The sequence below is a fragment of the Magnolia sinica genome, chromosome 6 (assembly GCF_029962835.1).
Source record: "Magnolia sinica isolate HGM2019 chromosome 6, MsV1, whole genome shotgun sequence".
NCBI lineage: Eukaryota > Viridiplantae > Streptophyta > Magnoliopsida > Magnoliales > Magnoliaceae > Magnolia > Magnolia sinica.
Genome location: NC_080578.1, coordinates 34,270,573 through 34,342,661, shown reverse-complemented (window position 1 = coordinate 34,342,661; position 72,089 = coordinate 34,270,573). Strand labels below are relative to the sequence as shown.

The window sequence follows — 72,089 nt, the reverse complement described above, 5'->3', positions numbered from 1 at the left end:
GAGTGTAGAGTTTGAATTGCCAAACTCAATTAGGTTCTTGTGTAGGACCTTGGTTCTTATGTATGACCTAAATCTTAAGCTCTTGTGTAGGGCCGAACACCAGACACGGGTGCGTACGTGTTAGTATTCATGAGAGCCTCCGCTAAGAGTAAACGTAGGTTCTTGGATTGGGACTAAAGTTGCTGGTTAATCAACGGAAAACTAAATAAAGTCTCTTTTGGGAGCCTCCTATGAGAGGGTACATCAATAAGTTTTTTGGTAGAACCGAGGTTCGTGGTGAGCCTATGGAAAACCACGTAAAGTCTCTTGAGGGAGCTGATCCTTATGTAGGATTGTAAAGGTTAAATGTCAACTTGATTTGAATCCTCCGATAGTGAAATTTGGTATACTCATGGGTTGAGTGAGTCCACCGAGAGTGGAGTAGGGAAATCGAACCACTATACATGCTTATATTTGAGATTGTATTTGAGCATTTGTTTAATTATGCTTATGTGGTGAATGTTTGATTATATGCATGCATGATTAAATGAATGCTAGGAGTTGATAGTTAGCACATCCTACACACACATGTACACTATCATGTTTATAGACTATTAGCTTAACTGGTATATCATTTGTAGTCTTTGTGATTAAACCCTCTATTAGCTTGGAAGCCTTAGAGTTAATTTCATTACTTAGCTTAATTTGCATATTAACTTAAGTACGCAATTATGGTTTAAAAAGATGAAAATTTTATTGGTCCTAATCACCCCCCTCTAGGACAACATCCATTCCATCGCCCTGCATAGCTTCCACAATACAATCATGGTAATCCCATTACGCCACATGTGAATTTTCATTTCCACTTTCATACGACTATCGAATACTTTACTTTGTTGACCAAGGTTTTGTCTTGGTTTCCCTCTTGGTTGACCTCCTAGATGATTCTTGACTGCTTGGTATTCTTTTGAATTCCTTTCAACTACTCCTTATCTTGTTATCCTGTCAGTTGTGATTCCTAAAAAGTATTCTAAGCATCCTTGAAGATTTTTAGCATGCTATATCTTTCCCTTACTATAACATATATCCTTTCCAATTGGGTTTTCTAAGAACGGTAAAAAATATGATACAACATTGCCCCCCACATTGCTTCACCATTAGTAAAAGGTGAATGTGAGGTTAATTCATTGCTTGACACAATAAATGAAATTGATCGACCATGCAAAAACATCAACTTTAACCATCTTGGTCAAAAATAGCAAATTCCGCCTTCTTTGTCGAATTCGGCATTCTTGGTCAAAAAACGGTAATTCAGCCATCTTAGTCGAATTCAACCATCTTAATCGAGAAACAACAAATTCGGCTGTCTTAATCGAACTCTGCCCTCTTGATTGAGAAACAGAAAAATTGGTCGTGACAATAGAGATTATTGGTCAATCCATTCTGAATACGGCTTATGGTTAACTAAGGTAGTAATACAGTCACGAACTTGGCATGCTATTTCTTGAACTATTTGAATAATTTGGTCACAATTCAAATGGTGTGATTCGGCCATTAGAGGTGGTTAAGGGCCTACCTGGTTTTGTCTTCCATGAAATGGTGGATTCTTAAGGAAGGGCTGCCCCCTCAGGTATATCCTAGTTTCCTTCTTCAGGAACAAATTTCCTGACCTACCTATCTGGTCACCTGAACTCGACGGATGGGAGAGCATTCCATCCATCTTGGATTGGAACAGGAGGTTTGTTTCGCTGTAAGGGAGGTATCGATGGTGGTTGAGCCATGTTACTGACAAAACTTCCTTCAACATTATACCGCATCACCGTAGGTACTCTTTTGGTAATGATGCCCATTAATCGATGTATGACCTCGGTTTGATTAGCCATCCATATGTTAACATTCTCGATTTGAACACGGAATTGCTCGCTTGAGTGGGTACCAACTCTACTTGAGCTCTACTATATTCATGAACATGTTAAATACTCAGTTGCATATCCTGAAGTTTGACTGTTATCTCTTTAAGAGAAACGGTATGAGAGGTCAATGCCCATTCTTGGTTGATAGGACTGAGTATCAGATTAGTATCTAAATTTAATAATTCAGGGGCTGTTTGAACCGACACGTCCTCGATCGGAGGTGGTGCGGCTAGTATTGAGGGTTTAGCCACAACAATTCAATTGCTCATTCTATTCATATTTTTGACGGGTAAGTTTGTAATGTCACACTGGTAAATAAGTTAGAGAAAGAGTCCCACTGGATGTGCCAAGAAATGCTGTTGTTATTTTAATCACTACCAAAAAAAATGAGCAAACGCTATGGACCAATAAGTTATTTGCTACGGATATAAACCGTAGCTATATTACCATGCTTTTACTCCAACTAAAGTCATTACAAATTAACGGTTCGGTAAAGGTTCTATGGGGCCCACCACAATATATGTGTTCTATCTAAGCCGTCCATTTATTTTGACATATCGTTTTAGATCATGAAATAAAAAAATTCAGGTAAATCGAAGGCTCAAGTGAACCACATGGTAGGAAACAATGGAGATTAAATCACATGTGATTCCTATGATGTGGTTCACTTGGAACTTCAATATAACTCATTTCTGATATAATGAAATAACGGTAAGTATTAAAATGTATGGACGGCATGGATAAACCACATACGTCATGGTGGCCCCACGTAGCCCCTACCAGGACCGTCCAATACCCAATTCCCGCCCATAATGGGCGCGCGCTCAAAACAGAGCCGCGCCCAAAAAAAAACTCAAAAAAAAACCTAATCCTCTCTCTCCCTCTCTCCGTTCCCTTATTCCCTCTCTCTCTCACCCGATCTCTGCTCGCTCTCTCTCTCTCTCTCTTCGTCCCAATCTCCTTTCCCTTTCTCTCATTCTCCTTCATCTCTCTCCAATGCATCTCTGACATCTCTTTTATCTCCCTCACATTATCTTTTTGCTCAGACCTCCATTGCAGCAGCCATGAAGCTCCTACCCAAAGCAAACACACACCATTCGAAAGCCCCTTTTCATCTTTTTCAGGCATCTCTTAAAATCAAAGAAATCTGAGGCTCCTCTCCATGGGTTTGATCTCTTCCACTCTCTGTATCTATTTTTCTCTCTTTCGGATTTCATGCATGTTAACTGTTTGATGAAATGGCTCAAGATCCAATCCTGAGCCTGACCTGTAACCCCCAAATGGATAAAAATGCTCGATCTGATTGGTGGAATTTTTGGCATATGGTCAATACATGGCAGCACACCATAGATGAATGTTCTGGATCACATGCATACGTGCCATGTTTGCTGAGATTGAGTGCTTGATAACTAACTTGGATGTCAGCACTGGATGCATTCTCTTTGTTATATATGGTGGGTAGATTTTTTTATTTATTTTGGTTGTATATCACTTCCGGGCGTTCCCTACAACTGATAGAGCATGTTTTATTGACACTGATTTTGTTTTAGGAACTGCATGCTTCATATGTATAATTTTGTTTGTTTACGCTGCAGAAAAGCAATGTTATTGACTTTGGTGTGATTTCAAAATAGACATCTGTAGTTCATGTTCTCTTGATTTTGTTCCTTTTTTTTTTTCTTGGTGCCCGTTCGCTTGGCCTCTGCATCAGCGATGAGGGGGTCACTTGACGCCTTCGATCACTTTGTTTCTTTCTTCTACTTAATGAAACTGTTATCTAAAAAAAAGGATGACCCTGCAGGAAAAAGTGATTGTGCCAGAAATCATACACAGATATATTCAGCTTAAGCTAGACTGTCAAAATCATGGGATCCACTTTAGATGGGTCATGAATAAAGATTATGCAGAGCCAATGTCCTACCTGCTGATCAGTAGACATCCAATGAATGGTTAATTTGAAAAATATTCTTCTCTCCTAACCTGATGAACAACTGTCAATTTAATCAGGGGAGGTAGTTTTGCGCACCATGGTCTAATTGATGAGTAGGTGGCTCACCATGGATCAGACTTGTTGATTCATTTTTTTTTTTTTTTTTTTTTGCTGAGCTTGGTTTCAGGTCAACGCCTGAATGGTTTCTCAGTGAAGGCCTACCTTGTTCGAGACCGATTTCTGTCTTCTCTTTCTAGTTGAATAGACTAGAAGACATGTTTTAATCTGAGAATTAGCTGCTCTAATTTCTCAAGCACTAGCTGTTTCTGTCTTCTCTTTCTAGTTGAATAGACTAGCAGACTGCTGGAAATTACTTCCACAGTCCATTTTCTAGTTGTTTCTAATTTATAGTTGGGTTTGGCTTCCTATTTAGCTCTAGGGTCTTTTATGGTTGGTTTTCAGCTTTTCTGAATTAGATATTTTATATGATTATAGGTCCTGTTGTTGGTGACATGTTCCACTGGCAAGCAACAATTATGGGACCAATAGATAGCCCCTTTGCAAGTGGTGTCTTTTTGGTAACCATTCGCTTCCCACCATCTTTTCTGCTTTTATGTATGTTGTACCTTCATTTACCTCTAATTATTATCTACTAGGGATCCAATATTAGACATATGGGACCAAAAGGCTATGATTATGATGATGGTGACAATGATTGAATTTACATTTGGATTTTCATGTAACTAAGGTTTGCATGATTGCATTCTCTGTCTTTGAAACATGAAAATTGTAAGCCATCAGGGTGGATTGCAAGTTCTCTTGGCCCATTTGGGTGAGGTTCTTCAAAACCTTCAGGGTGGCTTGGGTAATGCAATTAGAAAGATTGATGCATTCTTTGAGGTTAGGCTTGGGTAACTATCCTTTTTCTTTATTCCGATCTATATATTTAATTTGTTCTTTATATTCTTTGAATTTTTAGCTATGGTTCGACCAAGTGTGGTCTAAGGCAACTCTAAGCATTTGAAGGAGTGCAAGCGATCCAAGGTTGGAGTACATATAGTGTCGCTAGGCATGGTATTAACAGATTTGCTTCTAAGGTAACTTTGGTGGCATTTCCAAATGCCCTAATGCCTATAGCTTTCCTTCTGAAAATTAATGTATTTTTGATGAGTTCTACAATCATAATAGTGCAACTGTTTATTTCATTTCTATCAATCTTTAAATTCCCTATTAGATATGGACTATGATTTTCTTGAAGTTAGAGCCATGTCTAGTTGATACTTGCTCAAGTTCTAAATTGAGTCTAAATAACTAGCTATGGACTATGATTTTCTTGAAGTTAAAGCCATTGTTCCACGGCTGATGGCCTCAAGTTTATGAAGGTGCAATCTTCTCTCCTACCCATCAGAAAGAAAGGAAGATGTAGTCTGATTTATCAACTTATGAAGCCATGGATCAACTTTTCAAGTTCTCACTTCTCTTTTATGGTTTCAGCTAACCAATTTCCCTGTTAGCTTTACCCAAATATTATTGGTTAAGATAAGGAGAAGACCCAAATATTACGGGATTTATGCTTTTTAGGAAGGAATGTTGTTTTTATAAATCCTGCTTATGAAATGTTGCTTTTGTTATTTGCTTTTGAAATTTTCTCCACTTGTTTTAGGCTTACCATAATAGCAGGAAAATACCCTGTGCTTGAAGAAATAAGTCTTCTCGTGCTGTGTAGTTGATTGCTGCTTGTTTCAAATATAGGTCCTGTCCATCAGGTGGGCCTTGCAGTGAACGTGTGAATTTAGGTTGGTTGTCATTAGCTGAAGGATAACCGGGTTTCTACCTGCCCATAATCTGTATCTGGTTAGTTAAACCTAATGTGGTTGTCATTAGCTGAAGGATAACTGTGTTACTATCATGGTAGGCTTTTTCTGGTTTGAACTTGCTGGCTATTGTATCTAGTTTTTCATAGATTACATTTAATGGGCTTTCTTGTATGCAGTGGGCGACACTCGCAAACATGCTATCTGGACAGTTGCACCTTTTCTTCTGTATTTTGAATCCATGGATTTTTTTTTTTTTTTTAATATTTATTTATTGTTTGGAATCCAGACTATAGCAATCTGGCTTCTAAATCATATTATTTAACTCATGTTTCTGTTGCATGTATCTGGCCATGAGGTTAGCACCATTAAATTTGTTTGTATTTATCTGGCCATGAGGTTAGCATCATTACTTTTGTTCATTGGGAATGCTTTTGATACATTGTCTTTGTTTTTTTTTTTTTTTTTTCATGAACGACACATTTTATTAAGATGAAAGAGGCACAACCATAACAATGGGAAGACTCTCCCTAACAAGGGAAGGGCACTTAGCATGGCTATTGCCCCAGGAAATAAAATATGCATACCTCCAACCTTTGTTTCATTTTGCAACTGAATTCACTTCACTCTTGCATTGGGATTTAAAGGTCAATTTTCAGTTTATGGGTAGTGATTCATTTTATTTGAGCTCATTGGCTGCAGTATTTACAAGAATTAAACGGCATTCCCACCCTGTGGTTTAATATTCACTATATTTTTATCCTTTAAAAAATTTTCAACACAATATTTTTTTTTTCATTTCAGGTGATCTTGATGAGTGGTATCAGTAGCCATGCTCTGGAGGAGCTGTGTTCTGATAAAAGTTCTGACAGGATACCCCATCTTAATATTATCCCGAGGTTTGCAATTCTCAGGAAAGATTGTTCCTTCATGGCAATTGGAGGCCCGTGGAATGCAGCTCAGGATGGTGGAGATCCCTTGGTTGATGATTCCTCCTTGGTTCAGTCAGCTCTTAGGTGCTTACTGCTAGTATTTTTGTATCTTCTAATCCATCCAAAAAAAAAAAAAAGAACCCATAATAAATTTGTCTTTAGGTTCTTGAATTTCAAAATATACAGATGGTATTTTGTTCACTAAGATCTAGAGTTGATTTCTTTGACAGACATGTGAAAGATTTAACCCAACTTGATCTGCGAGATTCCCAGCACTGGAATCGGTTTCTTGAGGTAGTCTTGGCTCCTTTTGTACTTTACTAGTTCGTGTTTTTGTGCTGCATGTCTATTGTGTGGTTGTGGTTTTTGTTTAATGGAAGTTTCAGATAAAAATTTATGATTAATCATTAGAGGAATGATGATCTAATCTAATGCTAACTTGGTTAGAAGTTAGGGATGAACAGATCATCTCAGGTATTAGTGATTTAGTGTACTTCTTTCTTGAGTTTATTTTGCTGCACTAGCAGCCAATCTAGGTTTTATATGGTTCTGATTGATTGCCATCTCCAGACTCCAGTTCCAACGGTACATTACAAGGTCCACAATGAATTCCCAACACCAATTTTTGTAAATCATAGAAAATAGTTATGGAATCAACAATTATTCACAAATTTCCAGGCAATTAAACCTAATTTCTGCACTAGAATCAAATTTACGGCAATTCAGCCAAAATTTCCAGCAATTTTGTGCAAACTCCAAGCACTAAAACATGATCTTTAGTTATGAGAAACTTTCTCAGCGATAACTGTAATTTCCAGAATCTACAGTAAATTCTAGCATTGAATATCAAAATTACTCTTCTGGTCTCAAAAAGGAAAACGATGTAATTTCTCTCTGATTCTCTAATCGGATGGTAAAAGCCTTTATATAGTAAATTGAACCTTAAATTGCCATTGAATCCTAGCCATTGGCTGTAATACATCTCAGCCCTTATAACAGATGTGAAATGATAGTCTAAGTAAATCTGTCTGCAATCCTATGTGACACAGACCCTTTATTGTTTCAAGCCCCAATTTGTGTGTGATATAATCATGAAGAAGCCTGACCCCAACGGCAGTAGAATGGAACATGTTGTCAATGCACAAGACTGATCTTGAAGACAACAGAATGGAACACGTGCATTATAATCATTCTGATGCATGTGATCCCATCAGAATGACATTGGTTCGCACCACACTCTATTGGAGCATGTTGTCGATGTGGAATGATACTAATTGCTGTTGGTATACTGTCTGCTCACTCCCTTCATCCACCCAAAAGACATTATATGGCTTTAGAATATTTGTACTAGTAGCTACTTCACATTTGTTCCAAAACAAAGTTGTCATGAATTGACAACTTGTGCTATCCATAATATCCATTTCATGTCTCTTCTCACACTATGAATTGGATGTGGAAAGTACTTCCTCCCGACTATTTCTTTTGGGTAAGGTGGATTGACTTCTTTGAATCATGAGTCTCTCTCCTAGCCATATGAGTTGACCTCTTCCACTTCTTTTTTTCACCCTCACCCCCTTATTATTTCTCAATAACATTAATATTCATGTTTGACTTATTTTTATTGCAGCGACACTTTAGTGCTAATGATTAGTTTTGAGGTTTTGACTATTGCTTTTTACAGTGGGCTGATTTTGTTACAAACAAGTAATTTTTAGGTTACTATTTTTTCTTACTCTGTTTTTTAATTTTTTTTTTTTTTTTAATTATTATTTTTACATGTAAATGATTGCAGTAAACTATGAAAGCATATCTCTAATGTGCTTTGTGTGGATGTGTCATAAAGTCAGGCTTCTAAAAGTAGTCATGTTGGGTGTCTTGTATCTGTTTTTGACCTGGTAGACACGTCAGTTTCCAGTTTAGGTAGTTTTTCTTTAAATTAATAAAAGCTTATGTTGTAATATGATTTCATGTATATGGTTGAATTTTTATTTGTGTTAATAAGACAACTAGTTACCTCAACTTGCCTAGGGTCTTGGTTTTGTGTACTGAGGAATTCTTCAAGTGTTTGATTTGTTGGTTTATTTATTTTTTGGCTTTGCTGCATCCAACATTTTTTCTTTTAGCCCTGGTGTGAGAATCTGCGACATCCGAGTTTTGGTTGAGACAAACACTTGCAAAGCATGCTTGGGTTCTGCATTCCCTCTAGTGATACTTCCCATTTTCAGGCAGGAAATGATGAAGATGTAGCTGATCTGCAAGGCAAGCATGACAAGGAGACAACTGATGGCATAAAGAAAATGGAGGAACCCACAGATGAAGTAAAGAGTGAAGATAAAACAGCTGAGACAAATGAGCAATGATCAAGTGGCTGAGTCAGAGAAGTCTGATGCTGCCGCAAAGGAGTCGGTTGTTGATAAAGAACTATTACAGGTGTGTAACTGAACCGCATCTCTGCTTATCTAATCAAACATCAAGCTCAAAAAACATTTCCAGCAATTCTGAGATGGGCTTTTTAAACTTGGAACGGGCATTTAGATTCTTCCACAGGAACTGGGTGGGCTACATCACCTTCGAATGGGTCCTTTTGTCACTTGTAAGTTTATCATAAGCATGTTATATAACCACAGTTGTAATAAGCTCACTGACTTGGCAGGTTGAAGAAGATCTGAGGTTGATTATTCACAACTTGGGGAAGTTCCTCCCCCACAGGGATGTCAAGGTATATTATAGCTGCGGTTTTAGACCTATTGGCTCAGCACTTGACTATGGTCGTGCTATGGATTTAATCTGTAGCCATAAGTCTATGGCTACGGATTAAATCCGTAGCCTTTGCCCATTTTTCTGATAGTAAATCTCAGTCATGCGATTAGTGTGGGTGTGCCATAATTGAATGTGTGACTCAATTCAAATCGAACAACTATGACCCAAGCACTAAGATAGGCAAATACATCAGAAATTGACTGTATATGACCGAGATCGAATAAGATTGGTCACCTATTCAGCCACTTGCATAGCGTTGCTTAAGATTATCAGGTGATTGTCAGAGGGTGGGATTCATTATCTGAAAATGGGTCATACATTTGTCTTCCATATGAAAGGACCTTTTCTTTTCAATACAGATAAAACAAAAGAAATTTTTTACAGTTGGCTGCTGAAAACAATAACAGAACGCCTCTCTGGATGGAGAACTTTACTTGATACTTGAACTGAATTCAACGTATGAGCGTAGACTTGAATTACAACTAAAGTTAATAGCTACTTTGATTATTGCTATGAATTACGCTAAGGAGTATAAATAGCAGATACAAGGTAAAGATTACACTAAGGAAAATAAATGACAGATACTTAAAAGATAGATTCGGTTTGGTTGGTTGGTATGAGACGTCTTCTTCTGCTGAATTCCCTTGCTATTTATAGCCTTAAACTGAACATTTGGATGCTTTTCACAATATAATGGTTGCTATAACCGTTTTAGCACTACATGACCTTTTGGAGACTTCATTTTAAACTTGCTATCTGTCATAGTAACCATTTTAGGCTTCCTCACCAACTGAACCACTCTTGCTTTGTGGATAACGAGCATCGCTCGATAGACACTAGCTGTATACCCGCAAAATCCTTTTTGAGTATCTTTGCAAATCTTGGATACACCATGATGTCCTTTTATGATTGGCTTTCATTGGAACGAATAGAAATATGGTATAATAACACAGTAGTCGAAAAATCTTTTTAGATTCTTCTCTTTTCTAGATCATTGTAGTATTTTTCTTCTTCTTGAGCGTTCCTCTTCTCTTTTACATTTCTTCTTCTTGAATGTTTCTCTTCTCTTGACTAAGCCTTATTTTTTGTCGTTAATCGATCATTGAGCATACATCAGTCGCATCTCTTTTGTCGGTTACTCGTCCGCGCTTTACGCGACCGCTCTCCGCATCTTTCCATTTTGACTGTTAACTAAGCTTTTCAGTCGTATTCCATTTCCTGGCTTCCTTTGGCCTCTTGGTTTGCTTCTAGACACCTCTTAGTCGTTCGGTTTACTTCTAGACACTTATCAGCCACTTTTTCCACTTCCGTAAAACTATCGATCGCTTTACTTTGTCGACCAAGGTTTTGTCTTATTTACCCTTTAAGTTGACCCTTGGGATAACTTTCGGCGGCTTGGTTTGCTTTTAAATTCCTTTCAACTGTTGCATGTTTTATCATCTCATCAGTTATATAATTTTAAAAGCATTCCAAGTATTCTTGAAAATCTTTAACATGTTACATCTTTCTTTTGTTATACACATCCTTTTAAATTGAGTATAAAAAATAAATAAAAAATAGGGTACAATAAAAGGAAATTAAATTAAACGGTTAAGATTCTTGGTTTTGAAGCATCATCAAGCATAATTTATGCTTATTTTATCATCCACTGTAAGAGTGATAGGCATTTACTGTACGGTCCAAAATGAAGAATATTCAACGGTCCAGTTTCAACGAACAAGTGCCCATGAATCATTAGTTTAGGATTATTTAACCAATCCGATTATGGAATAGCAACTTGCTAACAATGGGTTCACAATTTAATCAACTTAATTTGAGTTAATGCTTGCCATGTTTACAATTTCCGGGCGTCTGCTTCTCAAGCGTCATGCCCGCTTGAGAATCATATAACTCCGGTACAAAATGCCAAAAAGCTCATTTCTATTTTGGAAGGGCATTGCCTGTGACCCTGTTGACAGAGATATTCCTGTGCCAGGGGCTTTGTGAGGCTCACAGAGATGCCCGTGACAAAGACACTCCGTCCATCTGTTTTGAAAGACTACGGTAGGTGAAGAACTTAAAAATTAGGCAGATCCAAAACTCAGGTGAGCCACACCAAATGAAACATTGCAAATGGTAACTATTGAAACCTTCCTCGAGCTGACCGTGATGTTTGTATGCCATCTAAACCGTTCATATGGTTATTACTAAGGTAAACGGTAGAACAAATATCATACTGGTACAAAACTTCTGTCATCCGTAGGTGTTCAATCCTCACTGTTTCCAGTGATAGGCACACATGAGTTTTGGATCAGCTAGAGTTTTCGGATTGGATGCTGACAAGGTCAGTAGCCAAATCGCCATGGATCCCACCCGATGCATGTGTTGTATCCGTACCCTCCAACCATTTGTAGAGATCCTTTCATGGCATTAAAAAGAGACTTAGATCTAAATTTCAAGCGGAGGAGTTGCCACTCCCACCGTTGAAACATTTATAGAGCCTACAGTGATGTATTTTTTAGATCCATCCAATTCATAAGTTAACATAGGGATAGACAAAGTTTAAAACAAAAATATCAGCTTCGTCGGAAACTACCTTGGCTCCTGAGAAGTTTTGAACGATGGATGTCATGGTCCCCACTGTTTTCCACGTGGGGTCCACTTGAACTTTAGATCTATCTCATTATCTCTGTGATGCCATAAAACAATCTCTAAAAATGGTGGGGTCCACATATCTTAGTGACGTCACTTCAGTATCCAATCCACACCGCCGTATTTATGTCCTGCCTTAAAAAGATGCCATTGCATTAACTGTGACAGGTTGAGCAGCAAGACTTGCTACTGAAGTTACGTTACTAAATTATGTGGTCCCACTATGATGTATGTTTTGTATTCTGACTGTCCATCTATTTGAAGAGACCATTTTAAGGCAGTTAGAGAATGAGTGAGATCTAAAGCTCAAGTGGAGGGAGTGATGCCCACCATTAAAAACTTCTGTAGGCCAGGGAAGTTTCGAACAAGCTGATATTTGTGTTTTCCCTTCTTTAATGACTGTGTTAACTTATGAACAAATAGGATCTCAAATAAACATCACGATGGACCTTAGGAGGTTTCAACCGTGCAGGTGTGCATCACCCTCTCTGCCGTTTTCTGTGTTGGGGTACACTACAGCTTTGGATCTACCTCATCCTTTGGCTCATGCCCTGAAATGAAATCTCCAAACGGATGGACAGTGCTGATACAACACATGCATCATGGTAGGACCCACTAAACTTGGTGATGTCTCTTTATTAACGAGTCTTGCTACTCAACATGTCAGTAGCTGATTGCCGGTCTTTAAAAACAGAGAGACTGAGTGGATGTGTCACATACATATCTTTGGGTCCCACAAAGCTCCGGCAAAGGAAGTGGATTGGCCGGTGTACCACACCACCAACCAAGATGGTGTGTTGAGGTCACTAAGTTTTATGGGTCCCATTATGAGGTATGTGTGAAATCCAAACCATACATCCATTTGGCGAGCTCTTTGTAAGGCTTGTGCTGAAAAATAAGACAGATCTAGTGATCAAGTGGACCACACTGTAAAAAGAAGTGAGGGATTGAAGATCTACCATTGAAACCCTTTTAGGGTCACGGAAGTTTTGGAACAATATGAATTTTTCCTCTTCATTTAGACCCGTGTGACCTTATGACAAAATTATATGGAAAATAAATATTACTACGGGCCGTATAAATATTTTAATGGTGAGAATTAGATCGGGGCAGAATCCAACCCGATCCGAACCGAACCAAAGGCCTGGATCGGTATGATCACTCTGATCCGATCATAGATCGGATCGTGGTCAATCCGATCCGATCCGATTCGAATGGATCCGATTCGATCCGATTCGATCGGGTACTATATAAGTAATACTTTTTATTTTCATATTTTTACTACCCGCCTTACCTGAACGAACTCCTAATCCCTCCCTTTTCTTTTTTTACTCGAACGACACCGCACCCACCCATCTCTCCTCCTTTCTCTCCCCACCTTCTTTGTCTCCCTCTCTCTCTCGATCTTGATTTAGCTCGATTCGACTCGGTTCAGGTAAAGCTAGCAAGGATTTGGATTGGATCGAGTCAGCCATGCTGGACTCAGTCCTGAATTAAATTGAGTTCGAGTTAGATTTTTGAAAAAATTGGATCGAGTCAAGTTGGATCCAATTCAGTCCAACTTAACTCGATGCTCACCTCTAGTGAGAATCATGGTACCCACTACTATTGTCCCACTACTATTTATAATGTGGTCCACTTAAACTTTGGATATTAATTATTTTTGGTCGTGTTCTAAAATGATCTTGCCAATGCCAAATGGATGAATAGCATCCATATAATAAATATATCATTGTTGGGTCCATTGTAACTTTAATCTCCTTTGAACCATTCATACAACAAGAAGCTCACAAAGCGGATTGGCTGGTGTACCACACCACCGACTTGGTTGGTGTGTACGTGCTGTGCAAAGAGTAGCGTTAACGCTCCTCAAGCTCCAGTACCAACGGTTTAAAAGAGATCAAAGTTACGTGGCCCCACAATGATGTATTCATTATATCCACACCGCTCATTTATTTGGAGACATTATTTCAGAGCATTAGGCCAAAAACGAGTCATATAATATACAATGATCAAGTGGACTACACGACAAATAATAGTGAGACAATGATTCTCACCGTTAAAACATTCATAGGGCCCACCATAATGTTTATTTTCCATCCATTCCATCCATAAGATCACACAGACTTGGATGAAGAAGAAAAACAAATATCATATTGATCCAAAATTTCTATGATCCCCAAAAGGATTTCAATGGTAGACTTTCAATCCCCCATTGCCTTTTGCAGTGTGGTCCACTTGATCTTTGGATCTGTCTTATTTTTAGGCTCAATTCTTACAACGATCTCTCGAAATGGACGAACGGTTTGGATATAATACATACCTCATGGTGGGACCCACAGAACTTGGTGACGTCAACACTCTAGCCAGGTCGGTGGTGTGGTACACCAACCAATCCGCTTCCTATATTCGCACCACACGTATCCACAGCAGCCAGGTTGGTGGTGTATCGTACACCAGCTAATCCGCTTCCCGGCTAAGGAATATCTCTGCGCCCGGCGTCACAGGCAATCCGCTTCCTTTTATTATCGCTTTTTCGGGGAGTTATTTGATACTCCGACTGTGTATGTGAGTTGAAACACAGGCGCTTAGAAATTGCATATGTGACAAACATTAACTCAATTTAAACCGTCTGAATTGTGGATACAACTTCTCGAAGTCATATACCTAAAATTTTGATTTGGTTATACAATCCTAACATCCGATTTAGGGACACTTCTTTGATTGAAGAGAACCATTAGATATTTCTCATTTTCAACCACCCGTAAATGTCCACCAATCCAATACTCATATAATCAAAACATCTTAATTTTACCTTCATGATATGTCTAAGCGTGGAACTATATTCTGAACAGTTTAATTTTAATTATTTACATGCCACGTATGAAAAAATTCTGAGTGACCTCTAAGAGCCTGCGTATCATCATCAAACTCTGCCAGAGTACCAAAGCTTCGGTTTTATTTCACGTGTGATTTGTGGAAGGAATATGCTTTCAAATGCGAATAAGATGCATGGTATGGCAAATGTACCATTTCCAGCTTGGGAGATGGTACGGTACATCGGGAAGAACGGAAACAAGGTAGATTCATCTTGATACTTTTATACGTAGTAGGGTTATGTGTCAATCAAGACTGTCCATCTAGTGGGGCATACTATGGATGGTAGTTGGTTCTGGACATATGTAGAAGGGATGATCCTATCCATCTGAAAAGTAGCCTTCAAATCGACGGTGCTCAAGAAAGACAGTAAGGTTAACATGAAACGATGGGAAGTGAAGAAAACTGATGGCTGCGATCATTTCCCAAGTGTGGTTTCTAACATATAGGCCATCAGTAATAAGACCCACCAGATGGACAGTCCAGATTGTGGGATCACCCTTCCACTTGTACTGGATACAGATGGCTATGCCGACACTCCCATTCTTCCGGCTATACACCGCATCATCTCCCTTCGCAGCTTTCATGTTCCGAACGACGACAGACTCTATCCAGAGTTAGAGCCGACAATGGGCCGGGCCTGTGTTTGGCTTCGGCCCATATTTTGAACTGTTCGGGTCGGCCCTATCCAAAATTTTGATTTTGTCAGAACCTAACCATTGACAGCCTTAACCCAGAACTTGTAAATTGGGGCCCACGAAAAATTTCATTAGGGATTATCCTAACCATCGAATGGCTGTCCATTAAATGAATGATCAAATGGAAAGTGGTCAGCCCTAAATTCAACGGCCAAAATACAATGACTATAGATAGACTGGTTTTAATGTGATTGTGGGGCAATGCGCTATGTTCCTTGACTGGGCCCACATTGTGGACAATCTAGAACCGCACACATGCATTCCAGATGTGGCATGGATTCAAAGCTGTTAGGCATGCATATTCCACTTGTATTGTCCATGCAAGTCTGTCGGCTGAACGCACCAATCTCAACCTGAGGCCTACCTTTTTCTGGGCCTAAAACCAAAATCCAGGCCTGGGTCCAGACTGCAGGCTTATAAGGTGATGTTAAGGCCCATTTGTCGCAACCATAAACAGTGTAGATTCGGGCTCGAGGTGGGCCCAACAGACCTTTTGAATGTGGACCGGACCAGCCGGATTACCTATAAAGCCCAAACATCCAGCCCACGCTTGACTCACCGCATAAAAACTAAAATCAAGCTAGCCCAATTCAAGATGTGCTGGCCCATATGGATGATTTGTCACAGTTCTATAAATCATGTCAAACGCTTTCTAAACAAGAAAGATCAAAGAAACCGTTATAAGTTAGGAGAAAGGGAAACTACATTTTTGCACCATTTCACCTTAAAAAGTGTAAATGTGGATTTGCCACGATTATACTTGTGCGCCAATCTAGATCATCCAATCATGCGTGGATAAGGCATGTGTCTACACCTGTTTTTGGCACACTAATGTGGGAATGAGATACCGCCACGTGTTGGCACTATGCGCTAAATGATAGGTGAAATTTTACTCGTGCCCTCCATTATTTACACTGGATCTGTTGTGCCCAGATCAAATGATCCAGAAAACGCCACATGGCAGCCATTCCATATGTGGTGTAGATGAGGAGGAGTTAGAAAGATGCACTTGGGAGGGAGCAGTAAATGCTAAAGTTATATCAAAAGTGTTGCTTACGTATGTCAAAGCCAAGTGATTTGAGGATTACAACAATTTTCCAATGTGTGAGTCCAGATACGTGAAGACTTTAGTCGATACGTATAATATATATCTCTTGTAAACGTAGCCGTACACAATATGACATGCTGGTGTAGAACAATTAAGGAGATTTCTACCGTCGATCGTCCAAATCCTTCACGATGCTAAAGACTACGTAAGGCTACCACCTCCCAAAAGCCTATACAAATAACACTATACGAATAGCTCATGAACTCATGCCATTACAAATAAGCTTAGCTTTATCTATCCATCCACCATGGATATTTATCTTTATCTTTTTTACTATATTGTAGTTTAGCACACCCCATCGCTGCTCATAACATGGGACCCCTTAGTTTTAATTCTTAGTTTATACTGAAATTGCATGTATTGTCTACTATCCCAATATGTGTGGAAGCTTGACGGAGCTTAGAATTACGGCTAAGTCTTGAGAGCATAGAATATGATCACTTTAAAAATCTTTGTCTAATTATCTAATTTACCAATCAAAACTAATAAGGCAAATTGATACTAAAGATTTCAAGCCAAAGTTGGTCTAATCACATAGACTACAAATAATGTAAAACTTAAGTAACTAGTTTATAAAAAATAGTGAACTTGTGTGTGCTTACAGATTAAGTGTCTAGTATACAATCCAATTTAAACATTCATATGATTTAACTAATTAAACACATAAGCATGAATAGAATTATGCTAAAATGATAATCACAAACACAAATTTATTTAGTAGTTCGGTTTCCTTGCTCCACTCCTAGCAGACGCACTCTCCTTGGGTGTATCGGTATACACTATCTTATGAGTTTTCAATAGGTTCACCCCATAATCTTTACATTCCTACAAAAGGACCTAACGCACATACACTCCCGTGTCAGAGGAATACGTTTACACTCATGTCAATAGCTCCCACAAGAGACTGAAATTACACGTGGTGAGCCTACGAGCTATACGCGAAAGCTTGACGGAGCTACAAAATGAAGGCTATGTTATAGAGGGGGGTGATTATGATAAAATAAAATTTTAGCCAATTAAAACAAAATTGATTAACTTAAACTAATATCAAAATTAAACTGAGTAAGGCAATATAACACTAAGGCTTCCAAGCGAATAGTGGGTCCTATTGCATAGATTACAAAGGATGTGGTAAATTAGCAACTACTCTATAAACATGATAGTGTACATGTGTGTGTGGGATGTGCTACCTATCAACTAATAGCATTCATCGAATCATGCATACATATTGTTATAGGAAATGTAGTCGGACCACTATCAGCTCGGCCTGACGATATTACCATTGGTGGAAGTAAAGTACAACTGATATCCCACCTTATAAGAATAGTTCCGAACAATACCGAGCTTCTGCTCGATAGTAGTCTGCTGAAGTACGAGAGATCCCTTAGTCTAGGAGCTGCTTGGACGAGCAGTCTGGATAGCATTCTCCGCAGGCTCAACCAACTGACGAGGCTCGGCGCAAAGCTCGGTACAGACAAGCCCAACTCGAAGACATCTTAGACAAGATAACGGTTAGCTCGATTCGAACAATCCTCGGTTGGACTCAGCTATGCTCGGATGGTCCTCAGCCGATTATGAAGGCTAAATCAGCTCCAATAACACATGATGGGAGTAATATTCGATACACGATCTTAGTATAACCGCCAGCATCACTAGTCACGCACGTCCCGCCTAATGGCTGAGATTATGCTTATAATGACGGACCACGAGTCTTATAAACATTATAAATGAGGAGCCCACTCATAAGGACAGACTGGTACGTAAAATCTCTCACCCAAAACCCCTCTACACTACTAGACCCAGATTCCTAGCCTGACTTTAGCATCGGAGGGTCCCTTGATCTAACCAAGGTCTCTATTGCCTTTCTCCCATTGTGCAATTGCTCGGAAGGTCGACAGCTCAATGAGGGTGGACCGGATTTTTGTATCAACACATATAAATTAACATTCATCACATAAGCAAACTAAAATAAGCGCTCAGAGATAACCCCAAACACAAGCATGCATAGTGGTTCGGTTTTCCTACACTCTAGGCAGACGCACTCAACCCATGAGTGTACCAGATTTCACTATCGGACTTAAATTAAGTTTACCTCTAATCTTTATAATCTTACACAAGAACTGGCTCCCTTGGAGACTTGCATGGTTTTCTATGGCTTGCTACGAACTTTTTTCCTACACAATAACCTACCAAGCATAACTCCCGCCGGAGGCTCTTGCAAGAGACTTTGATTTATACAAGAACCAATGTTCTACATAAGAACTTAGTCTAGTTTGATAATCAAATTCTTATACTCAATCATACACAAGGAATGAATGTACATGTACTTACTCAATGATGCTTACTTATCGAATTGAGCCCCTTTGACGCGACGTCTTGGGTTGCTTGATCGATTCTCTCTTATGCTTCAATCAACTCCATTTTGCTTCCCCGATCATGGTGTCAATGTTTTACTAATGCTTCAGCTCTAAGATCAAACACTTTATATTTAGTGTTCCTTTGAGATAACTAATATGATAGGAGATTAGGTGTATCTTCCATAATTAATGTAAGGTTGTAATCCTAAAAGATTCACCTACATAAGTGTTCTAGAGAGTTTAAACAAAGATTTGACTATGTGTTCAAGTCTAATCTTTAGAATAAAGTGGAGATCAAGTTCATCTTCAACATTAAGGATGGATTTCAAGTGATGAATCACATGAAAGACAACTTAGATTTCATGGACTCAGAGGCTTAGGATGATGGATATGATCAAGGAATCAACCAGGCTTCCATTGCACCAAAACTCATTCAAATGCCCAAGAATTGAATGTCCTATATATAAAGTTTGAGGTCTAACAGTAAAAAAAAGGGGGGGGGGGGGGGGGGGGGGGCAGAAAATGGCTTTGTCAATGGCAACAAGTGTGCCTTCGATGATATTGAACAAATTGAGTTTCCAGGTGAAATGTTATTGGACAATTTACACACAACTATCCGATGCCATCGAGTAGTCTTCGATGACATTGAGGGGATCTTTTGATGGGTCTTCAATGTCATCGGGGAACTCAAATAAAAAAATCACTTATCTGCTGGAGAGATTGAAGTTACTTACTCAATTTCTTCGAGTGGTCTTCGATGCCATCGATGACCCCTCAATGAGATCGAACACCACTCGAAAGTCCGTTGTTTTAGGCATATGATTTCACAACAACTTTGCACCTCTTATAACCTTACTTATTATGTTCTAATTAAGCTCATAATGTTAAGGGATGATCAACACTGTTTACCTATAAGGTTAATGATCATTTAGATGTTTAAATGGTTGTTTTGGGTCAATGGTTAGGGTCACCAATGCACCTCATTTACATATTTTTTATTCGTTTTGCTCCCACCGGAGGCTCACACGAAGACTAACATGTACATGATTATCTTTGATGATTGTGGTCCTAATTCAAGGCCCTACGTACACTCCCACTGAAGGCTCTCCAAGGAGAATAACACATACACACCCATATTTGGTGAATTCGGCCATACACGAGAGCCTAAGTCCTACACAAGAACCTATTCGAGTTTAGGTCACAAACTCTACACTCGATCATACACAAGGAAAGAGTGTGTGGACTTTAAAAAATGACAATCTTACTTGTCGGATTGAGCCCCATTAATGCTCCGTCTTAAGATGCTTCTTTAATGCTTTTTCGTGCTTGAATCTACTTCTCAATTGCTCGCATGTTTGTTGACGCCAATGGTTCAATTGCACGAACAAACACCTTGCATATGATGCCCTGATGAGGTAATCAAGGTGGTGGGATGATGGTGGAATCTTTACAACTAAATAGATAATTTTTTTCAAGATGGATTCAAATAGACGGGTGTTCTACAGAATTTAGACAAGGATTTGACTATACGTTCATGTATAATCTTTAGAACAAGGGAGAGATTAAGTTCATCTTCATAATCGAGGTTATAATCCTTATTAAAGTATTAAAGCGCAAAAAGAAGACTTGAATATATTTATTTTAGAGACTTAGGATGATGGATATGAGTGGAGAATCACCGAGGCTTTTATTGCATAAAAAACCCATTGAAATGCCCAATATCTTAATGCCCTGTATATAGATTTCAGTTTGCAATGACTATAATACATGCAGAAAACGACATCCTCAATCAATTGGACTTTATTGATTTAGGCTGAAAAATTCGCTGGATAATTTTGGCCATATTTAATCGATCGAGCTTTGCATGGAAGGTTGCTATTTTGGACAGTTTGGTTTACAACAGCCTTGCAACTCTTTTAGTTTATCTTATCATGTTACAATTTGACTCTTAAGGCTATAGAATGATCAATCAAATGTTTACCTATTAAGGTTAGAATCATTTAAAGGCTATGTTCTTTTGGATCTAATGTTAAGGTTACCAAAGCACCTCAATTTACCTATCTTCACTTTCTTGATGTTCCAAGTCTTCATGTGTCCTCGGTCTTCAGCTTTCAAGGGCTCAATCGACTCACTAATATATGGACTTACATGATTGACAAATAGGTGTACAAATCACGTCATTCATCTGGATCGCAAGGAAGATTGCTCAGTTTCGAACAAAAGGCTACGTGGCTTTCCTGTTACATGTCAAGTGATTTCGTCAGTCATCTTATCATGAAGTTTGGTCCACACTAGAAGACGAATGGGTAGTTGATTCATGATCGTCTCACCACGTGCTTGGTTGCTAGCAAGACCACGAACAAGCTGTCAACTCACCGCTCATCTCGCAACGGAACTTGTTTCTGACCGAGCAATGAACAGATTATCAAAGATCTCGCCGGAGGATTACACAAGTACTTACCCATGTACTCACCCGTGTTGGTGGCTCCCAAAAAAGACTTTAGTTGATTTTCTATCAGCTAACCAACAACCACTAATAGTCCTAATTGAAGACCCTGTGTACACTCCTGCTGGAGGCTATCTATAGAGACTAACATGTACAAATCCATGTTTGGTGAATTCAGTCATACACAAGAACCTAAGTCCTATACAAGAACCTATCGAGTTTAGGTCACAAACTCTTACACTCAATCTTACACAAGGAAGGAATGTATGTGAACTCTTACAAACGACAACTTACTTGTCGAATTGAGCTCATTTGTAGCGCCTTGTTTGAAATGCTTCTTTAATTTTCTCTCGTGTATGAATCAACTTCTCAATTATTTTCTTGATCATTGATGCTTAAGCTTCAAGCTTCTACAAACGTTCTCCTCACATGTGATATGCCAATAAGGTGATCAAGGCAAGGGAAGTGGTAGAATCTTCTACAACTAATGTATAGTTGATTTCTTAGTGGATTCACCTAGATGGGTATCTTAAATGATTTAGACAAGAATATACCAATATTTTAGTATCTAATCTCTAGAGAATAGTGGAGATCAAGAGAAACTTCATAATGGATGTTGGAATCCTTATTAAAGTGGTAATCTCAAGGAAGATGACTTGAATCTCATAAGATTAGAGCACTAACATGATGGATATGAGTGTGGAATTACCTAAGCTTTAAATGTACCAAAAATCCATCTAAATGCCTAAGAACCGAATACTCATTTTATAGAGTTCGTATTGCAACCGCTATAAAATGGTTAGTTAATGACTTTGTTGATAGAATCGATGAGATTGAAAGGTCATTCAATAGGATCGAATTGTCTACCGATCCATCGAGAAAATTCAAGAATTTTGTATATGGTTGTTGGACTGTTTCTTTGATCACATCGAGCTAGTTCTTGATGCCATCAAGACTCATCTACATACTGTCCATAATATCGATGACTACTTGAAAGCTGCTATTTTGAGCTATTTATTTTACATCAGCTTAATACCTCTTTTATCCCAACTTATTATATTTCAATATAACTCCTAAGATTATGTGATGATCAATCAATGTTTACCTATAAAGGTTATGATCATCTAAAGGCTAAGATTGTTTTAGGTATAAGGTTAGGGTCACAAAGGCACCTCATTTACCTGTTTTTTACTCCTTGATGCTCCATGTCTCTTTATGTCTTCGTTTTTCAACTTCCAAGAGCTTAACTGACTACATAACATATGAACTCATGTGATCCACAAAATAGGTGCACAAATAAGTGCACTAACAGCTAGATTACCATCTGAAAAAACGTAACATTAAATTTTCAGCTTCCCATAAATCACGTTTTCTGATATAACAAATCCTCCAAAGAGACAATTGTAAAGCATATTTCACATGATGTTAGAGTAGAACCTACTGATAATAGTACTGTTCTAAAACTAAAACTAAATAAAGTATAAAAGAAAAAGAAAAAAAGAGAGAGAGAGAAAATGGATTTTGGGGAATGTGCATAATGGAAAAGGAATAGGTTTGAACTATGGCTTTGGGGTCTGAAATGAAATGAAATAGATAAAAAGATTAAAGAAGAGAGAAATCTCAGGTAAGGATTTTGGCTTAGAAGGTTGAGAAGGAAGGGAAAAGACAGAGCTTCTTTGCTTTAAAGAGTGAAGGTCAGGGATAGAAGGCTCTACCTCTGGCCCTTCCTCCCTTTCTGCCTCTCTTTATTTCTCTGTCTTAAACTTCCTTTGAGTCTAATCCCACCCTTCTTTCTTCTTCTTTTTTTCCTTCCACTTTTTTCTGAGCGTGGAGCCTCCTTAAATAAGCTTTTATAGATGGACACACAAGAGCATTTTGGTAAGTTCAATTTTGTCGAGCCACTATTTGAAAGTCGTTGATTTAACATAAAGTAAGGCTCATAGAAATCGAAGTACAATTGAAGGGTGGTGAGGCTGTGATTAGTCCAATGCAACAAAACTCACAACTAGCCACAGGATAGCTTGTTTTGATCAAACCCGGCCACAAGGTGGCTGTTCTTGATAAATGGCCCTTTTTTGAGCTGGTTCCTGTTCACAACCCGACTTGTCCTGTCAGTTCTTTATTGAGCATGTTTTCAACCATGTATGTGTTCTGATCAGGGGTTAAATGAAGTCAATAGCCAAACTTAGGGTGTGTTTGTTAGCAATGAAAATTTTCACTTAATACGGAATCTGTAAAGCCATTGATGTTTAGCGGTGTTTGTTAACGCCGAATGAGGAAAGCGCACCATTATTTTTTATCGAAATTTTTCAGTGAAGGAGGTATAACTTAATGGTGAATACAAAAAGTGCTCTGCAAATATATTTTTAAAATCCAATATTACCCCATGCGAATAAAGATTTTCTTATCTATCATAATAAACAACCCAACTTTTAACATGTGACCCTTTTTTTGGGCCCAGATTGATTTATGTGTTACATCCACACCGTCCATCAACTTTTTTATATCATTTTAAAGCATTATCCAAAAAAATATGCACATCCAAAGTTCATGTTGACCACACCATAAAAAGTAGTGGGAATGGAACGACTACAATTAAAACCTTCCTAAGGTCCACTGTAAGATTATTTGCCATCTAACCTCTTTATGAGGTCACACAGACCTGGATGAAAAGAAAACACAAAAATCAGCTTGATTAGAGCTTTCTGTGGCCCTAAGAAGTTTTCAACGGTAGGCACCTAATTCCCACTGTTTCCTATAATGTTGCCTACATGAGCCTTAGATCTGCATAGCTTTTGCTATTATTCTCTAAAATGATATGAAAAAATGGATGGATGGTGTGGGTAAAACATATACATCACGATACACCCCACAAAGCCCTAGACAGGACTGTCTGTCTTTAGCTAGATCCCGATGGGGGTAGTACTGAATCCCCGCTTAGATTTACTGGGGAAGCGGATTGTGTGGTGTGCCATAAGCCAACTTCTATTTTGTGTTGACGTCACCAAGTTTTGTGGGGCCCATTATGACATATGTATTATATTTATATCGTTCATCTATTTGGCGAGATTAACATAGAGCATGAGCCTAAAAATGATTCATATTAAAAGCTCAAGTAGACCATGCCACAAAAAGCAGTGGGGAAAATGATTCCCACAGTTGAAACATTCATAGGGTCCACCATGATGTATATTTTTCATCCAAACTATTCATAAGGTCATACGGACCTGGATGAAAGGAAAAACCAAATATCATATTGTAACGCCTTGGATTTTTGCCAGCTGGGAATTGGATGTCCTTGGGCAGTACATTTGATTTATCGACTTGAGTGCATGTCTGTGTATGTATTTGCATATGTTTGGGTCCAAAAGGATTGACCTTGGATCCACAAAAATCACCTGACTGAGTGAAATTCGAGAATTTTAAAGAATATGGATAATAAGGTGTTACACCGAGCAAACTAGGGCAACTGGGGCAGCATTGCTCATTTGCACTAAGAAACATCGAGCAACCGAGCAAATTTGGACAACAGGGTTCGGTTGACTCGGTGCAACCGAGTAACTCTGTTCGGCAACATTCTGCACATTCAGATTTTGACAATTTCAGTGCACTGACTTTAAAAATTCATATTTATTTTTCTACAAGTCCAATTGAAGTGATTCAAAAGACTCAAAATGTAATAAATTTTGGTAAAAACAAAGTAGACTTGATGATGAACTAGTAGAAAAATAATAAAAATAATCTAATAATTAAAAGTACCAAAATTATTATATGAAATAAACCTATTAAAACTGAAAATTTTTACAACTACACGTTACCGATGAATCGCGTATATCTTTTTCATCTTAGAGTTTTTGTATTCAATGTCTTCTTAGGAATTGCTTTTAATCATACTAGGAATCATCCTATTTAATTAAATTAATACTTTCTATTTTTTAGCATATTTTACTACTTCAGATAGTTTCGAGTATAATTGAATTATTGTCTTTGATTAGGTTGATTATAGCCGAGTTACCATTTCAACTAATTGTGAGTAGGCCATACTATGAATTTAGCTAATCCAAACCCCAATCATTGTGCATGAGAAATCTCGCTGGCCACTTTATCTTGAAAATGCCCAGATTCACTGGATTAGATATATATCACATGTTGGTAGCCCGTTAAACTCGAAACTATAGAATAATGACCGTCTTACTGGGCTTAATGTCCATCTTGGATGTCGAACCGAAGTAGTGTCTAGAATTACTCAACTTGGACCGAAGGCTAGGTGCATCGTGCATGGGATGTGCAAATGCCCTAGGTAGAACTTGAAATTTAAGTGAATTAGGCTATCTGCTCTTTTGCAAAGTTGCGACTTTTCAACCGTTAGGCTTCAACGAAACTCGATGTGTGAGTTAAGGATATTTCCCCACACATATCCGTATATCCGCGGCCTCGATCAATCATCGATAACCGTCCATCGCAAGTGGGGTCCCTACGGTTAATCAGAGCATCCGATTGTTGTCCGGTTGTGATGAAACGTATATCCCATAGTGGGGAACCTGCCTCATAGTATAGATAAGCCAGTGGGCCCTTGGAAGGCCCTATAAGTCGAAAACAACATCCCCTAGGGCAAGTTTATTGGTGAAAGGGTCACCTAGGCTACTTGTGCACATCTGGCACTATAAATAGCCCCCCATTTTCACTCTCTCACTCCCATAAGAATTTTGAGTTGTAAGAAAGGGAGAGAGAGAAGAGGAGAGAAGGGAGAAGGTGTGAGAGAGGGATTGGTTTGGAGGAGCCTCCCCATCGCCACTAGGCGGTGACATTACCACACCACGTTACATTACTGGAATCTCACCGGTAACGATTTGAGGTAAATAGTAAACCCTTTCATGAAGATTTTCCTTTGAGAATCGAATGCATGGGGCCTTACAATCCGTCCGTCTAGGGATAGGACGTCGGTGAGCCATTAGGATTGGAAACCCTCTTTCATATCAATCATTTCTCGAAAATCTTAATACTATGGCTTAATCATGCTAGGACTTAGGGTCTCGAAAATGGATTAGGAGAGACTACTGCTACTGTGAGAGCTGTATTTGGGAATGACCCCGTGTATGCCGTAATATGCCAATCTCAGGCCCCGACTCATCAAATCGAGTTGTGATTTGCTCGAACTAAGCTAGGTAAAACCCTTAACCTTTTGTTAAAACCTAATTATATTAAAATTCACATCACTAATGATGAAATTATCGATGAATTAGGGTTTGGAGCATTTTCTCCAAATTCCCAACACTAAGGCCGCATTCGAGTAAAGGATATTGACTCTAAGGTGAAGATCTACCCCCAAGTTTCTACTTGGCATTTTAGTATATTAAAATTCACATCACTAATGATGAAATTATCGATGAATTAGGTTTTGGAGCATTTTCTTCAAATTTTCGATACTAGGGCCGCATTCGAGTAAAGGATATTGAAAAGGCCAAGCTATATGTCCTAGAGGGGGGGTGAATAGGACAATGCCAAATAAAAACTTATAACAGCGGAATAATAAAGAAAATGATAGCCAAATTAAATAACAATGCAGGAAAGTAAAACAACCTCAAAATTCAGATCTTGAGAGGTTGATACAAACGTTATTCTAAGGACAACCTTACACCAAAAACAGAGTTTATGGTAGGACAACCTTATTTCTAGAAAGGTCTTTGTATCAAGTCTCAAATCGAAGAGGAATACAAAAATAAATATAAACTGAATTGAAATAACTTGTAATTAAAGATGTATTGTTCTAGGGACAGCCATACACCATAAAAATGGCAGGGCAACCTTGCTGGAACAACTTTCAAATGAAATTGAAAATCAAGCTTATAAAGGAATAGCAGAAAGTAAATTCTAAGCTATTACAACATTCTCACAAAGCTTGAAATAATTACAACATTCACCACCATACATACATCCCACAAAAAGAATAAAAAATTAGAAGAATAAAACAATCAACCACAACTCAAGGGATTATAGTGGTTCGCCTGTGTGTTCACCAACTGTTATACAACAGCCACACAAAAAGCTACTCCACTCCTAATATCCTCACACAGGGGATATTAGCGTTCACTAAAAATAGGTTTTCCCAGGTTCACCCAAAACCCTTACAATTGTGTCTTTGTATGTGGGCTTACACAATTAAAAAAACCCCACTTCTGAGTTTTCCTGGCTTTCCTCAGATAACCAAAATAACAAGATTTTTCTAGCAAATCTTGAAAGAAACCAAAATAATAGAAAGGAATTTACAATATGTAAAATACCTGAAAATCTCCTTCGTTGTAGCAGCCCGGTAGAACTAAATCAAAGTAGATGATTGAATGTCCAAGTTCAATGTCCAGTACTCGATTACAATGGTTCTAGTTCTAACAGATTTTAAATTAAACCAAACAGGGCTTGCCTTAATTGATTTTGATTCCAAAGAAAGGGAATAACAATTCCTCTTTTCAAATCAGATTGGAATAGCAGAAACAAAATCAATTAAAATAAAGCTAAGGAAAGAAGATATTAAATAAGCACACTTAGTTTAGATGGAGCACAAAATTATCTCTCAGAAGTTTGACGAAGATTGGCTTGAATACTATAATTAAATCGATAATTTCTTCTGAGATTCGTGCTCTATTTATAGGTGAGAAGATCAGGTCTTCGACTGGTCTAGAGTGCTCTACGACTAGTCGAAACAGTAACAGATATTTGAAAAATCCGGCGGGATATGCTCTGACCGTTCTACGACTGGTCGTAGCCCTCCTACGACTGGTCGTAGGTCCTGCAAAAGTTCGCTGGACTTCGAGTCGTAGATTGTACGACTGGTCGAAGATCAGTCGACACTGTTCCTACGACTGGTCGAACAGATTCCTGGACTAGTCGAAGGCTAACAGATTTTATCTGGAATTTGTAACAAACTTACGACTGGTCGAGGATTTTCTTAGACTGGTCGAAGCATGTCTAGGACTAGTCGAAGCAGACCTAAGACTGGTCGAAGAACAGACCAATCACATGTAAAATAACATTCGACTTATGTATCCGTAATGACCTACTTCTAAGGTCATCCTATGGTCAAACAAACCTCAATCATGAAGTATGAACATTGAAGCATTAGGAACAAGTGACCTTGAAGTATCAATCTTGAAGTCTTGATTTCAGCTTGAGTCTTGCCTTGTACTTTCTTTTCGGCTTGAGTCTTGTTTTGTGAGCAGTTCTTGCATTCAAGAGTCTTGTCTTGTGATCAGTTCTTTCATTCAAGATCTTGAGTCTTGTACTTGAGAGCTTTGCTTGTTGTGAGCTTAGCTTGTTCATGAAGTCATGAATGTTGATCCTTGAGAGAGCTTCACTTAAGCAGGTTATATATAACATAACAGAGATTTTGTCACCACAAATTTGACAACTTATAGGGATATAAACTATAGCACTTACAATCTCCCCCTTTGTCAAATTAGTGATAAAACACATAACCAAACAAAAGTAAATCAACTGGTTAATACATGCAAATCAATATTCAACATTTAACATTCAACCAGTTTCAACATTCAACCAGCTCAGCTTCATTCAACAAGATCAACATTTAACATTCAACCAGTTTCAACATTCAACAAGATCAAACATATACTCCCCCTACCTCCCCCTGGGTAACATAACCACTGCTATTCCCCTCACACAATCACATTAAGAACAAACCATTCTCTCCCTTTTTGTCACAATATGACAAAGGAGAACTAAATAAAGGAAGTCATGAGAGGAAACATGAGGAAGTAAGAGAGTATAGCAAAAGAAATATTCAGAGCTACATAGAGATACTCAAGATAGCATCACATATATCCAGCATTACATCAAAAACAAATATTCAGCATAATACATAAATAGAATCCAACTCATACCCAAGCAAACAAGTGCTAAGTAATAAAGTTATTACAGACCAAAAAAAAATCTCATAAAAACTAGTCAGAACTAGAACTTGATGAAGGAGCAGGAATAGAAGGATCAAGTTGGTGCATGCCTTTGTTCAAGCGCCTAAGATATTTGCGCATGTACTTGAATTGCAAATCATAAGCAACAGACATGTTTTCCAACTTAACATTAATATTCTCAACTCTACCTTCTAATGCACTCAGACGTGCATCAACATCAGATGGTACAAAATCTGGATCATTAGCTGAGTCAGAATCCAGTTCCTCAAAAATGTCATCCATATTAATATCAACACCTGCTTCTTCAGGACCACCACCAACACCACCACCTTGTTCAGGAAGCAAATCCAACTTCATCTTATTAATATTTGTATTGTTGAAGATCAGATGATGGATTGGTGCTTCATCAACAGGCATATCGACTAACATATGAGTAACTAATACAGTCATAAAGTATGCAAATGGAATGTCACTATGACCAGGATGGAGGCGAAACTGAAAAATGAAATGACAGATTAAGGAAGGCAAACAAATCTGAGTACCATTTGAGATAGCATGGATAACACGAACCATAAATGAAGTCAGGATGGATTTATTACCCGATCGAGGATACAAATTAGACACAAAGATTCTGTGAAGAATTCTGTATTTGGGTAACAAATACCTTGCGGGGAGCGCATTCCCTTTTTGAGTCCATTGAACATCCATATTACACAAGTCTTTAGTTAGCATACGTTTTTCAGCCATTGAGGGTTTATCAGTTAAATTATGAATTGGAATACCCTCATCATTCACAGGAATTTCCATAAGGGCTGAAATTAAATGACGATCAATGTCAAATGGCCCTTCTCTAGTAGAAATTTGAAAAGTTAAATTATCCTGTGAAAATGCACTAATACATGAAAACATGGATTGGGCAATGGACCGGTATGCAGGCCCACCCCAATGCAATAAGTTAGTCCAACCTACAGCTTCAAGCATAGGAAGGATGTCAAATGGAGCAATGTGATTGACATCAACAGGATGTTCAACGATAACCTTACGAGATCTAATGTCCCTAACAAATGTTGGATCATTATTGGGAACAAGAAGATGACGTTTAGAGATAGGGGTTGATCTGGAGGAAGAAGAAGGACCACGTGAAGTAGTTTTCCTTCCTCTAGAAGCCATTTGCAACAAGGAATTAAAGGAATAAAGAAGTTGCAAAGGATTGAGAAGAGGGTTTGCTCAAAACAGATTTTTCACAACCCAAACCCCAAATCTCAATGATTTTCAAGATAGAAAGCTTCAAGAGAGAAAATGAAGCAATCTTGACACAAATATGCAAGAAAAACGGATTTGGAACACTAACCTTGAAGTACTTGAAGGATGGGTTTGACGAGTCGAAGTTCGGCTCCAAGGAGAAGAAAGAAGAAATGAGGAAGAAAGAGAAAAATCCCCAATTTGAAGTGAAACCCGTGCTCCACGACTGGTCGTGAGTATCTACGACCGGTCGTGTATACTCACGACTGGTCGTACAAAACCCAAAAAAATCAATTTACTTGCAATTTAAACAAAAAATTGGAATACAATCTAGCAAATATATACAATATTATACAAGAAGGAATAAATTATCAATTTAAAATGCACATGCCAAGATCAAATTTCATCTTTTTGAACCTGCTTTTATCAAGAGGTTTTGTGAAAATATCAGCACGTTGATCTTCAGTAGGAATATATTCTAGAGATATAACTTTTTCTTCTACTAATTCCCTTATATAATGAAATCTAATGTCAATGTGCTTAGTACGAGAATGCTGAATAGGATTTTTTGAAATATTTATCGCACTGGAATTATCACAGTGTAATAACATAGAATCTTGTTTAATTCCATAATCACTTAGCATTCGTTGCATCCAAACAAGCTGTGTACATGCATTACCAGCTGCTATATACTCAGCTTCAGCTGTTGAAAGTGATATAGAATTTTGTTTTTTATTAAACCAGGAAACTAGACAATTTCCAATGAAAAAACAACCACCACTGGTTGATTTTCTATCATCTAGATTGCCAGCCCAGTCAGCATCCGAGTACCCAGCTAATTGGACATTGGTTTCATGAGGATACCAGAGACCAAGATTTACAGTACTTGCGACATATCTAATAATTCGCTTGACAGCAATCAAGTGAGATTCTTTTGGATTAGATTGATATCTTGCGCAAATACCAACACTTAGAGAAATATCAGGTCTACTAGCAGTTAAATATAACAAACTACCAATCATACTCCGATAAAGTTTTGAGTCAACATTTTTACCATTAGAGTCTTTTGATAGTTTCAGGGTAGTACTCATAGGAGTATCAAAATTTTTGCCATTTTCAAATCCAAATCTCTTGATTAGGTTCAAGGCATACTTAGATTGAGAAATGAATATTCCTTCAGGTTGTTGCTTTACTTGCAATCCAAGGAAATAAGTCAATTCCCCAACCATGCTCATTTTAAACTGTGATTTCATCAAATCTGCAAACTCAGTAGTCAAGTCAGTACAAGTTGATCCATAAATGATATCATCAACATAAATCTGCACCATTAAGATATGATCATTATGTTTCTTAACAAATAGAGTTTTATCAACAGATCCCATTTGAAAATTATGAGTTAAAAGAAATTTCGTTAGTTTCTCATACCATGCCCTAGGTGCTTGTTTTAATCCATAAAGTGCCTTTTTAAGTCGATATACATGATTAGCATTTTTGGGATCTTCAAATCCCATTGGTTGTTCAACATAGACTTTTTCATGTAAATCGCCATTTAGAAAAGCACTTTTCACATCCATCTGATAGATCTTTATCTTTCTAAAACATGCAATGGATATAAATAGTCTGATAGATTCAAGACGTGCTACTGGTGCAAAGGTTTCATCGAAATCAATTCCTTCAATTTGAGTATAACCTTGTACCACTAGTCTAGCCTTGTTTCTAATTATATTTCCACATTCGTCAGACTTATTTTTGAATATCCATTTTGTTCCAATGATGTGTTTATCTTTAGGTCTTGGTACGAGATACCAAACATCATTTCTTATGAATTGGTTGAGTTCATCTTGCATCGCAACAATCCAGTTTTCATCAGCCAGAGCTTCTTTTACGTTAGATGGTTCAATTTGGGATGTAAAACATACATAATTACATATATCCTCAAGTTGTCTACGGGTGCGAACACCGGTGAGAGGGTTTCTAAGAATTTGTGTTGTTGGATGATCTTTAACAGTCCTTAACTTAGAATCAGTCTGATTCGATGAAGTATCGGGTTTATCAATGATTAGTACTTCATCATTATCTGAATTAGAGATTGGTGTGTTTAAGTGATCATCAATGACAACATTAATGGATTCTTGAATCACACCAGGCCTTTTGTTCAGAACTCTATAAGCTCGACTGTTTAAAGAATATCCTAGAAAAATACCTTCATCACTCTTCGTATCGAACTTTCTCAAATTTTCACGATCACGTAAAATATAGCACTTGCTGCCAAAAACTCGAAAGTATTTAACAGTAGGCTTTTTATTAAACCACAATTTGTAAGCCGTTTTATTATTATCTTTGCTAGTGTATACTCGGTTAATAATATAGCAAGCTGTGTTAACTGCTTCAGCCCAAAGATTTTTAGAGAGCTTCATGCTATTCAACATAACATTAGCCATTTCTTGAAGCACCCTATTCTTCCTTTCTACAATTCCATTTTGTTGTGGAGTTTTGGGAGCAGAGAATTCATGTAATATTCCTTGGTCGGTACAGAACTTCTCAAAATTTCTATTCTCAAATTCAGATCCATGATCACTACGAATTTTACTGATTTGAGAGGATTTTTCAGTTTGAATCCTTTTGAGAACTTTTCTTACTTCTTCAAGGGTTTCAGATTTATCCCTTAAGAAGACTACCCAAGTGAATCTGGTAAAGTCATCAACTATTACCAAGATATACTTTTTACCACCACGACTTTCCGTTCTGGTAGGTCCTATCAGGTCCATGTGGAGAAGTTCGAGTGGTCTTGATGTGGTATTTGAATTCACCTTTTTGTGTGAGTTCTTTATTTGTTTGCCTATCTGGCACTCACCACATATTCTATCTAATTTCTGAAGTTTGGGTAAACCTCTTACAAGTTCTCGTTTGCTCAATCGATATAAATTTCGATAATGTACATGTCCAAGACGTTTGTGCCATAAGTCGGTCTCGTCTGTATGGACCATGTAACATGTTTGATTAGATGAGCTGGATTCACTAATAATATAGCAATTTTCAGACGTTCTACGTCCAGTTAATATTACAGAACCCTTATTGTTTAGTATTTCACAGCTTTGATTAGAAAACCGAACATTGTGGTTATTATCATATATTTGTGATATACTAAGCAAGTTGTGCTTTAAGCCTTCAACGTATAAAACATTTTTAAACACCGGAAGATTAAAAAGTTGAACCGTACCTTGGCCTATAATCTTGCAGTTGCTACCATCACCAAATGTGACTGAACCATCAGTCATATCTTTCAGATCGGTGAATAAGGCTTTGTCACCTGTCATATGCCTGGAGCATCCACTGTCTAGGTACCACTTTGAATGACTTGTTGCTTTGAAAGCAGTGTGAGCAACCAAGCAGGTGACTTTAGGAACTCATTTCATAACTGTTTTGGGTTTAGGAACATAGTTGGTCTTCTTTTATGTATATTTGTAGGAATGACCTATAGAGTTAGATTTTAATAGCTACTTGAGTAAATCAACTATCTTTTCAGCTAGTGGATTTCGTTTCTGATTAAAGTTGACATGGCTGTTTCTAGGTTTTTGAAAAGTTTTTGAAATTCTAGAAAAATCTTGATAAGTACTTTTCCCTTTTGAGTTTGAGGACTCTCCTTTAACAAACATAGGAGGAGTATACTTTTGTTTAGGAGATAAATTTTTATCATAGCCCAACCCGGATCGATCGCCACATTTTCTTGATCCGGATAACAGTTTTTCTAACTTTGGATCACCTTGGGCATATTTCCATGTGTCCTTTAAACTCAGAAGAGAGGATACTTCAGTTTTAAGTTTCTCAATTTCAGATTTTAAATCAACAATTAGAGAGTTTTTGAATTCCAAATCGCATTTTGATTTTTCAAAACAATCTGAAATTTGTGATTTTTCTAAGACAAGTGATTCAAAACAATTTTTGAGTTTAGAAAACTTTTCTTTTTGAAGTTTAAGTTTGACAGCAATTTTACAACTTTCCTTATATAGGGCATTGTAAGCATCTTGAAGATCATCTTCATTTTCACATTCACTATTCAGATTTTCTTCACTTGTAGAGTCATTATCTGAAAATGTGAATTTGGCTAGAGTCATAAGAGCTTTAACCTCATTACCCGACTCAATTTCAGAATCTTCTGATTCAGAAGAACCTTCAGAATCAGATGATTCATCTCATGTAGCCAACATACCCTTCTTCTTGGGTTTGTCCCTTTTAGGACATCTATTTGCTAAGTGCCCATATTCTAGACAGTTGTAACATTGACTATCTTTCAAAGATTTTCGAGATTTGGGTCTAAACTTCTTTTTGTCATTTGATTTTTGAAAATCAACCCTTTTCTTGCTTTTGAAAATCTTATAAAATTTTTTAGCCAAAAGAGCCATATCATCTTCTGAATCAGAATTTTCTTCTGAATTACATTTAGAAGATTTTAGTGCGATAGATTTACCTTTAAGAGCTTTAAAGTTTAACTCGTAGGTTTGTAGTGAACCAACTAGTTCTTCTACCCTCATATTGTCCGTATCACGAAGTTCCTGGATTGCGGTTACTTTAGAATTGAACCGTTCAGGAAGTGAGCGTAATATTTTTGCACATACTTTACTTTCTGGGATTTTATCGCCAAGACCCCACATTGAGTTTACAATGTCATTCAATCTAGTGTAAAAGTCCATAAACATTTCATTTTCCTCCATATGAATTTCTTCAAATCTGGTTGTGAGGAGTTAGACTTTAGATTTTTTGACAATTGTAGTACCCTCCTGTGTCATTTCTAATGTATCCCAAGCTTGCTTTGCAGTATCACAGGAAATGATTCTTTTGAACTCATCTGGTGATAGTGCGCAAGTAATTGCATTTAGTGCTTTAGCATTTGCACTACTCTCACTTTTCTGAAGGGTGGTCCATTGGTAATATGGTGTGGTTTTCATAGACTTTGAACCATCAACCCCAGTAACTTCCATGATAGGAGGATTCCATTCAGTCACTGTGGCTTGCCACACATTTTCATCCATTGATTTGAGGAAGATCCTCATTCTGGCTTTCCAATAAGCATAGTTGGAGCCATCAAAGGGTGGAGGCCTAGTGACTGAAAGGCTATCAAAATTTGACATCTTAAATAGCTTAAATCGTTAGCTCAGGAATTAAATCCAAAAAAAAAAACGAGCTATTAGGCTTTGATACCACTTGAAAAGGCCAAGCTATATGTCCTAAAGGGGGGGTGAATAGGACAATGCCAAATAAAAACTTATAACAGCGGAATAATAAAGAAAATGATAGCCAAATTAAATAACAATGCAGGAAAGTAAAACAACCTCAAAATTCAGATCTTGAGAGGTTGATACAAACGTTATTCTAAGGACAACCTTATACCAAAAACAGAATTTATGGTAGGACAACCTTATTTCTAGAAAGGTCTGTATCAAGTCTCAAATCGAAGAGGAATACAAATATAAATATAAACTGAATTGAAATAACTTGTAATTAAAGATGTATTGTTCTAGGGACAGCCATACACCATAAAAATGGCAGGGCAACCTTGCTGGAACAACTTTCAAATGAAATTAAAAATCAAGCTTATAAAGGAATAGCAGAAAGTAAATTCTAAGCTATTACAACATTCTCACAAAGCTTGAAATAATTACAACATTCACCACCATACATACATCCCACAAAAAGAATAAAAAATTAGAAGAATAAAACAATCAACCACAACTCAAGGGATTATAGTGGTTCGCCTGTGTGTTCACCAACTGTTATACAACAGCCACACAAAAAGCTACTCCACTCCTAATATCCTCACACAGGGGATATTAGCGTTCACTAAAAATAGGTTTTCCCAGGTTCACTCAAAACCCTTACAATTGTGTCTTTGTATGTGGGCTTACACAATTAAAAAAACCCCACTTCTGAGTTTTCCTGGCTTTCCTCAGATAACCAAAATAACAAGATTTTTCTGGCAAATCTTGAAAGAAACCAAAATAATAGAAAGGAATTTACAATATGTAAAATACCTGAAAATCTCCTTCGTTGTAGCAGCCCGGTAGAACCAAATCAAAGTAGATGATTGAATGTCCAAGTTCAATGTCCAGTACTCGATTACAATGGTTCTAGTTCTAACAGATTTTAAATTAAACCAAACAGGGCTTGCCTTAATTGATTTTGATTCCAAAGAAAGGGAATAACAATTCCTCTTTTCAAATCAGATTGGAATAGCAGAAACAAAATCAATTAAAATAAAGCTAAGGAAAGAAGATATTAAATAAGCACACTTAGCTTAGATGGAGCACAGAATTATCTCTCAGAAGTTCGACGAAGATTGGCTTGAATACTATAATTAAATAGATAATTTCTTCTGAGATTCGTGCTCTATTTATAGGTGAGAAGATCAGGTCTTTGACTGGTCTAGAGTGCTCTACGACTAGTCGAAGCAGTAACAGATATTTGAAAAATCCGGCGGGATATGCTCTGACCGTTCTACGACTGGTCGTAGCCCTCCTACGACTGGTCGTAGGTTTCCTTCGACTGGTCGTAGGTCCTGCAAAAGTTCGCTGGACTTCGAGTCGTAGATTGTACGACTGGTCGAAGATCAGTCGACACTGTTCCTACGACTGGTCGAACAGATTCCTGGACTAGTCGAAGGCTAACAGATTTTATCTGGAATTTGTAACAAACTTACGACTGGTCGAGGATTTTCTTAGACTGGTCGAAGCAAGTCTAGGACTAGTCGAAGCAGACCTAAGACTGGTCGAAGAACAGACCAATCACATGTAAAATAACATTCGACTTATGTATCCGTAATGACCTACTTCTAAGGTCATCCTATGGTCAAACAAACCTCAATCATGAAGTATGGACATTGAAGCATTAGGAACAAGTGACCTTGAAGTATCAATCTTGAAGTCTTGATTTCAGCTTGAGTCTTGCCTTGTACTTTCTTTTCGGCTTGAGTCTTGTTTTGTGAGCAGTTCTTGCATTCAAGAGTCTTGTCTTGTGATCAGTTCTTTCATTCAAGATCTTGAGTCTTGTACTTGAGAGCTTTGCTTGTTGTGAGCTTAGCTTGTTCATGAAGTCATGAATGTTGATCCTTGAGAGAGCTTCACTTAAGCAGGTTATATATAACATAACAGAGATTTTGTCACCACAAATTTGACAACTTACAGGGATATAAACTATAGCACTTACAGATACTTACTCTAAGGTGAAGATTTACCCCCAAGTTTCTACTTGGCATTTTAGAATAATTAAATACATTTATTTGTTGTTTGACTAATAACATGCTTAATGAAATATTTCAATGACATGAAACTCTTAATATTATAAAATTTCCGGATGTTGAATTCTTAGAAATACTGTGATGATTGAATTATGTTGTTGCAGTGGATCTAGTTTCGTAAATTATCTAAATATACGGATAGCCCACTTTAGAGAGGCTATCCTAGGCTTATACGGCTGACCGGAGTTGAATACAAACGATTGATAGTAGTTGGAGCTACGCGGGATGCTTTGCACCCAATGTCAGTTGCTTGGGGTCTTTCGCAGTCGATCGCATCAATCTAATGCAAGCTCAATCATTCTTGTGTATGGTGATTGCATAACATTTAATAGAATCTAAGATACCACCGTTACCATTAATTTAATCTACTCATAATTATTAGTGCGTTATGATCCCTAGAGACTCGTGAGCCGATAATGGTGATATGTTCGAGCTGTCGGCCTATGCTGGGGTGACGAGCTTCCCTATAGTGACCATTGAGCACTGATAGAGGTAATAGAGTGTTGTTCGAACGGCCCTCGTCAAATTACTCGGTCGATGGTTCCATGCCAGAGTACCATTCGAACGACCAGGTGTGAGCTGAATTGGGTGAGGAGCCCTTTCCTTTGTATTGATTTAGTATTGAGTGACAAGTCTGCACCTCTGAATTGCTGGTTTATACTCGGTATTGGGTGATGACCTGTACCTTGTTGATGTCATAATTTGGATCAAGGGACACTGGTGAGGAGCTGCCACATGCCGCAATGAGCTATGTGATTCAGATAATGACTCGTGATATAATGGTGGTATCCTAACTTTGTCAACCTGCTGTATGAATTGGGACTAATAATCATTTGGCTAATCATGCATATCATAGGATATGTTGCGATTTGGTGTTGGAGTCACTTGTGATGGAGTGTTGACATTTGAGAAATAGGCATGAAAGTCGCTTGTGAGGGAGTGCTAGATTGTGAGGAGCATGCCATCATTTCATCATCACATTAATATACTTACTAAATAGACTAGGAAACTGTTTATTTATTATGCTATCATTACTTATGATTTGTTGTGTTGGTAATATGTGTAACTTATTTAGTAATTGTGTGTTAATGATAACATGATTGAGTGTATAATATTTATTAATATGTATTTGTTGTGAACCTACTAATCATTAAAATGTCCCAAGTAACAATCTTGGAGATATTTCTTCACTATGTTGGCGTTTGACACCTCTTATTTGACATATGCAAATAACTCAGGAATATGACTAGTCGGTGGTGCGCTTGGGGTGCCCAATAGATCTCTAGCTTCTTCCCTATTGGTAGTTGTTCTTCTGTCCCTTTGTAATTATTATGATTTGTATAATTCTTATATGGGTGGTCACCACTTTTGTAACTGTAATTTCTAGGTGTTAATCCTATATTATTGGATCTTTCTATCTCTACCTCGCTTTAGTTCTACTAAATTAAAATGCGTTACTCTGATTATTTATGTGTAAAATAAATATGAATTTGAATCAGAACACATGTGAATTTTATTAAGTTAACACCCGGAAACTTGGGATCATAGTATATGTACTCGGGTGCCGATTTTTGGAGTGTTACACAGATGGGTCCAAAACTTCTGTGACCCTCAAGAAGGTTTCAATGGTATATGTTCAATCCCCACTACTTTCTGAAGTGTGGTCTACTTGAGCTTTGGATCTATCTCATTTTTGGGCTTAGGCCTTAAAACGTTCTCACCAAATGGACGGACAGTTTGGATATAACATATACATCATGGTGGGGCCCACCAAACTTGTTGACGTCAACATACAACAGATGTCACCTAATTGGCTCCCCATGCAGATTGCCTACTAACGCTGTAGTAGGGAGCATGCTATTGGACAGGGCCCCACCATGATGTATGTGTTTTATCCACGCTGTCCTTCTATTTTTCCAAATCATTTTATGGCATGAGCCCAAAATTGAGACATCCAAATCTAAAGTGGACCACACCACAAGAAAACAATGGTGATTGAACACCCATCATTAAAAGCTTCTAGGACTCACTGTAATGTTTATTTACCATCCAATGTGTTCTTTAGGTCACATATACCTGGATGAAGGGAAAACACAAATATCAACTTCTTCCAAAACTTTTGAGGTAGCTAAGAAGCTTTTAATGGTGGGCGTTCAATCACCTCTCCACATGAATTTTGGACCTTCCCATTTTTGGGATCATTCCCTAAAATGATATGGAAAAATGGATGGACGATGTGGATATAAAACATATACATTATGATGTGGGCCACACAACACCATCCAATAGCTAGGGGCTAATAACATTATCAGTATACAATCTGGATCCACTCATGTGAGTGGGACTCCTGGCTGTGGAGCCCACTCTGATGTCTGCGACTATATTCATGTTGTCCATCAGTATCGAAAGCTCATTCTTAGGCACGATCCAAAAAATGAAGTAGATCCAAATCTTAGATGGACCATAGTACACGAAACAATGGTAAATAACAATTAATTTTTTTTTTGTGTGCCACAAAAGCTTTGGATTAATGGTAGGGATTCAATCATGACTTTTCCGGTGGAGACAAGTGCAAATGTGTCAAATTAACATATTTCAAGCACTTTAGTTAACAAACAGGTTATTCTAGACTCAATACTTAATTTTCTGACTTCAGACTCAACTTTAGATTTAACAAACAGGCCCTTAGCCATTCGAACAAACATGGATGTCTGCAGTGGCTAAAGACAACCTCAGGCATGGCTCATTACTTTTGAAGGTACAATATGCTTGAGCCCATGTGTCCATAAACTATTCTATCATCTAGAGAACCATAACATGTCTATAAGAAAATTGCTGACAAATTAGTGGTTTTAAGGTGCAGTCATTCAGATTAATAGTCAGGTACGATTTAGAGCGAGGACTTGACCATGATAGGTCGGATATTCTTAAGAATATGTGTGAATGTAATGGGCCATTGACATGACCATTTGATGCGTTTGGATTGCCACAATCTTTGATAATGAGCATGTAAACATTTTTTCCTTTCTGGATCTACAGTGCTTGTAGGGCTGTCAATGGGCCAGGCCTAAGGTTGTTCCTAGCCCAGATTTTGAACTCTTTTGGACCGAGCTGTCAGGCTGCCTATTCAAAATTCTGATTTTGGGAGGCCCAAGCCCAGCCCATTGAAACCCCTACATGCTTGTAGAATGTGGCTCTTAGGCCAAAAATGGCTAGAGAAACTTATGACCTGCTTTCTTACGAGGCAACACCACTCCTTTCAATATATAATTCCAGCATTATTTTCAACAAGTCAATTCCAATCAACTCCTCCCACCTTGGACCAAATTCAATTCTAATACAATCCATACACACTCCCCCAGTAATAAGAGCTAGTCTCAATTTAAAGAACATACTCTCCCTAAGTTTTGTAGGGCCCACCATGATGGATGTGTTATATTCACTCCATCCATTTGGCAAATCCAAAGCTTAAAAGGACCACACCACAAGAAACACTGGGATCAAATGTCCACCGTTAAAAACTTCTTTAAAGCCACAAAAGTTATGGATCATCCTAACATTTGTGTTTCCCTTTATTTAGATTGAAAACACCTTATGAAGAGGCCTGATGGCATATAAACATCACAATGGACTTAGGAAGGTTTTTAAGATTGGATGTCTACATCTCCATTATTTCTTGCACTTGATGTATTGCCTCACTGGAAGACTCTCTAGAGTTTCAACATGAGGTCACAGGTCTGAGCATCCCTTGTATTGTGAGTGGACGAGAGTGTGTGGGGTGGGTGTGCGTGTGTGAGGGTATAAGTGAGTGTGCAGGGGAGCGGTGAGTGTGTGTCAAAAAATCTCCATTATTTCTTATGGTGGGAATTGATGGAGCTTTATATCTGTCATGTTTGGGCTTATGCCCGTAAGGGCTTGTTTGGAACATGGAACAGGTGGGATTTAGTAGTGTGGAATTGCATTTGGTTTATACAAATTCCATATGGCATTTGAAAAAGATAGGAAGTATTAGATTAATTCAGGTATTACATCATCTCGTTCTGGCAAGAGACCTAGCAGGATTTCTAATATATTATGAAATCGACTTTATATGTAAGCCTTACATTAATGCATGTGTTTTATCCACATGTGCCCTTTACATATGACAATCCAATTGCATATACATACAAGTGACTGCTATCAATTATGAAACTTGGTCTCTGGATCTTAAATCTATTGTCCACCAGGCAAGGCTTCACTAAATAAAGTGTTTTTTTTTTTTTTAAAGAAAGAATTTGATTCCTAATATGAGATTGACAACCAAAATACCATGATATTTCCAACAAGTAATCATTGTGCAATATCCATGTTAATTCCACCTAATGTAATTTAATACTATTTCCCTGTAACTTTGCGTATGAAAAATCGGAAAAGGAACTACTTTTTCTTCCAATTAATCATGTACTGCCTTTTCTTTTTTTTTTTCTTTTCTTTTCTTTTCTTTTCATGAAATCCGATTTCCTAGTGCAAGTGGTATACAATTTTCGTTGGGTGTCTCTACACAATGTTTTAAGCTTTAACTTGTATGAGGGGAGCCATGGCTTAGTGATCCACACCATTGAAACAATGGCCCTCAATTTCGATGGATCATGCACCAAAAATTTGCTAGGCTGTACTCTACAATAGATGTGTGGACATGAAATATTGCTGAATTTTCTTTTCTTTTTTGAACTGTCCATTTGCTAGCTGGCCACTCCAGTGTGTGACTCACCTACTTGATCAGTGAACCATGGCCCCACCTTTAAAAACTGAGCCAAAGGTAATGTGCCACCCAGCATAATAATGTTTGGGTTATTTGGGTGCTTGTCAATGCAACATCTCTATGCCCCCCCCCCCCCCTTTTTCCTCTATCTCCCATACTATTACGTATGTATTCCAATTAGTGCAAAAGCTGAGCCAAAACATAATGATCACCTGACATAAAGATAAAGTTGGATATACTTTTAGATGTATTATCAAAATTAATTGACAATCAATGGTCCTCTTATACCCTATTTCTAGCCACCGAGAGAAAAATATCAGGAGAATGACATGTGTCATTGTATAAAGGATATGAAACGGATAAAAAAGATTTTTAAAGATTTGGAATACTTTTTGCGAGATTATATGTGGTATAAGGATGGTCAACAGAATGTTATGGTTGATGTACAAGGAGTGCACTCAAGTTATTTAGGGCATGTTTGGTCGGGCGGATTGAACAGGATTAAGAAGGATGGGATCTATTTTAAGGTAATGATGGTTATGTTAGTGGGTTGGTTTAAGATCCACGGTATTGCTGTATCCCGGGACAAAATGGTAGGGTCTATTTGGGATGTTTGGCATATCCCGGGATCACGTAAATGTGTCCCATTTGGCCGGGCATGGGATGGCATGAAATTTGATGGGCGCAAACAACATGCCCATTTGGGCAGGTTGGGTCTACGTGGGGCGGGATTGATTGTGTTTCAACATATGGGCGCAAACATACTGCCCGTCCGAGCAGGGCTCTGTGGGGCCCACAGTGATGTATCTTATCCACGCCGTTCATCGCTGTACTCAAATCATGTAAATATATTATCCAAAAAATGAAGCAGGTCCATAGCTCCAGTGGACCACACCAAAGGAAGCTGTGGTGATAATGACACCATCGTTGAAACCTTTCCAAGGGCCACCGTTATTTTGTTTGTTACCATCCAACTTGTTAAGAAGGTCATGTAGATACAGTTAAAGTAAAAAACACAAATATCAGAAAGTGATCAGAAACTTCTCTAGCTCTAAGGAAGTTTTCAATGGTGGACGTTTATTATCACTACAGTGGGGGCCACTTAAGGCTTGTACTTGACTCATTATGAGGATAATACCTTGAAATTATTTGAGAGAAATGGTTAACGGCGTGGATAAAACACCTACACGGTGGGCCCCACAGAGTCCTACTCAGACGGATTACTGTCTGAGCTGGGGTAGGACGCAATCTGTGTCCGTTTAAAACGGGTCTGCAATGATCCCACAATCTGTAACAGTGTTATCCAAGCCGTCCAATATCACTAATGCAAGGAGGACTTGACATCTTACATGATAAAGAATGTGGTCCACATATCCAGTGGACCAAACCATTCTCATTTTGGGGCATTATAATCATATGCACGTGCAGCAGGTAGTTCAAAGAACAGCGCAAAATGTGAAGATCGCCAAATCTGGACCGTCCAATGTAACTGCCTAGGTCGTTTATGAAAAGTTGGGCAAATAATAGGTGTTGTCCAAATATCCAGTGGCCCACACCAAATGATTAGGCCCCCAATAAAAAAAACTCTCACGTGTATCAGGTCCACATATCCAGTGGACCACACCAAATGACAGTGGTGTGAGACAAAATTATCGACAAGGTGAAGCAGTCGATAATATAAATGATTTCCATGGCCCATTTAGCCGATATAACCCAAGTTAAGCACCATACAATGACAGAAATAAATATGTAATATTTTTTTAGTTACAGAACCAGTAATATCTAGAATTTAAAAATAATAAATAAGGCAAAGAAAAGAACCATCATGACAACTAGAAGTGCACAGAATCTCTCTCCAATTGATGGGGTAGGATCATCAGTCGATGTGGCCCTGAAAACCATGGCCCGGGTCGTTTGGGTTGTCTGTTGGATAGACGAAGTCGAAGAATGGTGGATGCTAACCTCATCTGAATATGTGATAACATAAACTGCAGGAGATTCTGTGCGAGGTATCGACTATGCATTAGGCTTACTGAAGTGATCGTCCCAACATGCAATAGCTTCCTTCCAGTTCTTGAAGGTTCGGTGTTTCCCTCCGCTATATCCCTCGACTTTCAATATAACATCATCCCATGTCAGATATATACCTGGCTGACAGCCCACCAAGACAACATAGTACTTTTCCTTTGCCATCAACATTAACATGTCCATTATTGGCATGAGATTCGTGTATTGGAATAGGATCACGCTTAAAAAACATGCATTATTATCCAACCAAGAAAAAAAAAACAAAGAAAAGTACTAAATTAAAAAAAGTCGTAAGTACGTACCCTTTCTTTAAACGTAGTGTGTGGTCCTATCTATCTTAATGTTCATAAATCAAGCATGTGATTACATATATTAAAGATGTTATATAGCAAAAAATAGTCATCACCACATCATTCACAATGGTATACACTATATACCACATATATCAATAAAAAAAAATCATCATCATGTCTAAAAGAGTTATTACATGCCTAGAAAGAAACAAATCAACAGAACTAGGGACCAGACCCTGTCAGACGGACCCAACACTTGAATCACCAAAGTTATCACGGAGTGTTTTCTTCAACCACTCGATGCAGCGCTCAGGTCGAAGACTGATAAAGAACGATGCCAGCTTCTCGTCCCTACTCAGGAGTTGACCAACTTCGATAAACTCTGATTTGGTCAACCCTTGCACCTCTTCCAGAATATCAATTATTTTTCTTGTGCGATTCACTTCTTTGCTGAGGCCAAAATCACGCATGGCCTCTGCAACGGTCTTAAGAGAGGTGCCGAGTACATCACAGGGACGAGGAGAGCACATACATTTCTTTAATGTGATCCCACCTCGGCTACCATCGGAATTGGAAGTGCGAGTAGGAGTGCCACGGGAGACGCGATTTTCCATCAAAGGAGTGTTCGATGAAAATGGAATGGTCCCTATGGAGTCTGTTATGTGATCCTTTAAGAGGTCAATGGTATCGTCAAAATCATCTTCGAGGTCTCTCCATACCCTATTGAGATCTCGTTGAATCCGAGATGATGATGCAGCCATACTCCTACTTCTTTGCACATAACTTCTTATAGCCTGGTCAGATCCGACAATAATTGTAAGGTCATCCATTCTATCGATACGTTTCTAACGGAGTCTTTTAGCACGCGGGTGAGACTGCAGCCATAGAAGACAATTGTAAGTTAACAAATAGTAGATATTTATTTAAGTGTTATTAAGCTATGAATAATGGGTGGTATTTTTCATTAAACTCTACTTTTGGAAATCTTACACTAAGGTATTCCTCCCAGACTTCATCAGGAGCTGTAACCACTATCCGCTCATTGTCCCATCCAAACTCATTGACCGCCAGCATGTCCTTCACAACATTATATTCTCTCTTGTAATACATCAGCCAGTTCTGCACGTTCTGCCAGTTGACGACTAAGTCTGTATGCTTCGTCACTTATTTAGCAGCTGTTTGGTAGGCCTCCCACTTGATACCATTATCAACTTTACGTCCCAGTGCAACCTGTTCGAGCAAGGTGTCGAATAGAATTTGATCCATAGCTCTACTTTATTTGATTTTTGGGGCTCGGGGCAGATGCTCGGTAAGGGATTTCACCATCTTCTCGTGTGGAGAACATCAAGTGGGCACCGCTGGTGTTTTAACCGATGATTGCGTTGGTGTCGATGTATTATTGGACCAAAAGTCTGCCATTCCACCTATGAATGCAACACATGTCAAGTATAGTTGATGTTTTGTAAATGTCAAGTGATTTTGTCAGAATTTACATGACGAAAGCAGGAATATTCATAAATTCACAACTCAATACTTATTGGGAATTAACCCTGACATTGTTGAGAGAACATAATTTCATTGTCAGGTACTTAATATTACGAGAAACTAAATATTATCAACTTCGTAAGGAAAATTGCATGAAATTAAAAATAAAAATTTGACTATCTACTCCTACTATTCTGATGTGCATCTGCCCACATTCGGGTTGCAATATCATCGGGCACTCGAATCTACGTATTCTTCTCTCGCTGAGTAACTCGTAGCAACCATTGCCTCTCGTTATTTGTCGATATCTCATGCGGTGTTTGGTTATTCTCTCCATCAACAAAAGATATACCAGCATCTTCTCGATCCTGATGAGACTTATGTCCGGTTCGAATGAAATTATGTAACACAAAGCAGGTTATTACAATTTTAACTTATGTGTGGAATTTATATTGCATGGTGCTTTTTAAAATGGGAAATATGTCTTTCATAACACCAAAATAATGCTCGATTACATTGCGCAATTATGCATATCGATAATTAAACAGCTCCTTCATATTAACAGGCGTTGTCCCAGTTTGATACTCCTGTAAGTGATATCGAACGATCCGGTATGGAGCTATAAAACCGGGTGAATGAGCGTATCTAGCTTCAACAACATAATATTTTCTTACACATTTGAATGAATGTTCTATTAAGTGGACAATAGAAGATTTCATAAGTATGAATTAGATGACCAATTTTTAAATAGATAACTAGTGCCATATGAGACAAGTAAGGGATCATCTAATTGGGTCAATGCGTTGTGTAGTACCCTCGCATTCGAAGAAAAACCCTCCCAACCGGCCAATACATATATAAAATTCATATCAAATGAACATGCCACCGGTATGTTTTGAGACATGACCTCTTTCCGATTGCGGAAGCTCGCATGGTTGACTGCTTGTATATGAGCAAGAATGTGTGTACTATTAATTGTACCGATGCAATCCTAAATGTATTTAATTAAATTTTGTTCAGGCAAAATGTGTGAATGAATGGAAGTGAAAAATAATATATATAACTCCGTCGTCAATGGAAATAATACCTAAAAATAAGCAGCCTAATTAAATTTGTTTGGATCTCAGAGAGCGTTTCTGGTCTGGCCTGTTTAATAAACTCGGGGTACATTAATACAAATGCATCTAGTACACGGTGAAAGTGACGACTCACAGTTTCACCCGATCGAATGAATCTGTGACCTATTATCTGATTTCGAACATCGTGCCCCAGCGTGTGTAGGAATATAACTAGTTGTTCTTCAAGACTCACACTATGAGTATCACGTAGTTGTGTCTTCTCGCGTAGCTTGGTACATAGTTCAAAGAATATCTCTCGATTCATCATGAGTTGCATGACACAATCCCTGTCACTAGCCCGAATGGTAGAGTTGATGAACCTCGTTTGCTCATCATCCTCATGACGAACCGGTTGTTTAAACATGTATACGCGACAGTATTCCCCAACAGCTGCTACACAAGATGTCATCGCTTGAACAATAATAGACTTCTCTATCTCTTCCTCCTCTTCATTTTCCATCGCCAAGTGATAACTTACACTTGTAGGTACGAATGTCTTTTAAATATATATCCTAAATTACTGGTTTACACTATAATAATATTCTAAGACGTCCAAGATATACATATATTGGGAAGGTTCTGCTATTTACACTATATCAATATATCTTAAATCTATATTACGAACATAAATTCATACCGTACATGTGTGGGCTAGATTTACTGAAAATCCAAGACATCCACCACATTATGAGACTGAAAGAAACTGAAACTGAAAATAAACATAGATCCAAACAGAACATCATTTAAGACCAAATTTACCAGATTATCCAAGACGTCCATAACATTATCTGACTGAATCTAATAATGAAGCTGAACATATATTGAAACCGTACATGTATTCAATCTGCATGCTACATCAGAGTTTATTATTATTATTATTTTCACATAAATTGAAAATGAACATAAATTTAAACAGAACATCATTTAAGTCTAGATTTATAGAAAATCCAAGACCTCCATCACATTCTAAGACGAAATCTAAAACTTATTCGGTATGTACAGATTAAATGCATGCACAGAATTGAAATATGTCAGAAAGTAAAACTGAATCTGAAAATGTATTCAAAATGTATGCAATAGCCGATTTTGAAAGAAAGTAAAACTAAAAATAAACATAGATCTAAACATAACATAGATTCATACCATTTTCAAAATGCATGCTACATCCGAATCTGAAAGAAACTGAAAATTAACATACATCTATTCAGTTTCCATCTTTCGGCAAGTTTACTGATATTCTAAGTCGCCCATCACATTCTGAGACTAAAACTAAATCTGAAACTGAACATTCAAACCGTACATGTATTCAAAATGCATGCACAAAAATAAATATGTTAGAAAGTGAAACTGAATCAGAACATATAAAATTAGAGATCATAGATTCATTAGCTTAATGGAAAATCCAACAGTTTCCATCACATTATCTGTCCCTACTCAACTAACACAGAACCTATATGAAACTGTACATGTATCTAGAATGCATGCTCCATCAAAATCTGTCAGAAAGTGAATCTAAATCTGAAGATACATCATTAGAGAACATAGATTCACCAGATTAAAGGAAAATCCCACAGTTTCCATCTCATTGTTTGTCCCTACTCAACTGATACTTATACTACATTCAAACTGTACACGTATTTAAAATGCAGATTCCATCAAAATCTGTTAGCAAGTGAAACTGAATGCAGAACATACGTCATTAGATAACACAGATTCACCAATTTAAAGTTGTATCCAAGTCTTGCATCACATTGTTTTTGAAAAATAAACTGTAACTGACCCTGGATTCAAGCTGTACATGTATTTAAGATGCATGAGCCATGCATCCATTTTTTTAATTACTGGAACTGAATATGAACATAAATCAAAAGAGCTAGGCATAGGTTCACCAAATTTACTGAAAATCTAAGCCTTCTAATGACATTGTTTTTGGAAATCCAACAGAAACTGAACTTTTCTTTAAAATGTACATTCATTCTTATTGAACATGCTACTTCTCAAACTTTTGGTTGGGAACCTCAGGTTGGGTCCTCTTGAGGTCGGGTAGGGCTCATGTTGACCCTCAACCAGACCCATCAACTTGATCCCAACCTGGCTGAGTTGCACCCCTAGATTCACTTGCATGGAGAAATGCATCAGAACAAGCATACGTGGATGCCCAAGAATATAGAACAAACATACAAAAGCTATAGAACAATAGCCATGAAACAGGGAGAATAATTTTGACAGTAAACCAAGGAAAATATATTTGCTAGGAGTAACAAACAGCAAATACAATTTCTAATCTATAGGAAGAAGAAGTTACCTATAAACTAGTATGCAAATAAGCCAAACAGCATGTTGCAAAGACCCAGATTTTTACTGAACATGCTAGCCCTCAGATTTTGTCTGAATTTGAAACTGAATCCAAATGAAACTGAACCCAGATTCAAGCTGTAATTGTATCCGTAAGGAAAATACATGCTCAATCAATTTTTATCTGAAAATGAATCTGAAACTGAACATATACAACTCAAACCAAACATATAATCTTTTGATTGAGAATGCATGTTTCATCTCATTGGTTCTGAATATATATTCAAACTCGCCTATCCAATATTATTTGAAAATGCCTATTTTAGGAATCTATTTCTAAAACAGACACTGAAATTTAAACACCCCAGTTTTAGAAAATGAAAGTTTATGGGTCACAACATTATTTTCTTAACTTACATAAGGAAATCTGAAAGTAACCTCATTATATTCAGTTGAATATGAAACTATAGTTGTAATACCAACCATTTTATAAGACACCTCTAGAAACAAATCAACAGGGATTTGATAAAATCAATCAATGTCTTACATTCAACTACAGAAGATGGTGGAATGGCAGTACCTGCTCCACAAAATAAGATCACACTACAACTTTAAGGTCCATATTCAAATAGCTTTGCCATGCAAATCACAAAGATAGTAAGTTACTGTCGTTACAACAACTCCTCACAATCTGATGGGCCACATAGAAGATTATTATCCTGGAATCTTGATCACCTACAACCTGTGGCTATTTGGGCATGAAGAGGAAATCCCGAATCCATGGCAGCCAACCCTGAGATAATGATCTTAGAGGGTCTGTTTCACCGTTGAAAACAAGGGTAGATGATCAGGCTAAAAAATCTCTATTTGCCCCTCTCAGAAAACAGAAAACACCCAGAGTTTTTGAAAAAATGATCATAAACACATGTTCATCATGGTATTTCATGCCTAGACGTGAGGAAGAAGACCTACCTCAACGCAAAAAATCCGTTAGCTCGTGATGGCAACACCCCTTCATCCAATTAGCTCCGCGACCAACATGCAGCCCTAAATAATATCCGATTTCGCGCCAAAGAAATCAAGCCCCGCCATCTCTCCCCCCAACGTGACACCATCCATCCCATCCCGCAATCCGTACAATGGACTGCGGAGGGCAGAGGGATGGGCTCAATGAGGGATCGGAGAGAGGGCGACGAATCCAAGGAGGGATTTCGGAATCCCTCCGCATCTCATCTGAAACCATCACTCGACACAAGATAGCTCTTATCCATCGCCGCCCAAACAGGCAAGTAATGAGGATAAGAGGGGTTTTACAATCATATCCCTCCCAATCCCTCCTAATGCCGCGGGCCAAACATGCCCATAAGAATATGAATGGCAACATAACCAAAATAAAACTTGGACCGATGAGAAGCGTTTGGAAGAGAAAAATTTACAAAGGAGAAACGTAACAAGAAAATGATCTAGAGAGAGACTTTTCGACTACTGTGATTGTTGCAATAATGAAAGAAGTATATGAATGAATAAGCTATAATAGAACTTTATAAATAGTAGAGGAATGTGATGGAGAAAAGATACCTACACAATAATCTAATCCAATAAAACAAACAAACTTATTTATCGATATTTTATCTTAGCTTATCCTATGATTGACGATAATTCTTAGCTATAATTCTCAATTGTAATCAAAGTCTACCCTCATATATGGATTTGTTTCTCTATCTAATATCAAAAGATGCATTCTTGCAGTCACTATCAGTGATTGATTGTGAGTTTTCCCTTTTATTTGATTTGTACCGGTATTCTAAAAGTTCTTTCTTGTGTAAGGCACAAAGTAACTCATCTTCGAAGGAAGAACCCCTCTCTCTGATTATCGCCCGATCATTATAAACTTCTGCAAGTGGCTAAGTAAGTGACCGACCTTCTCGTATATATGTTCATATTGAGGTATCTGCTTATTTTGGAGTTTAGGGTCAGAGTTGCTCGATTTGGATCGAGCCGCTAAATCGATTATAGCACACCCACATAATTAAAAACAAACTGCGCATTCAATAGGTTTGATGTAATGGTGTAGCCCACTCAGTGAGTAGATTGGACCAAAATTTTATTTTAGGTGACAATCATAGATATTCCATACCCATGGCATTATGGCAAGAAAGAAAAGGTTGTATCATAAAAGGCTTGACCAAGCCAAACATGGGCCTAGCACGATAGGCCCAAGCCCAATATAAAACTGGTTGGGCTGGGTCCAGCCCATCAAAAAATTGATAAAATCCCTATTCCTACTTGAAATTTATAATATTTATAATCTATATGATCAAGTAGGCCACACATGCATAAATTCTAGAAGAATGAAATCCACGGTCTACATTCAAGATGAATAGGATATAACATAGGTACATATAAAGTCAGGTTGGACTGGCCCCTGATGACTTTAGCCCAAGCCCAATCTAAAAATTGATCAGGCCATGCACGCAAGGCTTAAGCTCAGACGAAGGTGTAGTGGAGTCTGCTACCTGGCCCATTGCCCTAACTTAAGATACAACCATTCAATTGAATTTTTCTCTCCCTCTTTTTTTTTAATACACAGAGTTAGGAAGGCATGCTTCATATGTCACACCTCATACATGGCTATTAGGCAACCATATGCAGGATTCAAACCATTCGTGTAACATGTGGGCCCATTTTTCTAAATGTATATTTCTTCGTGCTTGTGTGGCCCACTTGATCAATGAACAAATTAAGAACAATTATATTGGAATTGGATTTGATCAATTTGTCCAGTCCGTTATCAGGTTACTGGGCTGACATGACCAGTTTTTTCTGGGCTCACATTGGGCTACGGCCCATCCAGGCTTAGGCTTATACGTTCTCCAATCGGCCCATGCTCGGGACTTGGCCCTAATATCCCAGACCAGGCCCATTTCCACCGCTGCTTACGAATAGGTCTTTAACCATGGGCGGGGCTTCGGCTAAACTAGTGTCATTCAGAGGCTGGCCCTTCTGCGAGCTTGAGAATAGTCCTAGTCAGCTCAGGTCTGGGTCAGGCCTGTATCAAATCTAGGTTTGGGCTTGGCATGTGCGATAATGGGTGGCCCACACCATTATGATCCCAGATTACAGTGGACTATGGTGGATTCCATTTAGTGAAGAGGGTTTTTGCTAACTCAGGTCCGAGGCCGCACCATTTCATGGCTCCATATATAGTCTTCAACCAAAGACGCGCCGCCGAAGAAAATTCAGGAACGGACTCATTCAGCAGACTGTAGAGGCCCACGAGGCCGACCCATGAATCATTTCCTTGTTGCTGAAAATCAGTCCATACATGGGCCTGTGTCTATTAAAACGCCCACTTATAGGTTTTGGCATAAAAGAAGAGGCCAGTCCAAGCCACTCGAATTTATACCTAGGGACCGATCCAGTGCCTCTGGATGCATAGGAAGTACCGTATCTCCATGTAATTACTGTCCACGTGTTATACGTGGACTAGATCAAGACCGTCATTTGTTGGGTCAAATAGTGAATGGTCCCTGAATCCAAACCTTTAATTCTGGTATGGAATAAGAGTCAGCAATTGCTAACCTTCATCATAAAAGGTGTGCCAATCAACTCGGCTGTGTTCTCACTCAACTCAGGACCGGATGAGTCAGATCGAGTCACCGAGTCTTGAATCATTGATGGCCCGTTGTGTTGAACTTGAAAGGGTCCTTGAACCCACCCTCCATTAAAGATTCAATACCTGGGGCCCACTGATCACCACCTTAAATTCCCTGTCAGTCAAAGTAAGGCAGCTGAATGTTCTCCAGATCACGTAACAAAGTAGTCATGGAAGGTACTTTCAATATCGTAACTCATTAGTTTAGTTTATCTCTTTTAAACTTTTAAGCACTGTGACCAACTCTCATCCGACGCACGCCGTTCATTGCCTAATACCCAACATTTGGAGGGTATCCAGTGAATCCAGACCATTCATCAAGTCGGTTCTATCCATAAAAAGCTCTAGATGGAAAACCACAAGAAAAAGACAACGATCGTTACCCTTTGAATGTCGACAACCACCGTACTTTTGTATTTACCGTCGATTTTGAACTCAGTTGGTTGCTTGGAAAGTTAGTTGATTCGCATTTAATTTTAACCATAATTCATCAAGGACAGGAACAATGATATGGACGGTATGGATCCATAACTCCACGAGTCATGTACGAATTAATGCGTGATGGTATGAGAAATGCTCCAGGGCTCTCAGAGCACTATATGTTATAGTGCTCCTATTTGCATTAGTTCAGTTTTCAGTCAAATCAATTGATCTGAACTGTCCATTAAGTCCATAATACATTTTTAAGGCTACCATCCAAAGATTTACTAATCAAAAGATCAAATCCGTCCTTGGGTTGGTCTTATTTTCTATGGCCATTCTATTTCTATGCCATGAATGGGATGTCTACGTTTGCCTAAAAAAGTGATTCTTTGGAATCATAAGCAATCCATGATTGCATGGTTTCCCATGCAATGCTTAGGCCTTCTGTGTAAAATACCCAGGCGATTTAACTCTTCAGGGGCCCACAACATAGCAATTAAACTGGCGGTTTTCTCGCCGTTCATTTGATTCGCTGATGCCCACTGAGGTATGAGATGTCCTGAAATTATGCCAGAAAATCTGAACACTGCATCACACCTGATTGAAAGCTTAGATTTCAAGCGTGAACTGAGTGGTGGGATAATCTGTTCGGTGTGATTTTCAACCGTACACCAGAATGGACATGACCCACTAGATGGACAGCCTGGATCCGTAGACCAACTTGCCAGAGGTCAGGTTAGGACCGTTAGGTAGTAGGTTGGAGACAATGGGTCCACGGCAGTGTTTTTAGATGTCCTACAAAGGGTCGCGGATTGCGTCCTACCCTCATCCGTCTCTAGCCCCGAACGGGCAGTTCTGTGGGCGGGCCCACCGTGATGTATCTGTACATCCAAGCTGTCCATCCCTTTTCTAAGGTCATTTTAAGGAATGACTAAAAGAAATAAAGCATATCCAAGGCTCAAATGTACCACACCATATATGACTCTTGCATTTAATGCCACCAAGCTTATTATTTGGTGTGGTCCATCTGAGGGTTGTATCTCTATAAAATTTGTGATTTTGCTTAAAATGATCTTAGAAAAGGTTTGGACGGCTTGGATATACGGATACTTAAATGTGGGCCCGCCCACAGAACTGCCCGTCCGGGGCTAGAAACGGGCGGGGATAGGATGCAATCCGCGTCCCAAAGAGGATTCGGATTCGGTAGTGACCCGTACACAACCGAGGTTATTACTGGTCGGTTCTGTGGGGCCCAAAATGATGTATATGTTTTATACATGCGGTCCATACATTTTTCCAGCTCATTTTAGGGCATTAACCAAAAAATAATATAGATCCAAATCTCAAATTTACCACCCTACAGGAAACAGTGGTCATCAAACTTCCACCATTAAAAACTAATTGGGGGCCACAAAAGTTTTGGGTCACGATGATATTTGTTTTCTTCCATTGATCCAGGTCCGTGTGACCTTATCAACAGGATGGATGGCAAATAAACGTTACAGTGGGGCCTAGGAAGTTTTTAATGTTAGGCATTCAATCACCACAATTTCCTGTGGTGTGGCCCACCTGTGATTTGAATTTATCTTCATTTTTTGGATTAATAACCTAAAATGATCTTTAAAAACAGATGGAAGGCATGGATGAAACACATACATCACTGTGGGGCCTACAGCACCGACCAGTCCTGAGACCTTGGCCCTGGAGGGGTTACTAAAGAATCTGAGTCCAGTATGGATTTGTTTCTCTACCAAACGATGCATGTGGGGCCCACTTCCATATTCTGTATGATGTCCTCCAACCATGATAAACAAGCTAACTTTCAGGTGCGAAGTAGACGTGCATCTATTTTATAGCGTTAGGTGGTTTTATGAATTAATTTTTGTAGTTATCTTGATATTTTATGTACGGGTTTGTTATAATACATACCACGTGTAGCCATAAAAATCGGCAACGCTATAGCCATTGGATCTGGATCCTATTCAGTGATCCAACCGTTGATCTATCTCACGAAGGTGGCTGCCTCAAAATCATTGCCATTGGAAAATCTTAAGACTTCCAAATTAATGGTCCACAACAAAAACTGTTAAATAATCAAAGTGCTAAAACGTATTCCAGAGTGAGACTTCTATTGTTGAGTTTGCACCATTGACTGTGAGGCCCATCTTTTAAACGGTTTGGATCAATGAACGTGACTTCCCAACTTATCCGAAACCCACATGCGTGTACGAGCTACTTCATGTACGGGCGAGCAAATGTTCCATGATATCCAATCTGTCCATCATGTGGGTCCCACCAAATAGATTTGGTGATCCAGAAATCAGCTGCTCAGCTTTTCAGTTGAACCATAATGTTAGAAATTGGCAAGTGGCTTAGAAAACTTGCCTAATTCTATTTTCATCCGTCTGTCTTTTTTTTTTTAATAAATTGTGGGTAACTTGTGGAGATGAAAGGCCTGATTGTTGTTCCAGAGCATTAAAACAATGGGATGCACTTGTTCAATGGTCCTGATGGGTAGATGAAATGGTCTCTGCATGCGTGTGGGCTTAGCTCCTAATTGAAAATTAGTTCTAATGAGAATTTTGACAAGTACAATGTGGATTTGTTGGGTGGATCTTGTATGTATACAGTTGGACGAAAGGCAAAACGAATCTCCACCGTAGAAGAATATGTGGAGGAATTTCAAATCTCACATGTGTGTATGAAAAAGGTGCCACCATATCATTTGATTGGCCGGCTTATGTAGTGGGAGCGTGGACCCACATATTAGAGTTGGTCAGCCTGTCTTGCCTCCCAATCAAAGCGGTTGTAGCCACCATTTTGACGTCTGTGCATAGGCTCGGTCGTTAGTCTGAACTCAATAGTAAATGGAAATTTAATGAATCTCTTTCTTTCCACGGACGGTTTTAATTGACAAAGATCGGTTGTAGGCCATGCTTGACAATCGGGTAGGTCAGAATAGAAATAATTCAAATATATAGATCTCAAAATTCAATTTTGGCTTGTGTAATGAAGGAATGACCAAGGGGGCCCTTGTGTATCGTCCCAGGATTCAACCATATACATTTCTTTTTTTACTTGATTGATTTTCATTAAAATGTTGAAAGGCTAATGGTTAATGGTGAAAGGTATTTCTCATTATTGTGGATATAATTATAAATTAACTTTTTTAAAAGAAATTAATTTACTAATTTAAAACATAATGATGACCATTAATTTCTATAACTATATTTTGTAATCCAAATTGCCTAAGAAACTATGTGTTATGTCACGCCCTAGACTCAACAACTGGAATCACAAAGAACCTGATGGTCGGTTCTGACCACAACAGCCTCCGTAGCACCTCATTCTCAACTTCTGAGATAAGTTCCGATCCTAGGATCCTACAAGGAGGTTTTCCATAGCAATATAATCATTCCAATTTGAGCATACCCAAGATTTACAGCAAGTACATCTGAGAATAACAAAGGGCACGCATCACAAAGTTTACTAAGAATTTGAACTTCTACAAGTTTACATCAGGTTCAAAAGGTCATACATAAGGAAATAGGAAAAGAGAGAGAAGTCAGCAACACTGGAGTCTTCAAGCTCAACTCTACTCCGCGCTCTGCTGCTACAACGCTTGCCTAGAGTCTCCCCCACGCATCAATTGTGTATAAGCTTATAGAAGCTTAGATGGTGGTGTAAGTGTGTGACAATGGTGCACAGAAGAATAGTAAGAGGTACAAGGAGAGAAACATGCTTAATGAGAATATCACTAGCCTTACCAAGGCTTATCATGAATACCATACAATGAGTACTGGGCGCCATACCAAGGCAATGCATGAAGGGACTTATACAGCTAAATGCGAATACGATGCAAAGTAATGCCAGTGCTCATATCCAATCCACATATCAAATACATTTCCAGTCATAAGGAAATCACCGGGGTCCATTACGCTGCTAAATGACTACCGCTCTACAGACCCACATAGTCAAACGAGCATAAGAGACCTCACTACCTGCCTGTAGACAACTAATCACCAGCAAGGCCTGACGGTAGTAGACCCATTTCACGAGCTGGTCAGATTCAGCCTAATAATCCCCTCCCTCACAGGCGGATAAGGCCACATCCTTATCCAACCGACGACACGACAGTGGGAGTCGTGGCCTACAGGTTTAAGGCCCTCGTGCGCTCATGTTTCCACCCGGTCACGGCGTTGGAGTTCATCCTTGGTACCATGGCAGTTTTAGAAATTTCACTCATGGGCATCTTATGCACCCGGTATGCTTAAACATTATTTCCAGTGTCCACACGTCCAGCCATCCATGAATATCCCTGTGGAGGCAAGGCCTTGATGAAGCGAGGAAAAATGTCAATCATACTAGGCAATGTCAGATGCATGAATCACACAAACAGCCATGCATCATACCTAAACATCCAACGTACTTAAGAGGGGAAAACTCCATCCCTCACAATATCCTGCCTAATGGCATAACTATGACCAATCACATCTCAGCCAAGCATGCATATGATGCATATGAGAGTGGGTCATGAAGATGAACAAGAAATACCAATGTGATGAAGATGTTCACCCCTCCTAACCAGTAGGGTTTAGGTACTTAGACCGTTTCCCAAAAGGAATGCAACCTCAAGTGGGAGCCCAATAGCCTGGGGTAGCCCACAAGACTAGATAAATAATGGCATGGGCCTAAATAATAAGAATGAGCCTAGTAATGGTCTATGGTGGACCTTTAACCACCCATAGAAGCAAGAATAGGCCAAACAAGGGCCTCGAGGGGCATATCAAGGTGGGCATTTAACCACCATTGTCCCTTGAATGCAGTCTAATAATAATTTGTCAAGGATCAAGGCTCATGACCCGAGCATCACCATAAGAAAGAGATGGGCAGCTATATACATATAGATACATTACATGTTGGACCTCGATATGGTGGCCCAAGGCTACACAAAATTCATAGGTCCAATAGGGGCAATATATAGCCAAATCCACATGCAATAATATGGGTCCATAAGGAAGGTTAGGGCCCAAACATAGGGGCCACTAAGTCCATACATTGTGGTGGGCATAGTGGGCATCCCATTACTCCAACACATGGGTGAGAATTGTATTCAAGATAAGCAAGTTGGGCCTTACAACCTAGTCCAAGAATTTAGTTATTTTGGTGGGCAACCAGGATCCCAACCATTCATACATTCTAGCCCACTAGCCCAACAGAATACCATGGAGAATACAGCCCAAGAATCCACTGGGCCTATCTAAAGGGTTCCAGCCCATTTGGGCTTACAAGGAGTCCAAAATCTGGTTACATATAAGTACCCATATAGCCCAACCAAGGTGGGCCTCAATGATGCATTAATTAAACCCAAAATTAAGGGTGTAAAGGCATGAATTATGCCTATAAAATCCTCACAATATGGTGGGATATACAACACATCTAGGTGGCCCACAAGGTAGGCTGGACGGCTAGCCAAGGCTAGACACCCCAGCCTGGGTGTCCCTGCCTGATGGGCCACTCCAGGACGCACCACTAGTAGTACAGGGGTTCGATGGCTCTAAAATTTTACTGGGTGATACTTCCATAGGTGGGTCACACCTCCACAAAATTTCATGATTTTTGGATATTCCTAAGTATTTTAATTTATTTACGGTATACAGTTTACCCAAAAATTCTGATCATCCTAGGCGTCCCAACGTGGTGGGCTGGTCCGACCCTTTCCACGGTGTGCACAGAGGTTCATTGGCCCCAAAAATTTGTATGTGAGTCCCACCATAGGTAACCCACCTCTCTGTAAATTTTTATAATTTTTAGACACCTAAAAATATTTTAATAAATTTTGGAATTTCAACCTGTCCAAGGTGGAATGTTGCTAGAAATATAGTTGTCCACTGTCCTGAATTTGGGTCATCTAAATGGGTGGGTTATGGGACTCTAAAATTCCTGAATTTGGGTCCAAGGTCTCTCATCAAGCTTACAACAAGGTGGGACTTAGAAATATAGCCCACCTTCTGAAAAAATATTTTTAAAATTTATTTTTATGGAACTATGCTACTGGACTGCACAACAGAAATTTCTGGCAGCCCAATATGTTGGCCCACCCTTTTGGATGCCCAAATGGGGTCAATTGGCCCTAAAATTTTACAGGTAGGTCCTAGCATGGGTGGGACACCTCTCTGCAAAATTGTATAATTTTTGAGCTAGTATAGGTATTTTATTTAATTCATACAAATTATGGTCAGCAATGAATATCCAGAAAATCTGCTGGTGCAGAAAATATTGCTGTCCCATGTTTGGCACCATATAGGGTGGGCCTATACTTGCCCAAATTACTAGAAAATTGGTGGTCTTGATGGTCCCACATATGGATAGTAAGTGGGGTCCACTGGAGTGGTCCACTTACTCCCAAATCAAGATGGAAAAATGAGTATTTCTAACATGCAATGTTGCTAGACTGTCCAGAAATTTCTGGACAGTCCGCCTACTTTGGCCCATCCCATAGACCTCAAACATGGGAGAAATGATATGGGTCCCAATCCACATCAAAGTGGGGTCCACACTCTAGAAAACTCCTAAAGAAATTTGGGAGAAAAAAACATACAAATAGTCCGAAATAATTACTCCAAATCATACTATAGATGGGCCTGAAATCTGGAGAGCAACATATGCTGTCCATATTTCGGTCCATAGAAGTTATCCAAAGAGTTTTGTACCCTAATCCATCAAGTGTGGTCCATCTAAATGGGTCATCAAGATTTCAGATCCATCAGCATATCAAAAACTCCAAGAAAATCCATGTTTGGAGACCACCCAATCCACGTATGTCATGGTGGGCCTGGACGTCCAGCAAGGTGGGCCTGGATGTCCCATTTTCTAATGGAACTGAGATGTTGCAGACCACATCAATGGGCCACAATTTTCCAGCAACAAAATAAAGGGAAAGAAAGAAATATCATGGCCATGGTGGAAGGTTCCGACACTATAAACCTTTCACTTTCAATCCACACCATCCACTATATTGGTGGCTTACATGCATGCCATTTACAATTAAAAAGAGGTGCTGAGGTAAACTTTGATATAGTGTAAAGCCAAAATTATGAGGGTAGTAATTTTGGGAGTGGAGTAGGTGTGTGTTAAATATAGAACCATTATAACTCCTTGTGCATTTGTGGTGATTGATTTATTTCATTTTCTACCTTTTACTATTTTGAAAGATTGATTTCAAAGACATCGTGAGATAAGCTTGTCCTGCCTAAAATAACAGGTGAAGGTTGTTCTACGAATTAATTAGAATCAAGGTTTCAATACATCATGCAATTGAGAATATTATTTCCAAAAGTTTTTATTAGGAATTGGCATTGTCCTATTCACCCCCACCCCCACCCCTCCCCCCCTTCGAGGACATCTGTAGCTCATCTTTTAGCATGTCCCAACATATCATATACCACTTCATGCATTTTAACTGCTTTTACTTCTACTTATCTATTTTACTCATATGCCCAAGTCATTTGATTCCGCAAAGCAAGTGTCACGCCCTAAACTCAGAAATCGGGCTCATAAAATTCTCGATCGTGGAATCTGACGCCAATAACTTCCATAGTACCCCATTCTCAGCTCCTGGCACCCATATACCAGGTTCCGATCCTGAGGTCATACAAGGAGGATTTTTAATATAAATTTATTTCATAACAAGCATAACCACAAGCATAACCCACGAATAATAACCAGAACACCATCACAAAATCCACTATGATAAAAAACTTAAGTACAAAGTGAAAAAGGAATACAATGATAATAACAAAAACTCCAGAAGTTTTGCAACATGCTCCTGCTCCTGCTCAGCTACGGCCCAGCGTTACCTACATGCATCAATCGTGCATTAGCTTATAGAAAGCTTAGAGGGTGGTGAAAGTGTATGCGCAAGGTATCAATGCAAGTATACGGTATCAGAGTAATGCGGAAACATGCTAGTAAGTCCATAAATGCTATCAGTCGTACCAAGGCTATGCGATGCAAGGCCTGAATGCAATTGGCCACACCAAGGCCATGAGATGCAAGGCTTACATAGCCAATATTATATGCAAAATGCAGCTCAAGCATGCCAATCCACATATCCATCCAGCTCATCTCTGGAGCATCATATATCAGCACAGTTCTCTCTGGATAATCACCGGGGTCTAGTACACTCTACACCAGATCGCCACTCACTAGACCGCAACCATGCAAATGGAAGAGACCGCACTATCTGCCTACTAATATCGGCCCTGCCCATCGATAGCATACCCATTTACAAGCTAGTCAGACTCAGCCTAGCATTACCCCCTACCCTCGGGCGGATAAGGCCATATCCCCTTCCAACCAACCACGATACAGTGGGAGATATAACCTAATGGTATACGGCCCTCGTGCGCTCATGTATCCACTCGGTCTAGCCGTTAGAGCGTGTTCCGGTACCGTCAGGTTTAAGGACTTTCACCCGGGGACATCTATCATGTCTTATGTAAAGAGAATATTTTCGGTGTCCAATCGTGACATCCACGATACGCCTATGGAGGCTATGGCCCTGATGTCGTTAGGGCATACAGTAATCACAACACACAATGCAAGATGCATGAGTCACACAATCCAGTCATGCATCAATCCTGCGCATATAGTGCACTCATGTGGGATAACTTCGCCTATCAGGGAGTCCCATAAACAACCTGCCCAATGGCATAATGCTATGATCAGTCATTCCTCGTAACAAGCATATAGATGATGCGTATAGTCCATGAAGCCATACTATCACATACTCATAATCGGTATCGATAATCGGCCTATAAATAAGGTGGGGTCCATGGATGGATAACATATCCATAACATGAGGGTCAGTCCTCAACTGTAGATATACCAAATCTGATACCACGGATCCCTCCATCTACGGTGATGATGAACTCTCCCCATATTAAGGTTGGGCCTAGGTGGCCTACCTATAATCCTAAGGATACGGAACGGGCTTCCTTCACTATATCATCATATAGCCCACTAGATGCCCTAGGGGGCCCAAATAAGTCCTAGACGGACTCTAAAATAAAACAATCCTACTAGCAATTAAAGGGGGCCCCACATCTTAGGTTAGCCCAATGCAAATAGATGGAGCATGCAACTATCAATGGGGCCCAATGATTAGAGTCAACACACTTAGAGAAGGACGAGAATGGGCTTATCAAAGGCCTAAGGAAAGGTCACAATGTGGATATTTAACCATCATTGCCCTTCAATGTAGACATTTAACCAACGTTGCTCCCAAGAAGTGGCCCACATATAGCAGGCCCATGGCCTCATACAAGGACCTCATACACAACATAATGGGCCTCACACAAAGGGCCTAATATACATCACAATGGGCCTCACTCATGGGCCACATATGCATCACATTGGGCCTCACTCATGGGCCACATATACATCATAAATAGCCTCACACAAAGGCCTAATGGAACAGCCCATAGCCCTCAAATGGTTGGGAATAAAATGGACTTTTCTCATTTTATCTCATACATCATTGTGGCCTCACCACATTGGCCTCACATATATCATAGTGGGCCTCATCATATGGGCCTCTCATACATTACAATGGGCCGCACATATGGGCCACACAAATATCATATTGGGCCACACATATGGGCTATACAAATATCATATTAGGCCGCACATATGGGCCACATAAATATCATATTGGGCCGCACATATGGGCCACACAAACATCATATTGGGCCACACATATGGGCCATACAAACATCATATTAGGCCACACATATAGGCAACACAAATATCATATTGGGCCGCACATATGGGCCATACAAACATCATATTGGCCTCACAAGTGGTCGGCATAGATATATAATACATACATCACGGCAGGGCCCCACCGTTGGATGGCCTGGATATACAACGCACACATCATGGTGGCCAACTGGACGTCTAGTCCATTGTAACGCCTCGTAATTCGACACCGAGTACATAAACTCTGATCCTAAGTTCCTAGGTGTTAACCAAATGAAAACGCACATGTGTCCTTATTCAAATCTAAATTCATTTTACACACAAATAATCAAAGTAGCGTAATTCGAATTAGCGGATCCAAAGTGAGGTAAAGACGACAATAGATTCAGAAATATAGGGCTAAGAGTTAAAGATACAATTTCAATTGTGATGATCGCCCAAAATGGGATTATATGAGCCATAATATACATACTCAAAATTATTAAAGTGTAAAGCTTTCAGTTTACTCCCAATTCTCCAAAACGTGAAGGCGTTGGCACAACCCAATATAAGCATACCTGTTTAAGGTTTCACTTGTAGCTGCATCAATGATATGCCTGGTTGGTATTTTAAAATACCATCCCAGGTGGGAGTGAGTAGCTAACTCAGTGGTTCTATTAGTTATAAGTTACACATGTTATCGACACAATCAGCGCAGGTAATGATAAAATAAGAAATCAAACTTTCCTAAATACTCTTGTTAAATGTGCATATGAAGATATGACATGATGCATGCATTTTCTAAACAACACTCCCTCACACGTGACGCCGACCACCTGTTTCACAAATGACAACACTTCCTCATCACGCGACAACCACACCTGTTCGCCACATTCTAAGCTAATGGAAAGCGGTGAATGATCATGTTAGCTGAATAATTATTAAGTTCAATTCATCCAGCATATTAGCGAAGTTAGGATACTGAGGTTGTATCACGAGTCCTTATCCAGATCACGTGGCTCATTGCCACACGTAGTGGCTCCTTACTAGTGTCCCTTGATCCAAATTTAGGTACTACTCGTTTATATCACAAATCAATAATTTCAAAAATACAATATGGTACCTAAACGTATGAGGATCAACCCAGTATGGGTCGTCACTCAAACCGAGTGTGATCAGTCAATTCCGAGGTTGTAACAGCCCACAACATGCTACCCCGACCAACTGGAGCGCTATTTTTGAAGCCCGATTGATCCCACACATGGACCCAGATGACAACCCACGCTTGGACCACGACCCAGATAAACAATAGCTGGGGTGTTACAGAGGTGTGGGCTTATCACATTAAACCAAATCAATACAAAGAAAATGGCTCGTCACCCAATTCTCTTCACGCCCGGTCGTTTGAACGGTACTCTGGCACAAAACCATTGGTCGAGTAATTTGACGGGAGTAATTCTAGCAGTGGTCTATGACCTCCATCAGTGCTCACTGGTCACTATCGGGAGGCTCGTTACCCCAACATAGGCCAACAGTTCAGACATGGTATCCCATACCATCATGCCTGGCTCATGAGTTTTAATTACTCACTGGTCACTATAGGGAGGCTCGTCACCCTAGCGTAGGCCGACAGTTCGGACACGGTGTCCCATACCACCATATCCGACTCATGAGTCTTAGTGGATCGTATCGCACTAATAGTTATTAATAGACACATCCATTAGAAACGGGGTATCCTAGATTCCATTTAGTCGTGTCATACATTATGAACATCATGATCAGTCGGCTAGTGGGCTAATTTGATTAACCTGGGAGAACCACGACGTAATCGGCATTGGGTGCAAGCATCTTGTGTAGTCCAACTACCGTCGATCATCCGTATTCAACTCGGGTCGATCGAACAAGCCTAGGGTGGCCGCCCTAACTCGGGTCACTCCTTTAATTTGGGCAATTAGCCAACTGACCCAACATCATAGAAATCCTAAGTATTGCTATGGACTAAACATTACATCACACAATTATAGCATGGGTTCTGCTACACAATCACTCAAGCATTTCATCAAACATGTGAGCATTAATGGAACAACACATCTACTTAGGCATTTTATCAAACATGTGGGCATCAATAAAATAACACATTCAGTTGGGCATTCAATCAAGCATATGAGCATCCAGGAAACAATACATTCAAGACATTTTATCAAACACGTAAGCATCCACATGTAACCAATAACATATATTATAGAAAAATCAAAATGTCAAAATATAGCATGCACAAATTCATCTACAAGAATTTAATCGTTAATTGAGACTCTCAAGTGTTGATAAATGGAAACATATAAATAATGGTCCGTACCTTAAGAAGGAATATCCAATTTTGAGCTCCCAGGGTTAAGGATTTGGGAAAAATCAAAAATTCCTATAAACACCAAGAACCACATGAGATTTATGCAATTCATTTTAGAAAAACCTACGTTAGGAAGTAGGATTTGTTTCTTACCTCCCAATTGCAAATAGGGTGGATTCGATGGAGGAAAATGATCGAGGCTAGGGCCTTGGTTGGAGGAGACCGATGAAAGGAAGCACTATAACCTCCCACTCCTACTCCCACGCTTCTTCTTCCTCTTTCTCTTTTTCTTTTCTCTTTATCTCCTTTAGAAAATGCAAATTCGTATGGAGAGATGGGGTGCCCAAATGAAGCCTTATATAGTATCAGATTTGGTGTAAATGGCCCCAAGGGCTGGGTTTTTACTATTTTAGCCTATGGGAGGATTTTTTTAACCTCTAGGGCCCACTATGGGGTGTTCATGTTGATATACACTGTAGGATAGTTAGCCCTAATGATCATCTATGTATTGATATATTCGGCCCACCATTTGGATGTGTCAATCAACAGATATGATTAGAAGTCTGTTTAACGGTCACTGATGGTCGATCGGGGCCGCAGTTATATGGGTATGAGCAAAGAAATATCATTAACTCATGTATCGAGTTTGGTTGTGATCTAACAGTCAGAAAGCCACAACTTCATGAAAGAGCGAAAGGTCTAATTCACTGAAGTTTCAGATTTCGGCCCATGGGATTCGCGATTTGCAAGCACTTAGCTTCCAGCCCAAGTTGAGCCGTTCTAGGCACTTTTCTTAGTTCGCTACCCGAGATGGGCATCAAGCCCAGTGAGATGAACATTATTCTATAGTTTCGGAACTAGCGGCCCACTAACGAGCGGTCTAAAGCTTGTTCGAAAAATCGGGGCATTTTTAGAATGAATTAGGTATCGAGATTTCTCATGGGTAATGATTAGGGTTTGGATTAACTATGTTCATAGTGTGGCATATTTATAATTAGTGAAAGTGGAGATTTGGTCATGATTACTCTAAACCGTCGATTTTAAGCTAAAAGAGTAATGAGGTTGATTTGGTTTATTAGTTAAGATCCGAGCCTTATCTGACTCGGCTTCGAGTAGATCTGAGAGTGAAGGAGCGTTTAGGGAGGGTTCTGGGGAAGTGAAAATAAGTTGGAAAGGGGTAAAAGGGGTGTAGGGTCGTGTAGAGGGGACCCCCGCACGTGGGAGGGACCCACATGGTCGGGCCAATGGCGGTGCGGCGTCGTTGTGGCGGTGCCACCGCGCTCCTCTGGAGCCTTCGTCTCCCTTGGGGTTTGTATTTTCGCTCCATGGGACCCCTTGGGTCCCCCTAAATATATCTGTTTCATCTCTAAGTTGAGCATGGTACATGTACTATGGCTCAGGGGCTATTTTTAATCAGTTGTAGGTCGGTTAAATTTGGGCCCTATGTGAATAAATCACGAGTTTAAACTCGATACTTAGTGATCGGGTGGGTTCATCGGCTTTCTATGATTAATTTATTGAATTTGTGCAGTTCTTTACTGGTGTCACCCGTGTATAAACTAACATTGAGTATTAATGGTCAGTAAGTGATAATATAAGTTAATTATATATTAAAAAAATTCAAGGATTTTTGGAAATCCAAAATAGTGAAAATCCAGGATGTTACACCCATAGACGGATGGCTTGAATAAAACAGATACATCATGCGGGGTCCATGGATGGACGGGATGGATAAAACACATATCATAGTGGGCCCCACCCCCACTATTTAAACAGTGTGAATACATCACATACCTCAAGGTGGGCCCCACCCTCACACGTGCAGCACATGTGTGGTCGGCCCACGTCCAGCAAATGGATAGTGTGGTTGCAAACCACATGCATCAGGTGGAATCCCATCGTCCAACAAGCTGGACGGTGTGGAAACAACACATGCATCATGGCAGGAGGCATGTCCCAGCGGTGGACGGATGGCCTGGATATACAACAATTATCAAGGTGGGCCCCACCCCCCACATGTGCCATACATGTGGGGTGGCCCCACTTCCAGAAAAATGGACGGACGGTATAGGTATAACACATACCTCATGATCAGGCCCCAGAACTTGCTAACATCAAATACAACAGCTATATTACTGCGTGGGACCCACCGTCCCTTGCTGGATGGTGTGGGTACACCACATACATCAAACGTGGGTCTACGTGGTGGCCCACCAAAGCTTTGGATCAGTCGACATTTGTGATTTCCTACTTCCAGGTTGGCCCAAAAACAGGCAGCAAATTGGGCCCCGTATGTTGGATGTCCAGAAAATCTGGACCGTCCGGATTTGCTAATCACATTAAGTGGGCCATACACATCATCACTATAAAAAAAGAAAGAGAGAGAGAGAGAGAGAGAGAGAGAGAGAGAGAGAGAGAGAGAGAGAGAGAGAGAAGAAGAAGAAGAAGAAGAAGAAGACAGTTGTGTGAGGGGAGGGGCTCCGCCACTATGAGCCCTCCCTATCTTACAATGCATACATCAAATGGGTCCCACAAATGTGGGTCCTCAAATCCTTAAATCCATGGTAAAAATCCTAGATCACTCCTTCTTGGTCTCTTGGCCTCCTTGGCTCCTATGCTCAACCTTTAATGGAGGATGATGAAGATTGAAGGGTTGGGATGTGAGATCTTGGGGTAGGGAGTGGGCCACACTTGGCTCTTCTTAGGAAAATGCTTGGACGTCCACTCCTATGGGTTTCTTGGAAATGGTAAAGAGAATGAGAGAGGAGAGGGTGTTGTAAGAGGAATGACATGGAGGGTATGAGCTTGGTATAGGTTCATTTGGCTTGGTAAAGAGAGAGGTATGGGTGAGTAATGAGTTGTACTTGACTTGCACTTAATTGATTGATGTGATGTTTGGGTAGAGATTCTCTCAGGATTCGCAATGCGCAGCGTTTTCCTTGAAATATGCACGGGCCCACAACTCTTAACTTGGGTATCTCATCGATGCGCAAGACGTGGCGTTGAAACCGTGGCGATGGCACGATCGCTAGGGTATAAGTTTCGAGTCGAGTTGATTTAGATCTACGGGATGCGACTTAGGGTCACGCACGAATGCTGACTACAGATCACGGGTTGTCGAAATTCGACGGGAGGATCACGAGAGTCTAAGGAACAGTACGGTCTAGAATATGGGCCTTACTGCAAGGGTACTAATTATTTTACTTTTGCATGCAAAGTCCTCCTATAAGGCTACATGAAGCATGGCTAGACCAACATTATCATTGTAGGTTTGAAATGCCCTTGAAAGTCATATATCCCTTAAAGTAAAGACCGTATGAAATATGGCAAGGAGAAGGTACCTAACCCCTTCCTCTTCTATAACTAAGACCATTACTCAGACCTTTGCGGTCGTAGGCCAAGCAAGAGAGTCTTTTTTGGGTCAGGGAATTTTACAATCTCCCAACCCCAAGGTAAGCTTATGGACCCTAACCAATCACGAATAAGAATAAGCTAAATCAGATAATGACGACTCAAAGTATTCAAACGTACCATTTCCAGCCACCTTTGAAAGGAATTACACAACTAAGGAAATAAGGTGAAAATAATTCAATCATATACACCTGACACCAAAACCAAATAGTGGCAAGCGCGTGAGACTACTCTCCATGTTCCTCTGACAGATAACGACAAGATGGAAGGGCTAAGTCCCACAGGCGGAGTTCACAACCTTCAAGTCCCTGATCACATGGTCATAGTTAAGGCTAATTGACTTTAACTCAATCCTCTAATGTAAGTGTCCAAATGTTCAACACCAATATCCTCTATCCATGGCACACTACACTACCATGTTTGTGTAGGATAAGGGCAAAAGCACAACCAACACCAAGTCGACTCCTAATGATAGAGACCTTCCATCTTCACCCAAGTTAGTCCCCTCACAAAGGATAACCATACATCTCAAAACATGATGTCTATAAATGTGTCCCAAGTACCTGTGCCGGTCATGTCTCACAGAGTACTGAGATCTTGGAACACTGAAAAGGCCGAGCTTAAAGTCCTAGAGGGGGGAGGGTGAATAGGACTATGCCAAATTAAAAAATAAATGCGGAATTACAAAGATAAACAAAGATAGATAGTACAATTATAAGCAACCTCAAATGCACAAATATTGAGAGGCTGATACAAACTGAGTTCTAAGGACAACCTTACACCAAAAACAAAGGTTTATGGTAGGACAACCTGATTTCTAGAACATTTATAAGTATCAAAAACTCAAACTTAGAAGGAGGCAAGGAAAATAATCTAAATTATTACAACATTCACCACAAGTGCATAAAAGGAAATTACAACATTCAACACCACACATATATCACCAAAAGCATCCACCACACACCGAGAATTATAGTGGTTCGTGTGTGTATACCAACTGTTTGAAAAACAGTCACACAACTACTCCACTCTTAATATTCACTCCCTCAAGATATTAGCTTTCACTATCAAATAAGGTTTTCCAAGGTTCACCTTAAAACCTTCACAATTGTGTTTTTAGATATGCTTACACAATTACAAAAACCTTATACTCTGAGATTTTCTGGCTATTCTCAGACAAAACTGAAAATGAGATTTTCCTGGCAAAATCTCACAAACCACAAAAGATACACAAAATTAAATAGTACTTATCTGAAAATTCTCCTTCTGATGAAACCCAATAGAACCAATCCGATGTAGACGAAGATGTTCAATGTCCAGTCTTACAAATAAAATGGTTCTAGGTCTAAATGATTTTTAGATTAATTTAGCCTAGACTATCTTAATTTGATTTTGATCTCAAAGAGGGTAAAATCACAATTCCCTTCTTTAATGAAATAGAGTTGAATGAAGATCACAAAATCAAATACAAAAAGCTATTTAAGAGAATTTAAAATGAACGCAATATAGTTTAAGAAATGTAGGAACTTATCTCTCAGAGTGATGGCTATATTATGCCTGGAATGAATGAAAAGCTCTAAGATTCGTCCTCTATTTATAGGTGAAAATACTGCTCACTAGACTGGTCTTAGGGTCAGTTCGACTAGTCGAAGGATCAACTAAATTTCAAAATTTTTAGCGCAATAAGATAAGATCGTTACTCGACTAGTCCAGTGACCTGCTCGACTGGTCGAGCAATGCACTCGACTAGTCGAGTGGGACCAGAATATGTTGCTAGACTTTGGGTCGAGCACTATTCACTCGACTGGTCAAGCAGTCTCCATGACTAGTCGAGAGTCCAACAGAAAATTCTGAAAATTTGCAAGTAATCTTGGACTGGTCGAGCCAGAGCTTGGACTAGTCGAACAAACACTAGGACTAGTCGAGGAAATGACCTATAAACTTATGAAATGACCCACATAAGATATGCAATGAATATGACTCATCCTATGGTCAATCTAGGGTCATTCATACCTTCTTTGTGAGTTTAAACAATTGAAACATCGTTCACTCTGCTAACTCATTCACTCGAAATACTTGAAGCTTGTCTTCAAAATCTTAAACTTGAGCTTGAACTAGGGCTTGAGTTCTTGAGTTTTCTAAGGTACTGAACTTGAAGATTAAACTTGAACTTGTACTTGTACTTGAGCTTGAAATCTTAAACTTTAACAACGCTCTTCAACTTGAATACGTAGAAAAGTTCGACGAAGACGTGGACAATTTTCAAATGCATGAAGTTGATATATTCATCTCATCAACACAGGATACAGATTTTAAATGATTTGGCATAACAAAATTTGACAACTCTGGGTGCTAGATTTACAATATAGCATTTACAAACACAACTCTCCCCAATCAATGACCATCACGTCCAATATCATGTTTCTAAGGACTAAAGGAATAACTTCTAACATAACCCCTTTTGTATAAGTATAAGGCAATTTCTAGTAGAGCCTGTGGTCATCAAGATCAATAGTTGAGATCAACCCTATTATATCCACGTAACTATTGGATCAAGGCATAAATTGATTTTCCAGAGCACAATTAAAACACACACATACACACACACATCCTTATTAAATGAAATTAAAATTTCGACGATTTTTATATACT

The 72,089-nt window shown here is 39.0% G+C and overlaps 2 protein-coding genes across 2 annotated transcripts; one reads left to right on the top strand and one right to left on the bottom strand.

Moving 5' to 3' along the window:
- Nucleotides 1–6,434: 6,434 nt before the first annotated feature.
- LOC131248640 (protein SHORT ROOT IN SALT MEDIUM 1-like) lies at nt 6,435–9,133 on the top strand. Its single transcript, XM_058249007.1, has 3 exons — nt 6,435–6,652; nt 6,799–6,862; nt 8,794–9,133. Exons 1-3 carry the CDS (start codon nt 6,450–6,452, stop codon nt 8,926–8,928), a joined length of 402 nt encoding a protein of 133 aa, XP_058104990.1. The 5' UTR covers nt 6,435–6,449; the 3' UTR covers nt 8,929–9,133.
- A 36,674-nt stretch (nt 9,134–45,807) lies between these two features.
- Nucleotides 45,808–48,025, bottom strand: LOC131249589 (uncharacterized). The gene is made up of 3 exons (XM_058250388.1): nt 47,759–48,025; nt 45,953–46,090; nt 45,808–45,837 (listed from the first exon to the last, which is right to left on the bottom strand). The coding sequence occupies exons 1-3, from the start codon at nt 48,023–48,025 to the stop codon at nt 45,808–45,810; spliced, it is 435 nt and encodes a 144-aa protein (XP_058106371.1).
- Between the last annotated feature and the right edge of the window lie 24,064 nt (nt 48,026–72,089).

Excerpts from the sequence above, each read along its gene's own strand:
- LOC131248640 (XM_058249007.1), top strand. The coding sequence starts at position 6,450 with ATGAGTGGTATCAGTAGCCATGCTCTGGAGGAGCTGTGTTCTGATAAA. Across the intron at positions 6,653-6,798 it reads TTGGTTCAGTCAGCTCTTAG|ACATGTGAAAGATTTAACCC; the intron begins GTGCTTACTGCT and ends TTTCTTTGACAG. Across the intron at positions 6,863-8,793 it reads ACTGGAATCGGTTTCTTGAG|GCAGGAAATGATGAAGATGT; the intron begins GTAGTCTTGGCT and ends TCCCATTTTCAG.
- LOC131249589 (XM_058250388.1), bottom strand. The coding sequence starts at position 48,025 with ATGGAAAATGAAGAGGAGGAAGAGATAGAGAAGTCTATTATTGTTCAA. Across the intron at positions 46,091-47,758 it reads AACTACGTGATACTCATAGT|AACGTGCAGAACTGGCTGAT; the intron begins GTGAGTCTTGAA and ends GTCAACTGGCAG. Across the intron at positions 45,838-45,952 it reads TCTGGGAGGAATACCTTAGT|TCTCACCCGCGTGCTAAAAG; the intron begins GTAAGATTTCCA and ends CTATGGCTGCAG.